Raw genomic sequence first — 71,905 nt, 5'->3', positions numbered from 1 at the left:
CACAATAAAACAGTAAATTCTGAATCATTTTCTCTTAATTGCTATAACACTTTTTTTCTTTACTCCTCCCATCTGCCTTATTATGTGTGCTATCTCCAGCTTCACCATTCTCTGATAAGCTACATAATGTACTTTAAGGGCATCCTCTATGATGATTTTCCTGACTAGCTACTCGTACTTGTATCATGATTTTGGTTATTGGTGTATGTAGTAAGTATAACATATGTTATGTTATCAGGCAAGTAGCTTTTGTTCTGTGAGCGACTATATATTATATGTAGCATAAGAAGGTATTTATGGGCATATTTCCCATTTTACATAAATTTTACCTCTTGTCATGGGTGAGAGCTTTTATCTAACTTGGATGTCCATAGTTCTGCTATATATCTTTGATTCTCTCATTTTCTAATAGGTATTCCAGTTCGGGTAGTTACTAGACCGTGCTCACAATTATTAGGAATCAACGGTCGGGATGATGGTCCGGTGGTGAGTTTCTTCGTCTCTTCATGCATTAAAAAATTTCAATTTTGTTAACTTTAGAAGACCATATGTTCATATATTCAACCTAATAACTTCTTTTGTTGTCGGATTTAATTTCTTTAATCATGCTTTCTTGTTATTATGGTAAAATGCCGTAAAAGCACTTTCTAAATGCATGTGAGAAATTAGTTGAAGTGCCTGCTCGGCTTCTGGAACAGTTTTTCTAGTCCGTGAAGCATCTTCCAGATGCTTGAGCTGGCGATGAGCTTCTTGGTCCGAAAAGTGGGAGCTCCAACTGGAAGCTTCTGCTTTTGCTTTACAGCAAAGCGGTTTAAGAGATTATAACAATAAAGTTGTTTGTGCTTCTTCGGATTGCTCTCACTCAAATAGTACTTTTGCAAAAGCTCCAGCTAACTACAGTGGTGGTAAAATGGTTTTCTTGTAATTGAAACATTTTAATACCTAATTTGAGTGATAGTTGAAACTTGATTTAGAATTATTGGTGATAAAAAGGCATCTGTGTACATATTGCAGACAATTGTTTCATTTGCATTTATTGTGGTTTTCTTCACAAATCAGTTTCTTTCTGGAGGACCTGTGTGTAACTTGTTATTCATTTTATGCTCAGATCACCACATGTAGCAGGGAAGGAGTAAATAAAATTTGTTTAAGTAGGTGTGATGCTCGCGTTTTCTGCTTTGGCATAAGAATCGCAAAGAGGCGGACGCTACAGCAGGTACTAGCTCGTTCTGATGAAAAGTGGAGACAGTGTTATTTCTTTCATGTGGACTAATAGATCTGAGCAAATCTGACCCTTCCTAACTCGCCAGGTCCCTCTCTTTGTTGTCTCATCCTGGTCTTACATGTATCCTATTTGATGTTAACTGGTGGTTTGGGATCTGATTCTGGCTTAAGATCAGTATAAATGTTTAGGCCAGGCTGGGCAAAAATAACCTTTTCAAAAATCAAGCCCATCCCAAATTGGGCCCAGCCTTTCTCTTGTCTAATGTGCCTGATCTCCTTGCGTTCTTCAAATTCATGATTCTTAGAATAATCATACGACCTCTAATTTCAAGTAGTTCGTTCATTCTTGGCATTATGTTTAGTATCCTTTTTCTTCCTAGAATAAAATTCATATTGCATTAGTATTGAACTAACATTTTCTACGGAAGATGTTTCTATGTGAAGCTTTGAATATATGAATATACTGTCATGTTTTGGCATGCATACCCCTTCAAATGTATTAAATTATGTAAACACCTGTAAAATTGTTATTTGCATAAATGCTCGTGAATATCCTATTTATTGGCATTGATCCTGTGGCAGGGTTTCTAGCAAAAATAGTATATATGAAAAACCATTATTGTATAGATATGCTTGATGTGGGGTTAGAATCTTAAATAAACAAGGTTTTAAGAGTTACAGTTGGAAATTCCAAATTTGCAGGGGCATTTTGCATATTTCATGTATTCAAATCTGTACACTTTGGTGTAAATGTTCTTATTGGTGATGCTTCTGATGGTTGGCAAAGCCATTAAAATGAAAGTTGTCATATGGACATCATTAATACTCTTCGGTGTCGTTTGGTTCGGGGATAAGCAAAAAGTGGCTATTCCAGGGATAGGTATTAATTGAGGTATAAGCGGTAATTAGATCAATTTTGCGTTTGGATAAAAATTGAGTTATTTCTAGAAATAAAAAAATAGCGTTTGGTTAGGTAAGATAGAATAAGAAAGATAGTGGGTTTTTATAAATAAAAAATAATCATATTATCCTCTTATTATATTTAAATTTAAATTTTTAAATTTCAAACTTTAAATTTAAGATTAAATTTAAATTTTAAAAATATAAAATATCAAAATTTAACAAAATTAAAATATCAAAATATAAATTTATAATTTATAATTTATAATTTATAATTATAAACTTTAATTTTGAGATTATAAATTATTAATTTTAAAAATTTAAATTTTTAATTTTTAAAATTTTAAAATAAGAATAGGGGTGGGAATAATTTAATAAAAATAATTTATTATAATAAATTTATTAAATTTTTTTAAATTTATACTTAAACTTAAATTTAATAAGTAGCATTTATTATAATATTAAATATAATAATATGTATTAATATAGTACAATTAATAATTTTATAACAAAAATAATATATTATATTATATAACATATTATATTTATATAATTTAGTTTTAATTCAATTTATAATTTTAATTAAGTTTGAAATTAAGCATTGGAATAGCCCTATTCCACCAAAATGGTGGAATAGCAAATTCCTTGCTATTCCGGAATAACCGGAAATAGCAAGGTTTGACCGGGATAAAATATTCCGGCCAAATTTCACCCCGTTTGGCGGAATAGCGGGGATAACTTTCGTTATCCCCGCTTATTCTCCAAACCAAATGGGGCCTTCAAGTATATAATTTCTGTTTCAACTTTCTAGTTTTTTTTTTTTTTTTTTTTTTTTTTTTTTTTTTTTTTTTTCCCATTCCACAGTTTATAATATGTTTCTTTTCTTCTACTATTTGAACTTATACCTTAAAATATAGGTCCTTAATTTGGTGCCCAAGGAACCTGATGGCGAGCGCTTCGAGGATGCTCTTGCCCGGGTTCGTCGCTGTGTTGGTGGCGGAAATGCTGTAGAGAACGCGGATAGTGACAGTGATTTGGAGGTGGTTACAGAAAATGTAACTGTCAACCTCCGATGCCCTGTAAGTTTTGGTGTATAATATCTAGTGAAATGTTTGTTCTTCTCACTTAAGATACATTTATCCGAAACTTTGTTTTTTTTGTGATTGTTTCCTGATGTGACATAATTCATTGTTGCTTGTAAAAATTTTACAGACATGGCCTTATGAAAATCATTATTTATATCTTTACTCTTTGGCAAATCTCATTTTAATATGCCTTTAAAAACCTTAAATATATATATATGCTTACAAAAAAGACCCCTCTGGTAAAGAGAAAGAAAACTTGTTTCAATACAAACTGGCTTGTTCTCAGAGGAATGCACTTCTTAGGAGAACTTGTTTTAATGCAAGACCAACTTTATACGATGAATCGGATGACTCGAGATAAAATATTTTTGTAAGACACTGCACTCTCGTCGTGGTATAATATTGAAATTCAGATTTTACAGGGGTGCGTATGTAAATAAACGATTTTGCAATGCTGGGTACTGGGACATATATGTAAAAACTCCTATACAATACAAATAATTGGTGATAAGGAGAACGAGGTTAAAAGCTTGACAGGAGGTAAGAGAAATGGGTTAGGATATCAGATTAGATTAGAGAGAGAATGGATTGTGAGAAATGGAATAAGGCCAACTGGATGGATATACTGATATTCAATCATGAATATTACGAACAACCGACACATTCTTCCTTTACAAATAACACAACATTACAAACTATATAAGGTTTGTATTTAACCATTTCTTTCAATGAATCTCAATTGACACTTTGTTAAGATTAGATTCACCAATTAAAACTTGTTTGATCTTTTAATATCTCTTATTCTGATCAATCCCTTTGACATAATCTTTAAATTTATCTCTTTGTAATTTACAGAATAGCGGTTCGCGAATTAAAATTGCGGGCAGGTTCAAGCCTTGCATTCACATGGGTTGCTTCGATCTCGAAACTTTTGTGGAACTTAATCAGCGGTCTCGTAAGGTTAAATTTTCTCTTAGGATTTCTTGTTCAATTTTCTCTCAGGTCCTATCTCTGATAACATTTTTTTCTTTGATGCAGTGGCAATGTCCGATATGCTTAAAAAACTATACTCTTGAAAACATGATCATTGATCCCTATTTTAATCGAATAACTTCATTGGTAGGTTGGTAGGTTTCATATTGTGCTTTACTGTCAATTCAACTGTATTTTAAAATTATTGATCAGCCTTTTATTCTGATAATGTACATAGCTGCGAAACTGTGGCGAAGATGTAAATGAGATTGAAGTCAAGCCTGATGGTTCTTGGCGTGCAAAGGGTGAAGGTGTAATTTGGGAGCTTTCTCAGTGGCATTTACCTGACGGTTCTGTTTGTACCCCAAAGGAGGAAGACATAAAGCCCCGCTTAGAGGATATAAAGCAAATTAAACAAGAAGATACTTTAGAAGGGCCCCACACAGGCTTGCGAATAGGAATCAAGAGGAACAGCAATGGAATCTGGGAAGTGAGTAAACCCGATGTAGTGAAGCTGCGGTTTTCTGGAAATCAAGTTCCTAACAAACCCGAAAACCACTTCCAGAACATTCCAATGAGCAGCAGTGCCACTGGAAGCTACAGAGATGGTGAAGACCCTAGTGTAAACCAAGAGGGAGGGGTCCACTTTGATCTATCATTGAATAATGGGCATGAGTTTGATTCTCTTTCTCCAAATTTTGATCCTGCATACAATGTTGAGGAAGGAATTCCTCCTCCCCAGTCAAGTGGCCCAAATTTCATCGTTCTTAGTGACTCTGATGAAGAGAACATTGCATTAGGTGGGAACACTATGCCTTTTCCTACCACTCATACAGGGTTTTCAGAGAGGTACTCTGAAAGGTACCCCGAAGACCCAGGCCTAGGTTTGTTTAACAGCAACGGTGATGATTTTGGACTAAATCCGTGGCAGATTCAAACTTGTCCTCAAGGGCCGGGCTTTCAATTCTTTGGGTCCGAAGCTGATGTACCGGATAACCTAGTTGATTCACATAATTCCCTCGGCGTTGCACCAAACAATGGGTTTGGTCTGGGGCCAGATGGTAATATTGGGGAGACGTCTGGGGCTCAAGACATTTCGAACTGTCATAATGGTTTGGATATGCATGGGAGTTTGTTTGATAATCCCATGGCTGTTGATAATGACGATCCATCCTTGCAAATTTTCCTACCAAGTGGACCATCCAGTGTTCCTCTGGAATCGGATTTTGGTGCGCGTGGTGATGTGGCGAATGGGGTCCGTTCTGATGACTGGATCTCGCTTACTCTTGCTGCTGGCGGAGGTTATGAAGAGTCTGCTCCTAGTAATGGGCTGAATGTGGGGCGGCAGCAGCAGCAGCAGCAGGTGCAGGGGCAGCTGCCAAAGGAGAATAGAGTGGAGCCAATAAATGATGCTGGTTTGTACAGTTTTCGTCAATTTTTTTTTTTAAAATTTCATTTCATGTTTTGGAATCTGATTACAAAACTTATCATCTCTTTTTGCGATTTTAATGTCCTGCTTATTGTATAACCAGTTTAAACTTCATAACATTGCTCAAGGATAAAGACGTGTATTGTCAACATTGCATAGATGTTACCAAGTATCCCATGATCCATCTTTTTTCGAAGTTTATCATCATTGCATAGATGTCACCAAGCATCTTATTTCAATTTAATTTTATTAGGAATGCAAGAAATTTCTGCTTCGGTTTTTTTTTCCTGAAATTAATACTGTCAAATGGGTTTTTGTATCGCTGTTTTTGGGGGAAAAAATCCGTGCCATGACTCGAGAAATGAAAGCTGTTCAACTGGTGGCTTGTCTATATTAACTCAATGACTATTATGATGGTAAATCTTATTAATTCTTTGTTTTTTCTTTTCTTTTTACTTTTTTTCATTTGCAGCTTCTGCCCTTCTGAGCATGAATGGTGACAGAGGTAACAACAGAGCAAATTTGAATAGTACAAGGAACAATAACTTGTTCTCTCATCATCCTCCACAGCCCCGATCTGTGCGCCCTCGACTTCATCTATCAAATTATCTATCAATAGACACCGATTCGGATTAAACAACACAGAAAATCATGAGATAAAAGAATAAACTGTTTTCGTGAACATGTTTAAGCTCGCCATATTCACCACTTCAATTCTACATGGAAAGTTGGTAATCTAAGCCATTTTATTGATGTAAACGAGAAATTTTTTGCAGCACCTGATATTGTGGCTCAGTCAAGTAACTGGTGAGCTTAACCTTTTAAGTGGACTTTAAGGGTGAGTTGCACTAAGATGCCCATCCTTTTATGTTAAGTTTTCAATTTGGTCCCCTGACCCAATTGTTACAATTGTGTCCCTGCCCTATACATTGAGTTCTCTATTAAATTCGAAGAAAATGCCCATGTAAATCCGTGTGCAAAGTCCACAGTTGCTTCTCTGGCATTTGGATGATGATTACATGGTTATTTTCGTCCAAACAAAATGGATAAAATTGTGACAATATGCAGAGGTCGGGAAGTTGGTGACAATTAACTGACACAGTTGGGACCAAACTGAATTTAACATTAAAAGTTTCGGGGCCATGAGTGAAGCTTACCCTAGACATTGCTTGCATTCTTTTGGCGCGCCCATCATTGAAGGTCGCTGATTCTCATCCACAGGTCGTCACAGTTTTTTTTTCCCTTTTTTCTTCTCTTACCTGAATTGCCTGCAAAAAGCTGTAAATTTTTATAGGAGATGAGGGAAATTTGAGGCCATTCCAGGATGTGTAAGCCAAATGAATGGGAAGGCCCGTTGTATCATATAATTTGTATTTAGGGTTTTTGATCGGTTGTAAATTTTAGGTGCTTATTCATCCTGGTGAAGATGGCATAAATTTCATGAATCACAGGGTTTGTTCGTGACTTTTTTTTTTTCCCTTGAACTAGAAGTTTGCATCAACTGCTTGATATTCATCTAATAATATATTAAGATGACTGTTCTTTGTTGTCTGTGCAGCTATACTGGCATTTGCGTACCAAATTATGTATTTCACTATGTAGTTAGTGAGTTGGTTATCGACACATACAGTAGTTTTTTTAACTGGTCTTATTTTGAACCTTCATTTGCAGTTCGGATGTCGCACCTGAAATCTGATTTGTTAATTGAACTTCGGGAGTACTCTCTAAAGAAGCAAGCGATGAGTTTAACTATGTTTTTTGTGGTCGTTCACTTTCATTTTGCAGGTTCACTTTCATTTTGCAGGTTTCTTTGTTCTGCGAGGACGTGCGTCGCCTTTGAACATTTGTTCTTACTAGTGGTAAATATTTTTATGCTAAAAAATTATTGCTTTTAGGTACGGTTTGTGATTGACCCAGGGGCCTTGCTTGTGTGGATCTCGAGTGTCTTTTTTTTTTTTTTTTTTTGGTTTTTTGGTTTTTTTCCTCCCTAACGTTACTGTTTATCACTTTTTGCAATGTACGGAGCTCAGTCCCATATCTTTTTTGAGTTTTGTTCCTATTTCGTTTGTTAACCCGTGGATTTGTCTTGGCAAGTGGTAGCATGCTTGATAGGCACCCTAAACAGGATATTACTATTAATGATGCGCCAATTGTCTGCTTCGAAGTTTTTACTACTGTGCCAGCATCTAATTTAATTGCTTTGAATGCCTCTTATCGTTGACCAATGCAGTACCGACTAGGTTTAGCTTTTTGATCAATTTCTTTTGTTGGGAAAAGCTTATCAGATGCTTGACAATTTAGGACTTTAAGCTGTAGCTCGGAGATAGAATGCACTTTTTAGGTTTTAGTAACAGCTGTTTTAACTGGAGTATGGCTTGTCTTTAGTGAGGGCATACTTTACTGCAGCTGTCACTGTGGCATGAGAACATCTAATCAGAATTTTGCATATTGCGAGGAAGTGCAAATTTGGTTTTTAAACATCATTACCGCAAGAAAATCATCATATTGCTCTGCATCAGACCCTACGCTATTTTATTTGGCATCACATTATTGATTAGAAGCATATCTTAATGGTGTATAAAGACAACTTTTTGTGAAACAGGCAAAAGCCATTATGTCAGGAAGATGAAAGCTGCTTGTCTCTTTTCTTGTTGGGAGAAAAGGTAGTTAGCTATCTACTTCATTCACAATCTGGGAAATGAATCGGGGCGATAGGACCTTCCGGAAGAAAATCAGCAAAAACAAAGAAAAAGAGAAGAAAGGACAGACAAAACAATCCACACTACTGACCAAGATGAGAACTGCCGGCAATGCTCGCTCCATTCTTCCGCTGTCCTCCTAATACCGTCCAGCACGTCCAAAACGTCGTAACTTTTATTTGGAAAAATCACTGTCCCTTGCTCTCCAAATCTCCCACCAAATTGCGGCGAGGTAGGTTTAATTTCCGTCCTCTTCTTTAACCTCTTCTTTACCTTTGTCGATTGCATCCTCTTCTGCGCCCCGATCATTCTATTTTCGTTTGTGACCCCTGGAAGAGTGAACTTCCACCTCCACATTTTATTTAAGAAGCACCCTTTAATTGTCTTCTTCTTATTGGTTATTTTGGAGAAGATATCTGGAAAGTCGGTACCCAGTGAAATATCTCCGCACCAAATGTCCGACTACATGTCAATGCTTTTGCTATCACCCAACTTGTAGCTAAACCTACACTTGAAGATGTCTTCGACTTTCAAGACATTTTTCCACCACTGGTCCACTGCTAATATGGCCTGAAAGATGCCCTTTCTCCCAGCGGCTCCCATCTAGTGTAATAATATAGGCCTCTTGTTAGCTTCTTCTACTCTAGATCTTCTGGTTCTCTAAGAAAGCAGCACCACCATTTGATCATCAGAGCAGCATTCATGGTTGCGACATCCTTGACAGAGACTTCCCCTTTCTTCTCTCGACAAACACACTTCCACTATACCAAACAAGAAACCCAACAGTAGTCTCTTACTCTCTTTCCAAAAGGACCTCTACAGTGCTTCTATTCGCCGTAATACCCGTTGGAGCTACGAGTGAGAAAGTGAGGTAATACCGCTTTCTGGCGTGTTGTAATACCGCTTTCCTTAAAAACTTAATTCTTCCACACCAAATATTTAAATTGGTGTGCACTAAATCAACGAACAGTCTCTCAGGACACAATGAAGTATAATCACGGACTACGTTTGCATAGACGAACAATCCTTTGAGCATTCATGCTTAGAAAGTAGCAAAATTGTCGATGAAACTCGGTACAATTTCTAAAGCAATTGTATCAAGTTAATGAAGTAGGGAATGGTAAGAGGGTAATTAACGTAAAATAATTTGGTTTTCTTGATCTTATCATTGGTGGAAACCATTTAGCTTTAAGTCAGTCGGTTGCAATATAATTAATTACATCTGAGTTATTCATTTCACTCGTCGTGTCTTTTCAAATCAAATAATAATTGCAATACAATAACGAGTAATAATTCTGATATGATACAATTTGTTAGTGTGAATTGGATTTTCTCTCAACATTATTACATTTCACCAACCAACGATTGAATAGCCTCTATCAATTCCATATAATGCCCCTACTAAATAGGTGCATCCAATGCATATTTGATGCTTGGTTTCATATCAAGTATATAAATGCCATCAAACCGACATGCTAAATGATTCAACCACTCATTAAAGAATAGTAGCTATTCTTTAGGTCAGACCAAATAAGTTTCATAACGTTATTTAATGAGATAGAAACGTTGACAACATTAAGTTTTCTTAAAAATTCTCTCAAAATTCCTCGCAAATTTTCAAAATAATTCGACAACGTTTAGTAAATCTTATGCATAAATATATGTGTACAATAATTGGACATACACTTAGTGATGACACATTAAAGATAGTCATAATTGAATGGTGACAAGTTTTTGAACCAAACCAACAATTAATCTTGACTAACTAAACATATCTCGACATTTTTATGCATTGAGCGCTCTATTTTATTGTCGACACATTAGTAATCTTGTGTTTATATCCTCTTTCATGAAGGCTGTTAGACCAGGCCCTTTAGCTCCTAGACGTGGCCAAACTTGACAATTATATAGGTAAACTATATCAAAAATGCCCCGTATTAAAAATTTTAATAAAAAAAATTATCATCGGTCTATGAAAGTCGTGTTTCCATCATTGGTAATTTTGTAATGCAGGCTTGAGGCTTGCCTTTTTTTCTTTACAGCTTTGGTATGCTATTATTTTGTTTGGAAAGAATAGTTTTTTTACCTTTGCCTGCTTGCTTCCTGCTGTGCAGCTCTTTGTATTTGTGAAAACTTTGCTCCCCTCTTAGTTCTCAGCTTGCTTGACATATTTGGTTTTTTGGTCTTCTAAGCTTCGCATTGTGAGACTAATTAATTTTCTCTCCCCTCTCCTTAGTCATTTCTTGCAGCTTGGGTTTTGTTGCTGTTCACTAGCTTTTTCCGAGGCGATGATGGCAACCAGTAGATTAAATGAAGGACTCGGCCTGCTGTCATGATGGTTCGTAAACAAAACTCATTTTGAATATGCACGTCGGATGGCCTATTCAAAGGCAACCATGGTATGTATTCTATTTTTAAATTAGTTTTTGCTGTTCTTTCCAAATAAACTAATTGTCTTGTTTCTGTCTCATCTAAAAAGAATTAATTCAATTTGTTGTTGAACAGGTACAAATTAAACACTATTGTTGAAGATGGTAGTGGTTTTATGAATTTTACCATTCTCGGAAGATTAGCATAAGATTTGATTCATATTCCAGCTCAAAATTTAGCTACTTCCCCTGGTTCGGATAAATTTACTCTTCTTCTATAATTAAAGTAATTATTGGATAAGAGCATATTTTTCAAATAGTGCCTGATGTACACAGGTTTAGAACAAATGCTTCTTCTTTTAAAGTACTTAAAATTTTTAGCAAAGTACTATTCGATACAAAGGTGAAGACCCATACAACTGCAAATTTATTAATCAAATGTGAACAAGGACCGCATTCTCCTACTTCTCAAAAAGAAATTCACAATGAATTATTTGCCGAGGCATCTCCAAGTGCAGCTATTTCGTCCAAGTAATATTCTAATATTTATTTTATATTATATTAAACATATATATGTATATATATATGGGTCCGGCTACTATACTATTATGAGTATGATCGTCCTCGTACTCATAAGTTGTTTTCAATGATAAAGCTTCCGAATTGACGATCCATACCGTTAAACGTTATTTACAGCATTTAAAACTTCTAGAAATTAAATTTTATAATTTTTTGACGTCATTTACCTTATGATCAAGAGATCACAAATTTGACAATTTTAGCAGTCGGTATGAGATACTTGCTAGTTTAACGGTGTAAAAGAATCAGAATTTGTTGAATATATATTTGATAAAAAATTCTATTAACTACATATATAAAGATCAATAACTCCGATCTTGGATTGAAGGATCCGATCATCCTTTTTAAGGACGTCGTTCGATTTTGACCGTTCATTTTATGCCAACTTGATGGACTTTATTATGATTTCGAAAATTTATGAAATTTATTTTCTAGAAGTTTCAAATACTCTAGATCATATTTAACGGAGTAGATCGTCGATTCGGAAGCTCCATCATTAAAAACAACTTATGAGTACGAAGGCTCCAATACTCGTAATAGTATAGTAGCCATGGCCTATAATATATATATATATGATCAGATCCTTCAATTCAAGATCGGAGTTATTGATCTTTATCTATGTAGTGAATACGACTTTTTTATCAAAAATTCAACAAATTTCGATTCTTTTACACCGTTAAACTAGCAAGTATCCCATACCGCCCGTTAAAAATTGACAAATTTGTGACCTCTTGATCGTAAGGTAAATGACGTCAAAAAATTATAAAATTTGATTTCTAGAAGTTTTAAATGCTGTAAATGACGTTTAACGATGTGGATCGTCGATTCGGAAGCTCTATCATTGAAAACAACTTATGAGTACGAGGGCGATCATACTCATAATAGTATAGTAGCCGGACCCTATATATATACACACACACACACACGCACTCACACCTTTTAACAATATACAGCTCTCCAGGACTAGCTGATAATTTAAATGAAATTCAGCCTGCGAAAAAATAACTGACTTACGTAAGATCTAATATCGTTAATTTGTTACCTCAAATATTTAGCGTTTATATATTATATATAGGATTAGATTAAACTAAATTGGTTACTTTTGTTTTCAGGTTCCATGAAGCTCCCTCTACAAATAAAGACAAGATATGAAGGATTGCGTTTAATTTTCAAGTTATATTATAAGTTTCAATTGTCATCTTTTAAAATAAATTTACCTGACATTTAATATTGCATTTCTCTCTGTGATTGTACTATGCGTTTATGCAGATTGATCCCAATCTACTTACCATATAAAAGACTACATTTAATACTATATTTATCTATTTATCCGCAGAGAAATGCGGGTTTTTCACTAGTATATATGATCGTATGCTCTTGAAAGAGTAACCTCACAATCACAATGTGGTGATCCCGACGGCATTGGTTTTGGCCAAAGAGAAAACTTCAAAAATAAATTTCTTAATCATTCTGTCTTTTTACTAGAAGATACTAATGCTATGAATTCTGCAGTCATAGTAGAATCCGCTATGCACATTTGTTTCTTGGATCCCTAAGAAATTGTACTATCACTCTAGGCAAATATTCATCCACTTGTAAATATATGATTTTTTCGATCTGCTATCCAACTTGCAATTGTATAGCCTTCTAATATAGTTGGCTACCCATTGGAGAGTATACCATAGTATATTGTCTTTTTCAAATATTTCAAAATTCTTGATATATCATTTAAAACAGGACATTACATATATTAAACTACTAATTAGTTTTGTATATTGTAATTGTTTAAAGGGTTAATTTCATATAGGTTTCTGCAAACATAGTGAATGACAAATATATTCCTACAAAGTTCAACTTTTGTATATTGTCCCTACAAAAGTTCTAATATTCTTCAAATATGTCCCTCTGGTTTGTTACCCTTAAAGAATCGTTAGAGAACCGTTTATATTTTCAATTTTGCCATCACAAATATATCTCTAAAAAATCATAACAGTATAATATAAGAGGGTAAAAATGTCAAAAACTAACCAAAGTTAAGTATTTAACCTATGGTTATCTAAATTTTTCTAACAAATTCAAACTGTAGGGATATATTTTAAAATATTAGGATTTTTGTAGGGACAACATATGAAAGTTAGGAATATATTTGTCATTCATTATATTTGCAGGGATCTATATGAAATTAACCCTTGTTTAAATGACCTGCCAGTATTACAAACCAATTTCAAATTTGTTCATATAAGGTAGAAGCTGGAGTACAATCAAAATTATCAAATTTTCTAGCAATCTTTTCTATCTAACAAAATTGCATCAAAATTATACCATTATTATCTCAAATAATACGATTCCCAAAATAACATTAGTAAGTCCTACATCTTTCATGTCAAAATTATTAGATAAAAACTTTTTTGTATTCAAGATCAATGCAAAAAATTAACATGTCATCAACATAAAAATAAATTATAACACCTTTATCGTTAGAAAATCTGTTATAGATACATTTATCAAATTGGTTAATTTCATGACATTGCAACAACAATTTCATCAAATTTGATGCTATTGTTTTGGAACTTGTTTGAGTCCATATAAAGCTTTAACAAGTTGCACACTTTGAACTCGTCCAGGAATAACAAAACCTTCAGGTTGCTCTATATAAAGCTCTTCAACTAATTCATCACTATTTAGAAAAACAGATTTTACATATATTTGATGAATAACAAATTTATAAATAGAAGTACAATTAAAATTCTGATTATGACATTTCTAGTAACAAATGCAAATACATTAAAACAGTCAATGCTTTGTTTTTTATTGTAACCCTTTGGAAACAAGTTTAGCTTTAAATTTATCAATTGCACTATCTACTATTTTTTTTTTTTTTTTTTGAACATCTATTTACACTCAATTGGTTTACAATCGGGAGAGAGGTCAACTAGCTTCCAAGTATTGTTGCCCATTATTGAGTCCATTTCATCACTTAATAGTCTCTTTGTCTAAGAAGTAGCGCAAAAAAATTTCATAATTTTCTCAAGTGTTGAGAGTTCTGGCTCAATATTAAAATAAATTTGGAGTTTATTTTCAATATTTTCTCTTGTTCGTTACTGAGAAAATAAGGAAATTTAGTCGAAATATTTTAGTTGTTCTAACTCTTTTGCTTCTTCTAAGTTTAGGGATTTCCACTTCAATATAATTTTCCTTACTTAAGAGTTCCTTATGAGTAATAATTTTTTGGTTTTAAGAATTGTAATAAATTGGTTTTCATCAAATATGGCATCCCTAGATTCAATTATTGAATTGACTCCAATAAAGGCATTAGGATTAATAACGTAGAATCTATTTACCTTGCTATGTTGTGCATATCCAATAAATATACACTCAATTTCTCTTTCTCCTAATTCTTTCTTGTTAATGAAACATCGCAATAGCTCGTCATTCCTAAGCTTTCAAATAATTTAAATTGAGCTTTCTGCCATTGAATAATTCGTAAACAATTTTATTACTTTTTTGTTGGGATTCTGTTTATAAATGATAAGTCAGTAATAAGGCTTCACTACAAAATTTATGCCCTAATTTTGAGTTAGAAAGTAAAGTATGACTATTTCCATTGAAGTCTTTTTTTTTTCTTTTTCTTTTTTTTTGATAACACTATTTTATTGTGGAGTGTAAGGTATAAAAGTTTCATAAACAATTATATTGGACTCAAAAAATAGAGGATTATAATATGTTCCTTTTCTATTCGATCTTGGGCATTTCATTAGTTTTTCACATGTCACCTCTATCTCAAATTTAAATATTTGAAAATTTTCAAGCATTTTATTTTTAGAATGCAAAAGATAAACATAGCAAATTCTGAAAAAATCATCAATGGAAGTAACAAATTCAACATCAACAACACAACAATAAATTTAATACAACAATAAAAGAAATTCAATATCAATAACACAACAACAAATCCAACACAACAATAAATCCAACAGAATATCAATAGAGCATGAGGGTGGGGAAATTGGTCGGGCGAGAAAGGGCGGTGACGGCGGCGGCGGCAGCGAGGTGGGCCATATAGAGAGAGAGAGAGAGAGATAGAGAGAGAGAGGTGCCGGCGCGGGCCACAGAAAGAAAAAGAGCGAGAGAGGAGGGTGGGAGCTCGGGCAGGATAGTAATACAAAGAGAACACGGTGAATGGTTCACAATGTCTGTCCAGACATTCACCGTGTCCAGACACGGTGAACCATTCATCGTGTTTGGACACTGTGAATGGTTTACCGTGTTTGGACATGATGAACCATTCACCGTGTTTAGATACGGTGAATGGTTTATCGTGTTCAACTTAACACTCTGATCCTAGTTCTGCTCGCGTGGCGCTGACGTGGCACTTGCGTGGCAGAATTAAAACTATTTTTATAAATATAAATTTACTGAGAGTATTTTTAAGGCTAAATTATAGAAAACCCCCCTGTAATAATCTGCTTTTTCACTTTCCCCCCTGACATTTAAAAATCTACACTTTGCCCCCTTATGAAATGAAAAATGTGCACTTCACCCCCTACCGTTAGGGTTCCGTTATAAAATATATTTTTATGCCGAAAATACCCCTCCGCCCTCTTCCTTGTTGCTTCGCCTCCCTCCGGCCCGCCGCCTTGCCGCCTCGCCTTCCTCCACTGCCTCGCCCTCGTCCCCATTCCCTTTGCCCTCCTCCGCCGCCTCCCCTTCGCCCTCGTTGCCATTGCTTACCTCTCCATCAACACCCACCTCGATTTTCTCCCTACTATCGTCAAAATCGAGGGGCGGCGAGGGTGCAGGAGGAGAAGGGGAGCAGGTGGAGAAGGAAATGGAGAGAAATCGCGGCCGATTGAGGTGGGAATCGCGGCCGATCGAAGGAGCGGCTGAGGAAGATGAGGAAGAAGACGAAAATGGCGAGGGGCAAAATGGTCATTTTACACACCGTAATCTCTTTGTGAACATTTTTTATTTTATAAGGGGGCAAAGGGTAGGTTTTTAAATATCAGAAAAGAAAAGTAAAAAAATAGGTTATTACATGAGAATTTTTTGTAGGCCAATTTGCATAAAAAATCCACTTATTTTGGGCTTTTGTAAAATCGGGCCACCTTTTTCATTTTTGCAGATTCGGTCTGCTTTTTCAGCAAACTGACCAAAATACCCTTATTACTTTTTCTCTTTCCTCTTTCTCTCTCTNTGTAGCAGTCTTCTCCTCCTTTCCCTACCCAAAATCATAACACGGGACTCGTTGGGGAGTGGAGACTGACTGGACAACCAAGAGCACAGGAGCAGGAAGATGAAGAAGAAGAGGGCGAGGACTGACCGGAGCGAGTGTGAGGTCGAAGGCGCCGCGAGGCGAAGAGCACCGCCGGCGGCATTTGGTGGCGGAGGAGAGGGGAGGAGAGGAAGGGCGGTTGAGTTTGGGGCGGAGGAGCAGCAGACCGCAACTAGTACTGATAGTGAGAGAGGCCATGGAGCGGATAGCGGCGCAGTGCGATGCTCTCTCCGCCAAAAACGACGCTAGTAGCAGGCTGGTAGAGTGTGCCGTTGCCTTCTCCGTCTTATCCGGATACCGGATTGTTCTTTTTTTTTTTTTTTTTTTCTTTTTCTTTTTTCCCGGGGAATTTTTCTTTGAGTTCTTTTTGAGGGAAAAAAAAAAAATTATAGGCAAATTTTTTTGGCCTTTTTGCATAAAAAATTCACTTATTTTGGGCTTTTGTAAAATCGGATCACTTTTTTCGTTTTTGCAGATTCGGTCCGTTTTTTCAGTAAACTGACCAAAATACCCTTATTACTTTTTCTCTTTCCTCTTTCTCTCTCTTCTTCGTTTCTCTCGTTCTTTTTTTTTTCTCGCCGGTAGAGCGGAGGCGGAGCGGAGGCAGAAACGGTCCGTCTCGCCTCTCACCCTCATGCTCTCGCCCTCGCCCTCGCCCTCGCCCTTGCCCTCGTCCATGCACCCCCACCTTTCTCGCCTCCGACCCCGTTAAGGCCGCGCCGCGACTTTTTTTTTTTTGCTTTTTTCTTTTCTTTTCTTCTCCGACTCTTCTCCACCGTCTCCGACGACGACGCCTCTCGCCCTTCCCCGCTCTTCTCATCTCTCCCTCTCCCTCATTTTCTGCCGCCTCCGACGACGATTTATCTTCGCCGGCGCCGACGTCGACACCGTAGAGGTCACTGCGGCGCTACAGCCTCGGAGCGGGGGGTCCTTAGCGGCGTCGTCACTGGCGTCGTCACCGGCGCCGTCACCGGCGCCGTAGCTGTTGGCAGAGAAGGTGACAAAAAAATTATAGAAAAAACAGAAAAAAAATAAAGATAAAAAATTATATAAAAAGAAGGATGAAGATGAAATTATATCGTTAATTACAAAAAAAATTATAAGTTACACTATTTAAGATGTAAACTGCTGGTTTAAGATAAAAATTATACTCTTTGAACGAAAATTATACTATTTTTTATCTTAAACTGCATCCTTTTAAGTGATATTTATACTGTTTCTCCTCTTGTTGCACTGTTTCTCCTGTTGTTGCACTATTTCTCCTCTTATTTACACAGAAATGGTGCAACAAGAGGAGAAACAGTATAAATATCTCTTAAAAGGGTGCAGTTTTTCCTCTTATTGCATTGTTTCTCCTCTTGTTGCACTATTTCTTCTATTGTTTACACAGAAATGGTGCAACAAGAGGAGAAACAGTGCAACAAGAGAAAAAACAGTAGATATATCTCTTAAAACAGTGCAGTTTCTCCTCTTGTTGCACTATTTGCCCTCTTATTTACACAGAAATGGTGCAACAAGAGGAGAAACAGTATATATATCTCTTAAAACAGTGCAGTTTCTTCTCTTCTTGCACTGTTTCTCCTCTTGTTGCACTATTTCTCCTCTTATTTACACAGAAATAGTGCAACAAGAGGAGAAACAGTATAAATATCTCTTAAAATGGTGCAGTTTAAGATAAAAAACAGTGTAATAAGAGGAGAAATGGTGCAACAAGAGGAGAAACAGTGCAACTTTTGTTTAAAAAGTGTAACTTTCATATTAATTGATGCAGTTTACATCTGAAAAAGTGTAATAAGAAGGAAAACAGTGTAAATATTTATCAAAGAGTGTAATTTTCGTTTAAAGAGTGTAGTTTTCATTTTAAAGCTGCAGTTTTACATCTTAAATAGTGCAACTTATAATTTTTTTTACCGTTAACGATACAATTTGATGTTCATCCTTCTTTTTATATAATTTTTTATCTTTATTTTTTTTTTCTGTTTTTTCTATAATTTTTTTTTTGTCACCTTCTCTGCCAACAGCCACGGTGCCGGCGACGACACCGCTAAGGACCCCCGCTCCGAGCCTGTAGCGCCGCAGTGACCTCCACGGTGTCGACGTCGGCGCCGGCGAAGATGCATCGTCGTCGGAGGCGGCAGAGAATGAGGGAGAGGGAGAGATGAGAAGGGCGGGGAAGAACGAGAAGGACGAGAGAGGCATCGTCGTCGGAGACGGTGGAGAAGAGTCGGAGAAAAAAAGAAAAAAAAAAAGCAAAAAAAAAAAAGTCGTGGCGCGGCCTTGGCGGGGTTGGAGGTGAGGAAGGTTGGGGGTGCGTGGACGAGGGCAAGGGCGAGGGCGAGGACGAGGGCTAGACAATAAGGGTGAGAGGCGAGACGGACCGTTTCCGCCTCCGCTCTGCCGGCGAGAAAAAAAAAGAATGAGAGAAACGAAGAGGAGAGAGAAAGAGGAAAGAGAAAAAATAAAAAGGGTATTTTGGTCAGTTTGCTGAAAAAGTGGACCGAATCTGCAAAAATAAAAAAGGTGGCCGGATTTTGCAAAAGCCCAAAATAAGTGAATTTTTTATGCAAATTGACCTTTTTTTGTAATTTAGCCTATTTTTAAAATAAATTTTTTTTCACTAGTCAAATGCACAAAAAAAGCCACTTTTTTTTTGGGCCTTTCCAACGCGGCAACGGAACTTGTCTTTTGGTGCTCCGTTCGTTTCTCCACGCGTTTTGTTTTCTTCCCCTAGAAGAAGCCTCTCTCTCTCTCGTTCTCTCTCTATCCGCTAGGGTTTGAGAGCTCCTCCCATGGCGAATCCGGAGGAATCGAGCCCTCTTCTGAGCCAAATGGACGGCGACGACAAGGTCGCTTCCGCCCTGGCCCCCGCCCCGGCTCCAGCGAAGCCCTCTTCGGCGGCGCCGCCGCCTCCGGCCAAGGGCTGCGCGGCGGAGTGGACTGCGGACGGGGTCCCGATGGGCCATGTGAGCGTCGTCGGCGAGCCCGTGGCGCGGAACCGGTGGGACTCGGGCCTCTTCTCGTGCCTCGGCCGCAACGACGAGTTCTGCAGCAGCGATCTCGAAGTGTGTAAGTTTTCGATCTCGATCTCCTCCATATCGTCTCCCGATCTCGACCTCTCTCACTTATCTTGAATGGCCGATCTTTCTCACTTTAATTTGTTGTTGGTGGTGGTATTGTTGTTGTTGTTGTTGGTAATGCATTGTTTGATCTCGTTAGCTCGTGAAAATTTAGGGTTTTTAGGGTTGATCTGGGAAATTATTGTTTGTTGTTGGTGTTATTAGGGTTGATCTGGGAAAGTTTCCATAATGGGAGCAATTTTTTTTTTTTTTTTTTTTTTTGGTTTTTTTTTTTTTTTTTTTTTTTTTTTTTTTTTTTTTTTTTTTTGGTTTTTTTTTTGGTTTTTAATTAGGAAGGGTGTTTTTTTGATGAGATTGGCGATTTAGAAGCGATTCTGAATGATCATGAGAATTAGATCCGTAAATCTGTGGTAAAATTGTAGAAACTAGGTCGGAATATAAATTCGTCATTTGAAGAATTAGGTAAAATATATGGAGACCCCTCAATTATAGGCCATTTTGATGTAGGCCCTTGCATTTTATTCTTTCTGTATTGACACGCGTCAACTTTTGTGTGCTCTAAATTTTTTTGATTTGAGTTATTTTGGTCATTTTGTTTGGGGATTTCATTAAAATTAATGGCTCCGTTAGCTATTGACTACTGAATAATGGAAGCAACACTTTCTTTAGGTGAAGAGCAGTTAGAGATGTGAAATTTGATCTATTGAATCGACTGAAATAATTCAAACAAGGACAAATCAAAATTGAGGAGCTGTCGAAAAATAATGTTCAGAGTGCTCTTTTAGAATGGCCTATAATTGAAGGAGGGTGGGCTCATACATTTTTATCAAATAGTTTTACGTAGGATTGCGAGTTTAGAGATCCTGAATTTGGCGAACAATGTGGTTTCTGGAACAGAAAAGCAGAATCCAGGCGGTGTGCAAAAAGAAAAAAATCTGGTGATTCAGGATGCTATGGGATGCCAAAATGAGTTTCAAGTTCCAGGCCCCAAAAGCGAAAGCTCCATTTTGTGTGATTCTGCTTCTTTGAATGCTTGAGTTTGATAGGACATCTGTGGAAGCTTCATCTGCGATAACTTGAACTGTAATATAATTAATCAATCCTCCTGTTGATGGCCATATCCATTTCCTGATTAGAATCTTATCAATTATTTTAGGACCAATCTTTTTTCACATTTTAAGGGTTGTATTAACCTCAGAACAAATAGAAGGATATGGTTGTCTATAAAAGCCTCTCCTATTGCTGTTGTACTTGAGAAGAGCTAGAAGTACCTTAGGGTAAATCGGATTTAAAACAGGTTAAAGTAGGATTTTAAAACAGGGTTTTTCAACTGTGAGATGAACTGTCCCAATTGTGCTATTATGCACTATCTTCCTCTTGTGCTGTTTACATCCATTTGCTAATATTTAAGTAGGATTTTCTTTTATCATTTCTTCCTTTTTGTAATTGATTCATGCATCAAATCTGGCAATTAGAGACTATCTCAGAGCCTGTATGATGCATCTCTCCTTTTGTTTCAATTTAGATCAGGCTTCTTTTTCAGTATGATAGAAGCTTTTTGTTAAATGGAATTGGGATTGACTCGCTAAGGGTCCGTTTGTTTTGGTGTAAGTGGAGGGATGGAACTCAAGTTCCTTCACTTTCGTTATTTGTTTTGGTGTAAGTCAAAAATATAATGTAACTCAAGTTACGTTAAACCTTCACTTCACCTACTCTCGACTTCCTCCTCTAAAGTGCCGAACTTGACTTCCGCCACACTCAACCTCCTCTAAAAAATTTATTAAATAGTAATATCTAAACTCTATTTCCTTTATAATGGGTTAGAATTACCTTATTTACAATAAATTAGGATTACCTTTAAATAATAATGAAAATTTTAATTATATAATAGGTTAAATTTTATAGCGGTAAGTTTACTACTATATTTAGGAGATAACGGGATCCGCTTACTTACATCAAAACAAACAATAGAACTCAAAAAACTAATTTCATTAGCGCCAAGTTACATCAAAATAAACAGAAGATGTAATTGAATTTAACTTTCAGACTGTACGAGTTACGTCAAAACAAACAACAAAAAAATAATCACACTTCAGGGAAACTCAAATACCACTGCACTTGAATTACGTTGGATCTACAGATTTGTCAATCCAAACGCCCCCTAAGTGTTTGCTCTTATGTGTGAATTGGTTTTGTTTGCGTTTTATATACACGTTTCACCTTAATTGTCATATGTAAACATACTAATGGAAATAGACCTCATGCATATTTTGTTTCAATGGTTACTCTTAACCTTTTATCTTTGCCATGATATGAAAGATTGCATTTTGCTGGGTTTCAGGCCTTCTTGGAAGTTTTGCTCCTTGTGTGCTGTACGGCAGCAATGTTGAGAGGCTTTCATCTGGGCAGGGTTCTTTTGCAAATAATTGCTTGCCATACACTGGCCTCTATTGTCTTGGAAACTCTCTCTTTGGGTGGAATTGCATAGCACCATGGTTCGCGTATCCTGCCCGCACGGCTATTCGCCATAAATTCAATCTCGAAGTAAGCTTTTTATAGCCCAGCAAGAATGGATTCTTCGTTGATTACTTAAATCCGTATTTCCTATCATGGTTCTTTCTGTCTACCTTTCAAATAACATTTTCGTACTTGCTTTCGTTCTTTTGGACATTGTTTCTGAGGCTTAGTTTGGTAATGTAAGCACAAGTTTCTCCAGCGGCTGTTGCCACCGCTATTATATAGCATAAAGGAGGCAAGATTGGAAGCGCTTTGAAATTTTGGGACCTTCCAAAGGACAAAATAGGTGCTGGTCAGCATAGCAATAGAATAACCCTCATTTATTTGGTGGATGAGTGGATCATTGCATAGTTGATATCCATTATGGGTCGAATTGCACCATGTAACTGTTTCAGGATAATAATTGCTATTTTACTGCAGCTTTTCAAATGGAAAACTTTCTTCTCATCTCTTGACTTATATCACATTTTGCTTGTCCAGTGGCGTTTGCTTTTAGTTCATCGAATTTCCCTTACGTTTTGTAGGTCAGTTTTCTTTATATGTTTGCATGCCATTTAGTGGTTGAGCACTAATGGGCCTATCATGAATATTTAGGTACTGAGAGAAAAGCTTCATGATAAATATTTCACTTTTAAGTTTCCGAGTTGGAGCAGATAGGAAACGTTGAATCCCTCAATATGCTTTCTCTTGCTTCAGGGTAGCTTTGAGGCGTTCACTCGATCGTGCGGCTGCTGCTGCCAAAGCATGGTCGGGGACGAAGCAAAGCGCGAGCAGGTTGAAATGGCATGTGATTTCCTGACCCACTACATGTGCCACCCTTGCGCTCTCTGCCAGGAGGCCCGGGAGCTGCGCCGCCGTTTGCCCCATCCTGGATTCAACGCGCGATCTGTCCTTGTTATGATGCCTCCCATGGAACAGACCATGGGTCGCAGCGCCTAAATCTCTCTCTCTCTATCTCTCGGTGTGGCCTTTTCGCGTAATAATCTACTGTATTTTCCTCATTTTACAATTTTGATCCACTCTTTGCATCGTAGTCTTTTTTGCAAGTATCTGCCTGAATATTTTTGGAATCTCGTATAAGTTACCCTGCGAAGTTGGTAGCTGCACCTATGTCTCTGAAAACCATATTTGTTTGCATTCATGCCCCAAAAGGGATACATATGCAAAATTTCGTTTTCGCACAGTGCAAGTACCAGAGTTATATATATCTATGCGAGAAAACCCTTTGTATTTTTGGCTTTTGTCGAAATAGATAAAAATTGGATCGAAGTTGTAAAACAAGAAAACGGTCGATTATTTTTGCGGAAAGAAAGAACACTCGGTGTTTCTGTTGGCGTATAGTTGTTTGTGTGGTGATTTAGTATGCTTGGGTGAACCTGAAATACTGGTGTTTTATGTGTGTGTGTATGTAATTTGTGTATGTTGTTTGTATTTTCGTACCAGTGATTTGGAGCCTTGCAACGAATTTCAGTAATGTGATATATATTTATATATTAAAAGATTCATAAAGCTGTGTAATTTCGGGCAATATCATGAAGCAACAACTTGCTCTACGAGGCATATTTTGTATATATTGTGGGTCAATTTATATGTTTCTTCTTTTGTACTTAATCCCTCATTTTTTTTTTAATTTCCCTCTCCAAGTTTTTAAAATTTTACTTAATTATATTATTCATTTTTAAAGAATCAAATGTTATTATCAAGAAATTGGAGGGGCATCGTAGGCATTGTTGCCTTTTTATTTTTTTCGTTTTTCTTTTGTTTTTCTAAGTATAATTTCATTTACTGGCAGGAAAAAATTTCTTTTATTATGGTGATCGACAAAATTTGGATGGGAGCTTATTTAAAATAAATTTAGAAGTAAAAAAAAAAGTGTTTTTTTTTTTTTTTTTTTTTTTTTTTTGTGTGTGTGTGTTTTTTTTTTTTTTTTTTTTTTTTTTTTTTGCAACCAAATAAAAATATCTTGTTTCTAAAGAATTGTAAATAATGTATCATTGTTCCCTTCAATGTTATTTTATAGGCTGATTTGTATAAAAAATTTATAAGTTTTGAGCTTTTGCAAAATTGAGCCGCTTTTTTCGATTATACAGATTCGATCCGAATTTTTAGTAAACTGACAAAAATATTCTGATACTTTTTTCTCTCTCTTTTTTTTTCCTCGCGTTCTTTTTTTTTCGCCAAAGAAGGCGACAAAGGCGAATACGGAAACAACCCCAATGTAGTGTCCCTGATATTTGGCTGCCTGTGTGACTTCAGTATTTGTGGCTTGTCGACACGTATGGTGGGTGTCGAGACAAATCGGAGTCGTTTTGGCACGAATTGGACGCAAAACGGACTCGGCGCAGTGCAAGAGTGGAAAGCTGACACTGAAATCTGCAAAGTGCAAGATTTTAGTGTTGAGTACCGGTACCTAAGAGGAGTACCGGTACCCCAGAGGGATTTTTGAAATGGATGCTCTCAGGTTTGCGCAACTTGATGCTGAGTACCGGTACCTGTTGTTCAGTACCAATACTGGATCGGGCTAGTACCTGTACCCAGTGCGTGTGTTTGAGAAAAGAGAGTCGAGTACCGGTATTCAAGTTGAGTACCGGTACTCCAAAAGGCAAATTGAATTGGTAAGGGATAATTTGGTCTTTCTGATTGTCGATAAGTCCAACCGACCCCCCAGCCTTCTCTCTTTGTGTCTTAAGCTTGGAGAACACAGGTAGTTCTCCTCCCTCTCTCTCTCTCTAGCTTTGCTCATTTTCGTTGTGATTATAAGGAACGAGCTGATTATTTCCCCTCTCGTCGTCTTGGAGGATTGCGCGCGCGTCATGGTTGTGTCCGGTTGAGGCTATCGGAGGTCAAGCGGGCGTGAGGAGTTTCTCCTTTCGACTTCTTGTCGACGTTGGATGAGCGTTCGAGGTGGGTTGATGTTTACAATCATCGGATTTCCTCTTAAGTCGTAGAGTTGTCAGCATGTGGTTCTTGTTTTGGTTTTCATGTTAGTAGCTTAAATTTAGAAAATACATATTTTATGAAATCTGAGTTTTGGAGCATGATGTAGTAATTTAGACAAATTTATATGCTGAACCTGGAATTGACTTAGGAGAAAACTCGTTAAACCTATATTGTCATTTTTTCCAAAAGTTATAAGATTTAGCTTCAGAAGCTGCTGTTCTTTTGTATAACCGCTGTTAGTGCGTAGTTAATACTCATATTAGTGTAGGTTGAGTTTACGCTCGCGCTGAGGAGCCGAGTGAGTTTTTATAGTTGAGTTAGTCTGTGTTGGACCGCCGGGTACTGTCGGGACCGACAGTGGACCCAAATTTTTGTATCTTGCATTAGATTGTGCCACGAGCACGTGAGCTTTGGTTGTTAGACCAGTTTGACCCATTTGCATTGACTATAGCCTGTAAGAGCCTGTTTGAGCGCGATAGAGACACGCTTTCATACTCGGTTGTGTCGCGCCCATAAGTGCCGCTCCGGAGTGAGACTTTGACTTGCGTTGATGTCGCAGCAGTTCAGTTTGGACAGTTTACGTGGACCGGCCACCCCCGTCGGCGGTGTACGGTGTAGCTTGGTTACAGGCAGGGTGGGTCTGTTTGGGCAGTCCGTGTGAGATTGGGTCAGTGATAACTAGTGATGCATGTTTATGTCTACAGATAGTTGGTGTTGGTTAGTGATAGTATAGTGGCATATAGCAGTAGAGTTCTTTCCAACTTTCCTTACTATTCTCTGCTTATCTTACTGTAGATTTAGTGGGTGGGCCATTGAGGTCAGTGACGGTACCCACCGAGGACTACTATGTTTTGCAGTAGTTCTCACACCCTATTGTTGCCACCTTTTTGCAGAGCCTTTGTCTACGGCTGTTGTTGTTGCTGATTTCGACTGAGGCAACGGAGTAGCGAGCTAGAGTCGTCCCTTCCCTGGTCGTTTGCTAGAGGAGCACCTATCAGAGGTAGTTTTGGATTTTATGTACATACTGTTATGTAGTTGTGGTACTTGCTAGAGCGAGGTGGTTTTGTAGCCTTTTGTATGTACGGTGAACTCCTTTCTGTTTTATATATACATGTCTAGCAATTCTATACTCTTGGTTGTAGCTATGACTTACTTATAGATACAGCTATCGATTCGTATACACGAAAAATTTCTATATATACGGCGGGTCTGTTGGCATGCCCGAGGAAACATGGTAATTTGGGGCGTGACACTCTATCGCTTCTACCCTTCACACCCTCACCCTCGCCCGCGCACCCCTCGCCCTACTCGCCTCCAACCCCGCCGCTTTTTTTTTTCTCCCTCCGACCATCCTCCACCGCCTCCGCAGCTCTCCACGACGATAACGAGAATGGTAACGCGTCCTCTTCCTCCGCCTTCGCCCTCCACCTCCACTGCAGTGGATATTCTACCCGCCAAATAAACCCGCCGTCTCTACTGCTGCCGCTAGCGATGAAAAGGAAGTGCTTCTCGGGGTCGAGAAGCACGCCAGCGAAGGAGAATGAGAAAAATAGTTACATTCCGGCGAGAGCGAATTTTGCATCCACCAAACCCACTTTTGGGAACCCCCATCCCCACCACCTCCGTCGATGATAAAGAGAAAGTACTTCTCGGCGCCGAGAAGCTCGTCGGCGAGAGAGGGGGCATGCGGCCCACTCGCTTAATCCAAAGGGCGGCGGCGAGCGCGATCTCGACGGTGTCAGAGGCGAAGAGGGCGAAAAATGCACGGGAGCATCTCTAGATTAGTACTTTTGTTTGTTTAAAATAAAAAAAAAAACTGAAAGGTAAAAAACTAGAGAATAATAAGGAAAACCAGAGAATAAGGAAGAAGAAGATGAAGTTGTACTGTTAAGATTAAATTGCACTATTTTTAAATGAACGTTGTACTATTATAGACGTAAGTTGTACTATTTGAAATGTAAACTGCACACTTTAAGATAAAAATTATACTTTTTAAACGAAAGTTGCACTCTTTGAGATATAAATTGTACCATTTAAGATGAAAGTTACACTCTTTAAACAAAAGTTGCACTCTTTGAAAGATATTTACACTATTTCTTTTCTTATTGCACTCTTTGATGTGTAAACTGCACATTTAAAATGAAAGTTACACTCTTTAAACGAAAGTTACACTCTCTCATCCTTTAAGAATGGTCTAAATATCTCTCAAAGAGTGTAAATTTTATTTAAAGACTGTAACTTTTATTTTAAAGGTGCAGTTTACACATCAAAGAGTGTAACAAGAAGAGAAACAGTGTAAATATCTCTCAAAAAATGCAACTTTAGTTTAAAAAGTGTAACTTTTATCTTAAATGGTGCAGTTTATATTTCAAAGAGTGCAACTTACGTCCATAGCAGTGCAATGTTCTTTTAAAACAGTGCAATTTAATCTTAACAGTGCAAATTTATCTTCTTTTTCCTTCTTTTCCAGTTTTCTTTATTTTTCTCTAGTTTTTAGCCTTTTAGTTATTTTTTTTTATTTTAAACAAATAAAAGTGCTAATCCAAAAATGTTCTCGTGCATTTCTTGCTCTCCTCGCCTTCGACATTGTCGAGGCCGCACTCGCTGCCGCCCTCTAGGGTAGGCGGGTGGGCCGCGTGCTCCCTTCCTCGTCGGCGAGCCTCTCGGCGTTGAGAAATACTTTCTCTTTATCGGCAGCGACGGCGGTAGGTATGCAGATACCCAGAAGTGGGTTGGCGAGTGCGAAATTTGTTGTAGTGGAGGTGGAGGGCGAAGGCAAATCGAGAGGACGCGGTATCGTCCTCACTATTGTTGCGGAGGGCCGCGGAGGCAATGGAGGAGGGTCGGAGAGAAAGAAAAAAAAGAGGGTCGCAGTACGGCCTCCGTGGGGTCGGAGGTGAGGAGGGCGGGGGTTGCGCGAGCGAGGGTGAGGGTCTGAGAGGCAAAGGCGAGGGGGGCCGTTTCCGCTATCACCTCCATCACCTTCTTTGGCGAGAAAAAAAAAGAACGCCAGAAAAAAAAATAAGAGAGAAAAAGGTATAAAAGTATTTTAGCCAATTTATTAAAAATTCGGATCGAATCTGCAAAATTGAAAAATGCGCCTGTTGGTAGCCAAATTATCGACCCTTGATCCGGTCAAAGATCCTCCTCGGGAAGCGCATCGGAGTGAGGAACGGCTGCGGATAGTGACCCTTGAAGTTTGCGCCCTTCGACAGATCAAGCGATTCGGCTGACGAGGGATCAAGCCAGCCGGGTTCGAAAACCACTACTATCCGTTCGGTTCGGCTGGAATGAGCCGAATGTACAGAGCAGGTCGGAAACGAAACCGGAAGAAGAACTGAATGGCTAAAGCAAAGCGAACTTTGGTCGGCTTGAAGAGCCGAAATGACTTTCTATTGATTGACTGATGGGAAGTATAAGGACAGATATGTAGTTTACAATAGAGTGATATCCGTGGGGCAGACAGATTCTAGGATTCTACTTTAGCGAACTACTCCTAGAGAAAAGCAGTAAAATTACAGATAGACTATTCCTAGAAAATGCAGGAAATTGTGAGGAAATAAGGGTGGTCTTTTGTTTATAGGGAAAAAGACCCCTTTTTAGGGTATTGTTGCCCTATTTATAGGTCGCCCCCTACTGATCAGTTATTCTATTTCAACGATCTGCCACTATCCCTATTATTCGGACCACCTTCAGCCGATCAGAACCGCTTTCAACTGCTTGCGGTTGCTATAACTTCTCTTGACTTGGCGCGATGGTTTTCTATAAAACTTTTCCGGTGCTCCTGGTGCACGACCGGATTAATGCCTTTGAAGGGAATACCAGCATACACCTGTCCGCGCCTAATTGGCTCAATAGCGGCCTAGTTTTACAAAAGCTCAAAACTTGTGAATTTTTTATACACCTTATATTTTATATAAAAATTTAATTTTAAAACTAAAATAACAATATCAAAGAAGGTATAAAAATTTTTCATTATCGCTTGATTTTATGTCGTATTGGTTGATTTGATTTTTTTTTTAGAGTGAATTTTAAGAGCTTACTTAAACTCTCGGTCATTTAAGAATAACTATTCAATTTTAAAAAATTTCGATTTTATTCGAGAATCTTTTAGTTTGTTTGATTTATCTTCTTAGAAATTGGTGCGTGCATGTGGTGCATTCAAATATTTGTACATCATATTTTATATTTTTTGTTCATCCATTTTATGTTATTAATTTAATTATTTAATTCTTAACTAAAAAATTACAATTTACTAGTCGTAGAGATCCAGCAATTATTATATGGAATGATGATTGATCAATAAAATGCAATGTACGAATATATAAATACACTTGGTGCACGCAATAGTTTTTTAAGACTAATGAATATTTAAAATCAAATAAAATGAAAGGAGGGTAAGTAAAATTAAAGATTAAATGGTTATTTCCAAATGATCTAAAGTTTAAGCTAATTGCATATATTTTTACCGTTTTATTTTAAAAAATTATCAATTTTTTTTTTATAATAAAGGTTCAATTTTTCATTATCATATTTTTTATTTTAAGTGCAACAGCTTATTGTCATATGAGAATTCCTATTACAATGTCGGGGAGATTTTTCTTTTGTTTTTTTTTGTGTACCGGTAAAATTATGTAAGTATCAATCATACTTTATTAGAAACATTATTGTCCTTCTTATATATTTTTAAAATATTAAATGTGATTTATTTTTTTTTGTATTTCTAATAGCAGTTTCGCATGAATAATTAAATAATTATATAATGTTACATTTTGAGCTTAGGATATATGAAATAGAAATATGTGAGAAACGAAGAATATTTTTGTTGATGCGAGTACTACACAAATGCATTATCTTCTGCCTCGCAATAGGCTTCGAATTTGGAATCTAATATTTAAGGATGAGGGTGTCAAGCGATTACTAATTATGGCCGATTGAAAATACTTCGAATCTCCACTATTTTTCCAAACGTAGCTTCTAAGACTTATTAGTTTGATATTTGCGGTGGCTAAAAGCAGTTATTTTCATATTTTGAAAAGTTTAAAAATTTCAGTATTTTAAATATTTTTTACTTTTTATTACAGTTTCATAGTATTGGAGGAGAGAAGGTGTTAGGATCTCCTACTTCTAATATAGTTTTCATACATATAAATTAATTTAACATCTTGATTAGACGTTACAATAAAATGTTGGGAGTGTTCCGACTAATTTTTGAAAAGTGATTTTACACTCAAAAGTGATTTTCGGCTCAATAGAGTGTTTGACAACGTTATTTTCAAAATCTAATTTTAATTTTAAAATCAGTTTTCTGATTTTCGAGGAACAAAATCAGAAGCAGCTAAAACCTTCTTCTTGAAATCCGATTATGATTTTGGACTCAAACTTCAAACTTTTATTTTAATTTTCAATTCAAAGTTTAAATTAAAAATTAATTTAAAATTTTAATTTTTAAATTTATTTTTGAATTTTTAAATTTCAACTTTTAAAATTTAAAATTTAGATACGAAATATCAAATTTAAAAAAAAATTTAAAATTTGAAATTTTAGAATTTAAAATTTGAAATTTTAGAGTTTAAAATTTAATCAAAAATTAAAAATTATGTTTTAATTTTTCAAATTATAAACTTCAAAAATTTTAAATTACAAATTTCAAGTTTTTAAAATTCAAATTTGAAATTTGAAAATTTTAAATATTAAATATTAAATTTTAAATGTAAAATTTAAATTTAGATTTTAAATTTGAAATTAAAAATTTAATTTAGCTTTAAAATTCAAATTGTAAATTTTAAATTTACAAATTTCAAATTTATTTTTTAAATTAAATATTAAGATTTAAATTTTAATTCAACTTTTAAATTATTTTTAAAATAAAATTTGGTAAAAATATTATTATATGCAAATATTAATTTATTTTTTTGCCAAACAGCTTTGTAAGTTCATAGAAAAAAAATAATTTTAATTGTTTTTAGATTTATAATTTATAATTTACTGGGAAAGATATTTTTGCAGCGATAAATATGGAATTTTATTGCTGTGTAGGGTCACAGTTGCAATTGATTCTTTGCATTTCGAGCCCTTGGTCGTCTTCTTCCTCTTTCTTCTTCGAGCTCCACTACACCACCATTGGAGAGAGAGAGAGAGAGAGAGAGAGAGAGAGAGTAGAGTAGAGGAAGCTTTCGATCGAGGAAAAATGGCGGACGAAGAGGCCGCTCTCTCCCCTCCTCTCTCCCACCGACGCGACCCCATAAAATCCTCAGGTTCCCCCTACCCCCCTCCTCTCTCAAGGGTTCAATTCTAGGGTTTGATTCAGCTACTTCTCCTTAGAGACAGTGGATTTAGGGACTTGTGGGTGATGATGACACTTGTTTCTTCTGATTGGGTTAGATTAGATTAGATTAGATTAGGCTTTTCTTGCGACGAAATTCGGGTTAAAACCCTATATATTTCACAGAAAATTGATGTGTGGGTGAAATTTCCCAGATGCTGAGAGTTATAGTCCCAAATTGGATACAAAATGGAACCTTGGCCTATATATAATGCGGAGGATATCTCCATCTATCAGCTTGATCTTGTGGGTTGGGTTCGAGCCCTTTTAACATGGTAGCAGTGTTATAGTTCACATTCCCTAGTTTCTGGCCAGCCCAGCGGCCACATGCTAGTTGTGTCTAGCTTGTGAAGTTGTTTGTGCCGTATGCTAGTCGTGCCTAGCATGTGAGATTGGTTTTGTGTCATGTATTAGTAGCATTGGATCTTAACCACGCGCTAGTAGCACCTGACACCTGTCAACGGGATTCTTGTTACGAAAAATTGTCCTATATTGGATGTTTGGATACAAAATGCAACCTTCACTTGTATATAATGTGGAGGTATCTCGACCTATCAGTTCCTCCTCTCGCTTACACAAACTCTCTCCCTGGGGGTCAACTTTAAGGCTTGGTTCAGCTGCTCCTGATCGTAATCATGCATTACAAGTACTAGAAAACAGTGGATATAAGGATATGTGATTGGTAATAGCTCCTTGTCTTTCTGATTAGATTACATTAAGCCTTACAGTGACAAAAAATCAGTCTAAACTCTATTTTTTCTCAACCAATTGATGTTTGGTGCAATTTTCTAGATAGTTAACTGATTAGACTTGATTAAATGATTCCTTCATTATTGTGAAATGCATATCAGAACAGATGCCTGCAATTTGAATGATAATGAAATAGATTGCTTTCAATTAGTGATAGAGGATATGCAAAGAAAGTTAGAACTAAAAGGTGGCTTTCTGGAAAGTAATCAGTCAAGGTAGTTATGTGAAGTACGTATGTTGCCATTCGAACAATTAGAGATAGAGGATATGCAAAGAAAGTTAGAACTAAAAGGTGGCTTTCTGGAAAGTAATCAGTCAAGGTAGTTATGTGAAGTACGTATGTTGCCATTCGAATAATAAATTAATTTTGTTTATTTTGTATGTACTACCAGTGATAGAGGATATGCAAAGAAAGTTAGAACTAAAAGGTGGCTTTCTGGAAAGTAATCAGTCAAGGTAGTTATGTGAAGTACGTATGTTGCCATTCGAATAATAAATTAATTTTGTTTATTTTGTATGTACTACCAGTAAAATAAGGACACAATACTTCATCTGATTGATCACGACCAGTTCTTTTATTATAACTGTCCCTGCTTTAGATGTATCTTAATGCTTGAAAGTTGGACAGGCTGCGCCTTATGTAAGGACTGTATTGCCCCAAATTTCTATAAAATACAGGAAGCTCATTTAATTGTACGAGACTAAATTTTTATACCACCATTAAATCCAGCTCTTGCTTTAGCCTCTATTCGTGGTGACATATGTCCATCCCTCCTACTCATGAATAAAATTCTCTCACAAAGACAAGGTCTATTTGATATGGATTAAGCATAAACGAAACCTTGAACAAAAATCTTCCAAAATGTATTCCATTGATTTTCGCAATCAGCCCGCTGTTCTCTGATAACATCTGCTTCTACAGAGATTTATGAGTAACATTGAGGCAATGCATAATGGTTAAATATGAGTAACATTGAGGCAATGCATAATGGTTAATTGGTTCATTTTGTTCTGTTAAGGCAAGCAATTTTACGGGACCTTAACTCTGAAGTGATGTATTTGTATAGTCCTGTAGTGCTAAATTCAAGGATTTCTGTCTCGGGCATAGTTTAAATCTTTGACCGAATGGCCAAGTTTAGCGCTCTTGTTTAATGCTTTCTTCTTCGAAGAAGCAAGTAACATAACTATGTGAAAGGTTCATTTCTGCAATGCAAATTTGTTTAATATTCTTTAGATCATTGTTTCCTAGTTTAGCTAGATTTTGTAAGTCGAAAGCTTTTTATTCAATCTTATGGTTATTATTATTTTCCCCCAATTTATCTGAGTTTGAAGCGACTCCTCGAGTTTAAGTTGAATCTTTTGATAGTGCTAGGCTGTAATGCTAATAAAGTACCAAGGCCTTCATGTTATATACCCATTTTTGATAATCAGGCATCTGATTTGACGATGCCGTTAAATAAGATGTAGGGTATTTGAAGTCTCTAGGAGTTATATTTCTTGATAATTTCAAAGAGAAATTATGAAATTGGATGCCTTTTTAGATGTTTTATCATTATTATCGTTTTTTACTATTTCAATGACTTTTATGTAGATAACATTAGCATCCTTTTTATCAGTGCACAACACTGCTGCACATCGGAGACGGCAACAAGCCATAGCAGTGGGAAAGGAAAGAAGAGAATCTTTAATACGAGCAAAGCGCCTATGCCGGGATACAGTTATTGATGGTAGTGAAAGTCCATTTGAAGGGGATATGATCATTGATGAAGAAAAAGAAGCATTAGATTCCAAAACATCTCAAACAGTGCTGGAGCTAAAATCTGCTATTGCATTCCAGTACTCTCTCTCTCTCTCTCTCTCTTTCTCTCTCTCTCTCTTATATAGTAAGCTTCATATACAATTATGACTGCATATGCATTCACTTCATAATTTCAAGGAAATAATGGGATCCTAGCTGTTTTTTAGCGCATTTTGAAATTGGCCTCCCAACTCTGGAAATTTTGATTTTACTACGTAATACACATGCTTCATTTAAGTGCATCATCATATGAACTTAACTACACTTTTAACTTCTTCGCTATATGATGAAGAAAATAAAATAAATAATTGGAATTTTAGGTACCCAGTTAAAATATGCTGTATAGTTTGGCCTGCTTAGTGCTTACTTTTGGTGTTTGTAATTTTTAGAGGAAAAGGTGCAACACAGAAGAAGGTAGAGATACTTCGTGTATTGAGGCGCTTGTTATCACAGTCTGAAGTACCTCCAATTGAAGCAGCACTCCAAGCTGGAGCTGTCCCTCTCCTAGTGCAATGCCTTTCTTTTGGATCCTCAGATGAGCAGGTTCTCCTACACTATTTGTTGTATATCAAAATGAAGTAATAGAAACAACTAAAGAACCTGATATGAATTTACAGACAACCCCCAATTAAGGGTGATTTGGGAACACATCTGTCAGAAAAAATCATTATTCAGGGATCAGTTCTGTTTCACCTACTGGTGGAGAGTTGTGCATTCATTTCAGCCAAATATGAATTCCCACTTCCATCATATATGGTTTCAGCATTTTCATTTTACGTTTCCTGAATCCCTCCATACATCTTCATTGTTCTTGCAGTTGCTTGAGGCAGCTTGGTGCCTTACTAACATAGCTGCTGGGGAACCTGAACATACAAAGTCATTACTTCCTTCTCTTCCAATGCTTATTGCTCACCTTGGAGGTTCGATTGGTTTTCTGTTCTGTTTATTGAATTCACTGGTTCTTACATTACTATGGAAAAGATAGAAAGCTATGTTTGAACTACAATCCCAATGATATATGAGGAAATTCTGTTGCCCATGTTAACACAGTATTGTTCTTCAGCAGATCATTAATCTGGAGCTACCATTAGATTTCTAACATCTAATATTGATAATATTAGGACAAGGAGACTTCCCTCTCATGCATTGTCACATGTGAGGATAATATTTTGATCTTTAACGCAACATATGTCTTGACTTACCTTCAGTGACCCTTTTCTTAAGTTAGTAATTCAACCTTGAAGGGTTAAATGCATGCACCAATGGGCCTTCTATCTCTAACTTATGCCATTTAAAATTTATGTTGGATTTTGGTACTATTATGAGAAACCTATGAATTACTTATTAGCGATTGCTAAAAACTAGGTAGTCAGATAGCTTAAGTATGTATTATGCAAAGAAAGCAGATGCTTAAACAGTTAAACTTCATATTACCTTGCACATGCAAGTAATACGGAAAAAAAAATGTAATGTATAATGTTGTTCAAACACATACAGTTTGATGGCATAGAGATAACAAAGTGGATGAGGAGGCCCTCTTATATATGCTTAATTCTAAACTTTGTATGACATAATCCTTGTATCACTTATCTACTCCATAAATCTACCGTCGTTGGGATTAGGCAAAAAGCTAAAGGAACATTGCAATCAGAAAGTGAATGTGCACCCACGGAAGTGAATGTGCACCCACTGAAGTTGGCCACATGTTGAAAACTGTAATCAAAGTAGAAATATTATGATTGTATGTTATATATCCCCACATCACTTGCCCCTCTGAAAATTGTTACAGCATTGCCTACCCCACTTTAAAGTGTTAGGTATTGATGGAATTCAAATATTTAATCTGTACTAATATATTTTCTTGTGCTACTCTTAAATTAGCCTGTCAATTGAAAACACAAATATTTATAATTGTCTTATTTGAATGAGATTCCTTTAATTTTTGCTGTAAATGTGTATTTTGCTTGTCTATATTGGATAGAGAAGAGTTCTACTCCCGTTGCTGAGCAGTGTGCATGGGCCGTGGGTAATGTTGCTGGTGAAGGAGAAGAGTTGAGAAACATTTTACTAGCACAGGGAGCATTATTTCCTCTTGCACGTTTAATGATGTCAAATAAGGGTTCTACATCAAGAACATCTTCTTGGGCATTGTCAAATCTCATTAAGGTTTGTGATATCTCTCAGCGGGAAGTAGCCAACTTCTCAGTAAATTTCTATAGGGGCTTTTATATTTCTATCCCCATCAAACCATCTATTTACATATATTTTGTAATAACTAAATTTTCATTATATACCCTTGGAAGGTGCAGTTTCTTAAGAAAGAACCCGAGTCATCTAATTCATGGGGCTAAGTTGCATCTGTATTAGAACTTTTTTATAAAGAGTGCAATTTGTTAAGTATGAAAGTGTATGTTTGTGCTTAGAGTAGAGCTGCTGTACTCTTATGAGTACAAAGACTTTTGTATTTATAAGTTGTTTTCGGTGATAGAACTTTCAAATTGAAGATCCATACTGTTAAATATGATCTTGAGCATTTGAAATATCTAGAAACCGAATTTCGAAATATTTCGAATTCATAATAAAGTCCATCAAGTGGGTAGAAAATAAACGGTTAAAATTGAACAATCTCCTAAAAATAAGGGATAGGGATCTTGAATTGAAGATCGGTGTTATTGATCTTGATCTATATAGTGAATAGAATTTTCTATTAAAAATTCAAATGATTCCAATTCTTCTACACTGTTAACTAGAAGACACCGCATACTGTTTGTTAAAAAAGTCAATTTTGAGGTACTTTGATCGTAAGGTATGTGATGTCAAAAAATCATGAAATTCGTTTTCTAGAATGTTTAAATGCTCTAAAATCATATTTAATGGTATGGATCGTCGATTCAAAGGCTCTATTATCGAAAATGACTTATGAGTACAAGGACAATCGTTCTCATAATAGTATAGTAGTCGGGCTCTATATATATATATATATATATTAATATAGAGAGTCCGGCTGCTATACTATCAGTAGCACGGAAGCCTTGGTACTACCAAGTTGTTTTCAATGATGCGGTTTCCAAATCGACGATCGGTTCCGTTAGACTTAATCTTCAATATTGAAAGTATTTGGAAACTAAATTTCATAATTTTTTGACATCATTTACCTATCAAACGAGTAGTCTAAAAATGAACAGTTAGAAATAAAAATCTCATAAAAAATAATAATAAAAGACTTGAATTTAAGATCAAAGGTACTGATCTTACTCTAAATATTGAAAAGAATTTTCTATAAAAATTTCATCAGATTTGGATTGTTTTATACCGTTAAATTCACAAACGCGTCACATCAACCATTAAAATTATCAATTTTGAGACCTTTTGATCACTAGTCAAATAATATCGAAAAATTATGAAATTTAGTTCCAAATATTTTAAATATTATAGATTAAGTCTAACGAAGCTGTTCTTTGATTTGGAAGCCGCATCATTGAAAACAACTTGATAGCACGGAGGCCTCCATGCTACCGATAGTATACCAGCCTAGCTCTCTCTCTCTCTCTCTCTCTCTCTATATATATATATATATATATAGAACTAGGCTGGAATACTATCAATAGCACCAAGCTATTGGTGCTATTGATTTTTTAGCCCTTGGATTGAGAAATGGGTGGTTAGGATGATGTGGGCCCCCTAGGGTTGAGTGAGTGGTTGGTTGAATAGTATAATCTAACGGGTAAAAATAATTAAAATGTTAAATCTAAGGGCAGCAAACTTAATAGCACCAAGTCATTGGTGCTATTAATAGTATTCCAGCCTAGCTCTCTCTCTCTCTCTCTCTCTCTCTCTCTCTATATATATATATATATATATATATATATTGGATATGCTGAGATGCTGTTGATAGCATCAAGCATTCGGTGCTACCAACTTTCACCATTAAATCTATCCCTTTGACCATTTCTACCTCTTGGGTCAGGCTATTCCACCAACCACCACTAAATCCAATGGGAACCACTATCATTCTAACCCCACAATCTTTCATCCAAGGGCCAAAACCCACAAGCACGAGAGAGGGAGAGAGATGAGAGTCCGCTTGGGTGCTTTTAGAAGCGCCAAGGTGTTTTTGGCTATTAGATTAACCCTAACGGCTCTTGAATCATGCACAATAGTGGGCTCCACAAGTAACTATTATTGTTGACTTTTGATCCAATGACGAAAAAGGTAGATCTAAGGGATAAAAAATTATAGCACCAAGGCTTTGGTGCTTTTAGAAGCATTCCAGCGTGGTTCTATATATATATATAATAAGTGACTGAAGGGTATATAATAATTCCATTTTGCTCGGCATATATGCTATGCAAGTATCTTTTTCTATGAGTCTCTTAAGCAACTTTTGCGATCATTAGAGAGCCACAACATTTCATTTTGAATTGTAGTGCTATTAATGAAGTACTAGTGCTTTGGATTGAAGCTGCTACAAGCTATTACCGGGCATCTATCAAACAATGAACTGTCAACCTACAAATTTTTCATATTCTTAACTTGATTTAATATTTTGTAGTACCCAAACTCTTTGATTTCTTATGTATTATTTCTCATTTGGCTTCTTAGAGTAGTGTTTCTAGCAGTTCATTCTTCAGATTCTTAGTTGTTAGTGCTTCCATTGGCAAGTTAACTGTAGGATTATAAATTTTATAGTATAAGTTTCTCTCAAGTAAACCTAGTGGGAGGAGGCAAACTAGACTTCAGCGCTATCCTCCAAGCATGATTCTCTAGTCCATTTATTTTCTTTCTTTTTTTTTATATGCACTCAGTGGTTAAATTATGATGGCAACTGCCATAAAGTTGTTTATATAATGCATTTTATCTTTCTTTATATGTGTTCAGGGACCTGATCCCAAGGCTGCGAATGAATTGATAAGGGTTGATGGGCTATTAGATGCAATCGTTTGGCACTTGAAAAAGGCGTACGTATTTGGTTGGTTAATAAACATCGTCTCTTTTGCTTCTTTCCTGCACTACGTCATTTTTATGCAAGATCATCAAAAAGTTACCTTGTTCTAATTGTTTTTTTTACCCCAAAACTAAGTGTAAGTCATCATGATCTTTATTTCTACTGCCTGTGGGGCAGATTTAGTTACCATTTACACTAAGCATGCATGAATGAATTGTGCCAGCTTCTGGTGCAACTACTTTTAGGAGGACGCATATAAGTTTGTGATTGGCCCCTTTGAGATTCAATTAGATGATATCCTTTCTTATATTAGCTCAATGTGCAGAAAAATTGCACCGTAAAATAGATCAATAAAGCCATTATATGCTTATCATAATTTATTAGCAAGTTAGTAACTTAGTATCAGTTCTATATGTCATTTAAACTATTTACCAAGAGTTTTAGTGTCCATTGACACATGCTGTGCCCACTGTGCCGTATCAAGCCGATAAGATATAGGCATGATGCTACCTTTGTGCCGATGGTACAATTCAAAACTCTATTTTCTTTAAAAAAATTGGCAAGAGTTTCATCAAAGAAAATAAATATTTTAAGCCATAGTGTGTCGTCATACAGGTATTTTTGAGAACAACACACATCAGTACGACATGGCATGACATGTGCCATACGGTACTGTGCTGGTAACTGCTTGACACGATTCTGTGCCACGGCACTTAAATTCCTTGCCATTAACTCTAGCTAGTTTGGTGAATAGGTTCCACCATAACATATGGAAGAATTGAAATGGCATTTCTTGAGACATCATATTATAATCCTTCTGAAGCAGCCATGTGGCATACTTCACCCCTTGCTACTACATTACTCTGAACAGTATGGGGGGCATTTAACATGACAGTCCATGATATTTATGATATTTTTACAATATGAATTCTTCCTTTCCCTCCAACACCTAACTAAGAATTTATGATATTTATTATATTTTTACAATATGATATTTAGTATGATAATGAAGAATTGAATAGTTTGGGGCTCCCTCTTTTTTAGGGATGATGAGCTGGCGACAGAAGTGGCATGGGTAATTGTGTATCTTTCAGCGCTTTCTGAAAAGGCTACTAGTTTGTTGGTCAAAAGTGATGTTGTTCGACTTCTGGTTGGACGGTTGGTAGCATCAGAGAGTTTGCAGATGCTCATTCCGGTAATTTCTTTTCTTCCTAAACTGAATTTTCTATGTAAAATTATTTAATTTCATTCTCTATGCTTGTTTTGCTTGAGTTTCTGATTTCTACTTCAGTCTCTATGCTGGATAATAATCTTAGTGTTCCATCTAAATCTTGAAAACACCATCATCAATGTTAAAGTTCTGAGGTAAATATGTGGGTTAGTTCTCAATGTGACTTTCTACTTACACTTTAGAAGCAGAATTATGAGCTGGTTTTATCGCAGTGGACATAGTTTAAACCCATCATGCCATTCTAGAACTTAAAACCCATCAGTTATTGGTGAAGACGATAGCTAAAATTTGATTTATTTTTCATCAGTGGTGAATATTATAGTATGCTTACAAGATCTTTCCAAGTTACTTCAGAGTATCATTAACTGTATGGATTCGAATCTGCATATTTTTCATACAATTTAGCTGAAGTTTAACTACACAATTTTTATGCCTCTTCCTATACGTGTGTATAAGTTCATTTATATGCACTCTCCCACTAGTGTGACTGAGAAGTACAATTGGTATTTGGCGAGCATATCAAGTGTCAAAAAATGTCATGAATATGGGAGTAAATTTTAAAAAACTGAAGTAGGCTGATCGAAATCATGTATTGCTAAGGGAGTTTTTGAAAGGAAATTAGAATTACAGAGTTGAAGCGGATATGTTATTGCATCTATCACCGCATGACTTTTCGTATGAACACTTACATATATAACATATATGCGAGAGAAAAACTCTAGTTTGTTTGGTAAATGGATATATAATTTCAAGATTATGTATTCTTAATCAAGGTTTTAAGTGCCCGTCGGCACGGGCCGTATCCACCGTGCCATACCGTGCCAACAAGATACCGGCACGATATAGATCTCATGCCAATGGCATAGCTCAAAACCCTCTATTCTTTAAATTAATAAATAATTTCCTCAATAAAGTTCAAAAGATGTGATAAAAAGACAATAAATAGTTAGAATATTTTGTTGCTAAAGAAAATAAATATTTCATGCTATTATGTGTCGGCACACAAGAATTTTTTTGAACGGCATGCATCGGCACGGCTCGGCACGCACCGTGCCATATCGTGCCGGCAAGTTTCCGGCACGACCCCGTGCCACGGCATTTAAATCCTTGTTCTTAATTGCATCTTAATTGGACAATTTGTCGAATCATCTACATTCTATCATATCCCAAATCTGGATATAATTAATGATGTCAGGTGATCTTAGGGACTAAACTGCCCTTCATAATTTGTAAATCCTAATTATTTATCACAAACTTGCATTTTTGTCCGAGTTGTCTCTATCTATGAGCATTTATCAAAACTATGTACTGATTGGTATGCTGTGTAACTTAGGTACTTCGAAGTCTCGGTAACCTTGTAGCTAGCGACAGCTATATGATTGATGTGGTCCTGATTGTCGGACATACTATCACAGGTTAGCATTAACAACCTTTTCAGCCTTGGAAATGTGTACCATCCATATTTCTGATGCTTAACTGAAAGAACTAACAGAATAGCTCCCAGACGAACTCTTATCAGGTCTTATAAAGTGTCTGAAAAGCGAGCACAGAGTGCTGAAAAAGGTACTAACTTTTTAATTTTGAGATATTTATATTTTTACCCCTCCAGAATTTGAAAATTTCATTTATGCACTTAAAAAACTTTATTTATTTCGTATGTATTCTTGTATTTACAAAAAGGTTCCCTTGTTAGAAGAGAATCTTCTAATACAAGAATTCACATATTAATGGGATCACCCCATCTGAAGATAAGGGCATTTTGTAAGAAACTGCACATTTCAGAGCTATATATGAAAATCAGATATTTACATGGTATATAGGTAAATAGACGATTTGCATGTAAAGATTCCTTTAAAGAGAAATATTTACACAAATATCCGTGCAAAATAATCTAATTATATATACAACCGTTTGAAATCTGAATTTCAATAATGCCTTTCATAAAATTTTTCTCTCGCATAAATGCCCTTATACTTTCAAGAACACCCCTCTTGGGAAAATGCAAAAAAGGTTACTGTAATACAAAACCAACTTTACATTCCACCCTGAATTGGATGACCTCCAAACTTAGATAAGGCACTTATTGGATGTCGGAATAAGTTATTCGATGTTAACTTATTTGTTATGAGGATTTTCTAGTATGATTGTAAGAGAGGAGTTTGATTTTTGCTTCTTGAATTGTCTTGATATCCAAGATTTGGTTCGATTGCATATTTTACCTAAGAGGTGATTTATCTTATTTTTAAAAAAATGACTTGATGGCCCAATATTCTATTCCATTCAGGATATTTGATCATGCTCCTAGCTTCCAACCACAATAAAAAATAATCCCCAAATGGATATCACCGGATAACTTATTCTAACATCCAAATAGGGCTTAAGGGTGTTATTGTAAGAAATTACATTTTGGGGTTGTATATATATATATATATGAAAATGTAGGTTTTACAGGGTATACATGTAGATAGATGATTCTATATTTCGATTTTTTTTTTTCCTAACAAAATTTCAGAAATCATGATATAGGAGGCTTCATGGGTATTATCTAACATAGCAGCTGGTTCACTTGAACACAAGAGATTAATATACTCGAGCGAAGCCACTCCTTTGCTGATAAATTTCCTTTCAAGTGCCCCATTTGACATAAGAAAGGAAGCAGCATTTACTCTGGGTAATCTTTGTGTTGCTCCGCCAAAGAACAATGAACAGCCCGGGATAATTGTCGTCCACTTGGTTTCACTCATCGACAGTGGGTGCCTTCCTGGCTTTTTAAATTTGATTAGATCTGCTGATATAGAGAGTGCAAGACTCGGCCTTCAATTCCTGGAACTGGTGAGTCTATTTATGTCTCGTTTTCTCGTCCTCTATGATTTTCTAATTTTCTGGAACAACATATCGTTTTTTATTGGTTTTGCTTTACTATTGTCTCCTAGTGATATTATAACTAAAAGCAATAGCCTAGAATTTGAATTACTTGGTAATTTAATCTTGTGTTATATAGTAGCTCTTACAAAAAGGTCAAGAGACTCAAGACCTGTATATGTTATTTGGAATCTAGATATTGACATTCCTCAGAAAGACAGTTTATCAGCATGAAATCACATCCGAGATTTAAAAAAAACGGTGTAAAAAAGAGAGTATTGGGGCCCTCCAACTGTAACAATAACAACTTCTTACTTAGGTTTCTAAAGAAAATGCTTTTTTGGCTCCTGGCAAAAGTAAATGCCTTTTGGCATCCGGCCATCTTGCATTGCAAGTTTGGTGATCAATGATAATTGATAAGAGTACGGAAGTGTACCTTCAACACATCCTGCTACTTGTACATCCTAAAAGGTGTAAATCTTACATCCCTTCATCCAGGGGCCAACTTTTGGCTTGTCTTGTCAACTTTTCTTTTTTAAATATTAAAAACTCAGAGGGCTTTGTGAATCCTAGGATGAAGGGGTATAAATCATACACCCTTTTTTGGGGTGTACAGCTAGCATTTTCCTATAAAATTTTTGTTTGTAAAAGCAGAAAAATGGTAATAAAATCTAACAAGGTCTTGGGGAGCTATAGCTATTGTATAATTATAAATTAACTGTTTATAACTTTCTATTAAAAGGAGCAGATAAATTCTGTTAACTCCCCCCCCAAAAAAAGGAAAAAAGAAAATTTTTTCTTGAACTTAGCTTAGCCAAAACTCAAACAGTAAGACATCTTGGTCTTAATTTTTTGGATGCATTTTATTGTAGGTGATGAGGGGATTACCCAACGGAGAAGGCCCAAAGCTTGTCGAGAGGGAGGACGGGATCGAAGCGATGGAAAGGTTTCAATTTCATGAGAATGAAGAGATGCGGAATATGGCCAACACTTTGGTGGACAAATACTTTGGCGAGGACTATGGGCTCGAGTAGTCACCAACCTTAAATTTTCACATTAAAGGTACTCAAATGGTTGCAAGAGGTATATCATTCACTCGTGTTAGTTACATTGCAGCTGCTTTTGATTAAAACTAATATGTTTCCATAAATTAGTTCTGATACTTTGCATGTATGATGAGCCATTCACCATGTCTTGAATGTATGAAATAGGAGAAATACATTCAGTGTAAATCTTTGACATGTATGAGAATTTTCTTAAATGGTTTTAACTTGTAGGCGACGAGTCACCCACCCTTCCTGCTCAAGATGGTGGGTTATTTCTGTTTAAGTTTGAACACTAAAACTACCAAGTGGATTAATATCCACACCTAAGATAATGATGTTTCTGTAAGAAACAGTTAGAAGATAGATGATTCTGCTGGGCTACGTATATCGTAGCATCAATCCCATTTGAAAGATTTTTCCCACCTATTAAGTTTTTTAGTTTACCCCTACTAAGTATATATAGATGTATAGATGAATGCTAGGAATTTATATGTGAGAACAGTCCCACATGGAATAATAAAAATAAGGTGAAAATGTTTGCAGCTAAGCGGAACTTCAGGTCGTTCGGAAACAACTAGTTAATCTTTAAAAATATTGATTTTACTACTTTTTATTTTTATTTGATTTTAGTTGTTTATTAGTTTTGAAAAATTATTGCATGCACCTGTGCATTTGTACACTCGTACACCGCATCTTTAGTGGTTATTAATTTCATTTATTTGTTTGATCTTTATCATCCAATGAGTCGTTGGTTTTTTTTTTTGTTTTGTTTTGTTTTTTTTATTCTTTTCAAGTTAAAAATTGACCATTTGAATATACAACAGGAGATGCATTTTTTTTTTAAAAAAAAAAATTAAGGTATAGCATACATATATTTTGATATCAGGTGCAGATAATTACTTCTAAGAAAGCAAATCAAGCTATTTGAATTGTCAAACTAGTGAATTCAAAAATTTTTAAAAGTTGGATATTCATTTCCAAATGATACAAAATTTGGGTAAGCTCCATAAGTTATCACCTAAAAATAAAACAGAGAGTTGATCTGGACAAATGAGCTCAAAGTTATTTGAGTTTTTGGACTGAATATGTAATAATATGTTTTATTTTTGAGGGTTATAAAGTTCATAAACATATTTTTTTATTTATTTCGGATATTTAGATGTATGTGAATACCAGTATATGTCAAGTACTGCAAAATACTTCCAAGAACCAGACAAAAAGAAGCATGGTATGAAAACTGGTACCTGGAAGGCTGGAACTCATGTGGAGAGTTGAAGTTAACATAATTGTTCTCGTAGGCGAGGTTACCGTCGCCGGAGAGACGATGCCGTATCCTTAGGATAACCGTCGCCGTCGGCATCGGCATCGGCATCGGCGACGGCATCATCTCTCCTGCGAAGGAAACCTCTTCTCTACGTGGCCAGATTTGGTATGTGGTGGCGATGAATAGCCTTTGTAGATTCTCTGTATGGGGATAAAGAGCACACATTAGATGCATCACTTATTTATTACTTTGAAAGCAAAGCTTTTGGTGATGTGAATGATTAGTCAGTCCTCTTTCTTTGACCAGAAAGCCGCCGGCGCTCCAATGCTGGCGGTGACATGAGCACGCTGGTGTCATCTATTTTGTCTCATTTCAAATAGTTTTTGTTTTTTTTTGCTGAATAATATATGAATAGATAAAACCGACCGTCCCTAGCGTAAGTGGCAAAAGGATTTGATGGTTGGTACTCGAGGTTCCAAGTTCGAATTCTAATTGATTCACGTTTCTAGCTAAGTTTATTTCTAAATGAAATAAACGAAGCGGGTAGCGTGCTACTTATCTCTCTCAAAAAAATATACGAATAGATAAAAAGTAAAGAGAGAGAAAAAAAATGTTTTCCAAAGCATTCATTTATTTTGTGCTTCTATTTTTTTGCGGGATCAGAATTTATGTATGTATGTATGTATGTATATATGTACGTATGTTCCTCTTGGAGCGAGAGGGAAACATTATTATGTTTGTCACGTTGAGGTGGATCTTAAAACATGCGGCATGGATTCGACGCGCAAAAAATTAGAAGCACTGTAATATTGATATATAGTTTTAAGAAGTCCTGAAATAAAAATGCTTTCGTTAGTACTAGATAGGTATGACGTAGGTATATCGAAATTTAATTAGAAATGATAAGCTTCAGGATTTGTGCCTTCATATGATGATGATGATCAAGGGTTGCCTCTCACGGCGATATACATCGGCCACGAAACACGAGAAAAAGTGAAAGCATATCTGACAAGATATATCTATTAAAGCCCGTTTGGTTTGGTTGCATATAGTGGCAACTACACTGCAGTTGTAACATTATATAAATACAAATTAGTGTTTGGTTTGATATATTTAACTTCAACTGCTGCAGTAGAAACTGCAGGAGAAGGCCCAACTGAAGCAGTTCGAATTACATCTAAATTGGCTGTAGTTCCAACTGTAGCAGTTGGAGAGAGTAATTTTAAATAAAAAGTATGTTTACCTCCTCAACATTTTTTAAATAAAAATTATTTTTTTTTTTCACATTGGAGGTAATCTAACCGTCATTTATATAAAATGATAAAATTTTTAAAATTATTTCTCAACTGCATACAACCAAACAAATTATTTACACTTACAACGCTTTCTATCACATTCAACCGAACAGAATTCATATAATTGTAATTGCTGTATTTTCAACTGCATGCATCGTTAATTACATTGCATTTATAATTATATCTAACTAAACGACGCCACAGTGGAGATGAATTTACGTTTCTTGATGACTAGTTTAATGACTACGTGTGCAAAAAGTGCAGAAAAAACTAGCCGACGCATGGATATCCCATCAAGTATAGGCTATTTGAAACGGCCTCCTCAACTTAGGAATTTTCTTGATTCCTCTCCTCTCAACTTTAATTCAACTTTAAATTTTTTTTTTAGAATTGAGCAATTTCTGTTTTTAAAAACAGAAAATCGAGAATTTTATCATTTGAATAAGGAATCAATCGTGATTTGGAACCGTTCTTTTCGCGACCCATCCTATAGAAAGTGTGTAGTAAGGTACCGTTTGATTTGGATTGATTTGGACATAAACTGTTTTTGGTTATTTCTAGTGTAAACCTTTTGAGAAAACAAGAACTAAACGAATTCTTGAGACTTTTTTTTTAGAAAAAAAAAAGTAATATGCTATCCGTTTTATTTATTTTTTAAAAATAAACTCAGCTTTAAATGTAAAGCAATTAGGCTTCGAATTTGAGACTTTAGATACCGATCAGCAAGCTCTTTGCCACTTGCGTGAGAAACAGTCGGTAAATTCTTAAGATTTACACCTTATTTTTTGATGTACAAATAATATTTCTCTTTTATTAATTTCTTATTACAGGTGATGTGATACTCGTGAAGAATGTGAGAAGGTAAGGACTTTTTTCCAAAACGATGCTATAAAATTTTCTAATTGGGTAACTAAACTTATAAAATCTCTTTTGACAAACTAATCTTTCTTTTGTCATATAGGAGCCATGTTGGAATTTTCTCTTAAAGACGGCGAATAATTTACAGAAAAAGTAAGGACTTTTTTCAAAATGGTCCTATAAAATTTTTTAATTGGGTAACTAATCCTATAAATTTTTATTTGGCAAACTAATCCTTCTTTTGTCATATAGTTGGAATTTTCTCTTACCGCCGTCCACAAAAGCGATGAATCATTCACTATTGTTTGCTTATTTATTGTCTTTTTTCATATTCTATATATAATCCTAACAACCACATAAAAATTTCAACAAATCACATATAATCTTAACAATCTGAAAATCCTAATAATTTATCCATATAATCCTAACAATCAAATATAACTTCTAATCTCCTAAGTGGTGAAGAAAGGATTAATTTGTCAAATATAAATTTGGCAAGGTTATTTAGTAAATTACAAAATTTTAGTGAGTTATTTTATTAAAAAATTCGAAAGTAACGCTAGGTGCTCCGAATTTGGAGAAAAATGTGTTTTTTCCAACGTGGAGTGGATTCTTTTCCATCTATTTTCCACAACACTTTTTCTTGGCAAGATAGTAACAAAACTTTTCGACTTTTTCGAAAATTTGGTGAATATCATCCAATTATTTATTATATCTTTTTAACTTTTACTATTTTGTTTTTTTATTTTTTCTTGCATTCAACCTATATACTTAAATTTTTTATTTCATAATTGATCTTAAATAAAGTTAAATTGCAGAAATAATCCTATGCTTTTCACATGGAAACGGCGCTTGACAATCAAAAGGCCAAGAGAATCTTTTACATAAATACGATAAATAATTTACCGTGCTCTTCAGAACTTTATCATATGCAGCATAATATCTTACTTGAACATGACAGTTGATTTACTGAGCTCAAATACTATTAGGTGAACACAATACACTACAACAGATTAGATTATAGGAACACATGTTTGGGACCCTTTTTGTAAATATTTTATTTATGCCAAAAATTAAAAAAAAATCTACTAATGTATAAATATAAAGCCGAATCCAACTAAAAATAAAAGTTTATTCTACTCAACCTTTCCCACCTAGCCCATTCGGCTCGATTACAAACAGAAAAGAAAAAAAAAAAGAAAAATCGATTACCATCTCCCCTTCTCCCCTTACTCAATCTACTGAAATCCTAAACGAAGAGGCCTTCCCTCTCCTCCTCCTCCGCCACCTCAACCAACGAGGTAGAGTTTCGGCGATTGCTAAATACTTAAATAAGTGTTGATAAATTAGCAGCATTCTTTTTATGTTATACCGACACTCTTTAATTGTCACTATATACATAGCGACCCTACATATAGCAATACTTTTAAAAAGTGTCGGTAATTTAGTGAGCAGCACTTTTTTTGACCTATATCGACATTTAAAAGTGTCGCTATATCCCGTTTTTGTTGTAATGACAAGCTGTGATTTACCATGTTCAAATACTACTTGTTCACGACACTTGGAGGCCTGCCATGTGAACTGGAAAAATATTTGTAAGAGCAAAATGAAGGGGGTTAGGAATGAATCAAGGAAACGGAAACAATAAGCTTAAGTCCGTTTGGTTATCGTGAAAAAAAATTTTTCATGAAAAAAAATTTTTGGTAGAATTTTTCTTTTTATGTTTTGTAGTGTTTGGTGTGTAAGAAAAAAAAAAGTTATTTTTTATCAATATTTGTTTGGTTGAAAAGAAAAAAAAAAAATACATTTGTTTAGTTCGGTGAAAATAAATGACTGAAATTTTTTTTACACATCTTTAGTTTTCATTTTTTCGTCGAAAAACAGAAAGCGAAAAGTTCAATTTTCCTCTAGTCAAGTCGTAAGAGTGACCAATAATCCTGTTTCAATACGTCAGAGATGAACGACTAATAAATATTTCACCGTCAAATCACTTTCCACCTTTCATCTCGACTGCAGGGATCAAGGACTATTTGAGCCCATAAATTTCAAGGCTGAAATTTTCCAAGAAAGTAAAGTTCTTCGTTTTGTTGATGCTTAGAAAAAAAGATTTTTTTTTTTTTTTTTTTTTTTTGAGAATTAGGTAGCAAGCTATCTGCTTTATTCATTAAAGATATGAACTAAACGGTACAAGATGGAAGCAGCTGGGGCTTCCGAAGAAAGAAGGAAAAAAGAATGACAACAAGGGGAACGAGAAAGAGAAAGAAAACTAGAACATTAGAAGAGAAGACGTGAGAGACAGGCGTGGAGACATAGAACCCAGGCGAATCAGAGGTGCTTGCACCAGTCACGTAACAAGAGCTATAGCCTTACTGAAGACTGTATAGCATTGTGTAACTTTTCCCGAAAAATGATGTGGTTCCTTTTCGTCCAAACGACCCACCAGGTTCCTGCTAGGCAGGTTAGTCCTTTAGTTCGCGACGCTGCGTCGGTGATTTTGGCGGTTTCGGTTCAGAGATCACGGACGTCCCCGCTGGTGTAAGACTGGATGACCCCGGCAGCTGAGGAAAGTAAAAGGAAACGGATGAAGACACAATTGGAGAAAAGGTGGTCGCAGTTTTCCGTGGAAGAGGCGCAGAATACACAATGTTCGTCCACTATCAATCCGCAAATCAGCAGCCTGTCAGCAGTGGGTAATCTTTTGCGTAGCAACAGCCAGGTGAAGATTTTGATTTTGGGTGGGATTTTCAGCCGCCAGATATAGATATTAGCGGGGTCTCTGTGGCCTAAGTCTGTGATGAAGTTGTAGACCGATTTTACGGTAAATTGTTGATTCGCGGTCCACCTCCATTTTAGTTTGTCAGGTGAGTTTTGTGGGCTGTTGTGTATGAGGTGGTCTTTGAATTGGGCTAATTGTCTGCCACTAACACTGGAGGTTGAGTCCGAGAAGCCCCTACAAAGGAAGCGCCATCTCCATCCACGAGCGCTCCAGGATTGTGAGACTTTGACATTCTTGTTCCTGGTCTGGGCGAACAGGTTTGGGAACACGGTGCTAAGGGGCGCTTCTCCAATCCAAATATCAGTCCAGAGTCTGATGTTCCTCCCGTCACCCAGGTCGTGAGTTATACTGCATCTGAAGACATCCCGATATCGTAGTACTCCTTTCCACCACTGTGAGTGCGGTACAAAACCTGTACCTTCATGTAACGGGCTACGTCTCGTGTAGTAGAGGGTTTTAACTAGATTGCACCACGACAGTTGTGGTTCAGTGAAGAAACGCCACCACCATTTGCTGAGCAGTGCTGCATTCATGGATTCCAGATCTAAAATTCCAAGTCCCCCGTCCCTTTTGCTTTTGCAGATGGATTTCCAGTTGACGAGACATGCTCCTCTAGATATTTTAGAACACCCTTTCCAGAAGAATGCTCTATGTAGGGCTTCAATCCTTAGTAGAACCCATTTGGGAGCTTTAAAGACGGATAGGTAGAATAAAGTTAGGTTGGTAAGGACCGAGTTGACAATGGTTAGTCTTCCGCCATAGGACAGCAATTTAGCTTTCCATCCATCGATTCTGGTGTATACGCGGTTGATAATCAGGTCCCGGTCATTTTTGCGAAGTCGTTTGGTATGGAGAGGTAAGCTTAGATAGCAGAACGGAAGAAGCCTACTTTGCATCCAATGATGTTGGCGAGTCTGTTTGCTTTTAGAGGATGCTGACCCAAGTAGTACAACTCCGATTTGGAGTTGTTGATTTTGAGGCCAGATGCCCATTCGAAGATTTTCAGGATAAACAGTAGGTTTTTCAAGTATTTTTTTGCTTGGCTCGCATAAGAAGAGAGTGTCATCTGCATATTGAATTAGCACCGTCTTAGTGTCGGCCGACGGGCCTATGCCTTGGAGCAGGTTGTTGTCCCTAGCAGCTTCGGTGAGCCTGGCCAGGCAGTCAACGACCAACAGAAATAGGTACGCGGGGAGAGGTTCGCCCTGTCTGAGCCCTTTCTGTGCTTTGAACCAAGGGGTAGGGGTATCGTTTACCAGAATGGCAATTTTGGCGTTACAGACACATTGTTTAATCCAGGTCCACCACTTTTCGTTGAATCCTAGCCATCGCAAGACACGTTCGAGGAAAGACCAACTGACATTGTCAAAGGCCTTTTGGAAGTCTGCTTTGAGACGTGCGCAATCGTTACTCGAGGTCGAGCACCAGTTGACTAGTTCGCTGGCAATGGTGAAAGAGTCGGTGAGCAACCGATCCTTTAGGAAGGCTGATTGCGTAGAGGTTATAATGAACGGCAGGGTAAGTGCTAGTCTATTGGCTAGAATTTTGGAGATAATTTTCTGCAGTCCATTGATGAGGCTAATCGGTTGGAAGTCGGTTGCTCTGCGCGTTCCTTTTTTTTTGGGGAAGAGACACACGAAGGAGAAATCAATAGGGCTAGAGAAAAGTCTATCATTTTGTAGGTCGATGAAAACATTGTAGATATCCTCTTTGATTGTTTCCCAGAAAGTTTGGAAGAAGGTTAGGGAAAACCCATCTGGACCTGGGGCCTTGTCAGCGGCTAGTTGAAAGGTGGCGGTCTTGATTTCGTCGATCGTGAAGTTCGTCGTCAGGGAGTCAGGGTTAAGTAGCCTGTTAAAACGATAGAGGCCGCTCTAGTCTCCCAGGAGCGGAAGATTATCATCTAACTGTCCGAACTGGCGTTTAAAGGTGTGGAAGAAGTATGCTCTCTTCTACGTCTCGTTCGCGAGTAACCGGCCGTCGTCGTCTTCGACCTCTAGAATGGTGTTATTTCTTTTCCGGCAGTTAGCCACTGCATGAAAAAATTTGGTGTTTCCATCGCCCTCCTTAAGCCAGGTTTGTTTCGCTCTAGTCTTCCAGAGGATTTCCTCCTCCTAAAGGATTGAGAGGAGTTTGGACTTAAGGTGTGCTCGTAGGTCTAATTTGGACTGTGGCAAGTTGAGTTGCTCCTCGAGCAGGTCGATCTGCTGAAGTTCGTCCTGAATTGCTCTCTTAGTGTTTGAGATGTTGTGAAAGTTTGTCTTGCACCATTCTTTGATCCTGGTTCTGCAGTGTCTGAGCTTTGCGGTGAAAGTGAGGATGGCCGAGTTCTTAGGCGGGACTTTATTCCACCAGAGGGTCATGTTGGAGTGAAAATCGTCTCTAGTGAGCCAGACTTTCTCGAACCGGAACCTTCGCGGTGCGCTAAGGATGGCGGTAGATAGAAGGATTGGGCAGTGGTCAGAGGTTATCTTGGGGAGGGCCTTGACCTTGCAGTGGGGATAGGATCTATCCCATTGAATAGAGACGAGAAATCTGTCAAGCTTAGCCATGGAGGGCTGATGTTGCATGTTCGACCAGGTGAAGCTTTGGTTGGAAAGCGGTAAATCAATCATCACAAGATGGTTGATGAGATCAGCGAACATGGTCATGGCCTTATAGCTCCAACGATTGCCTTTTCTCTCTGATTGGTTTTTGGTGAAGTTGAAGTTGCCACAGATAATCCAATTGGAGGAACAAATGTGATTCAGGTCGGTGAGCTCAGAGCAAAATGCATCCTTCCCAGTCCAGGAAGGTGGTCCGTAAACATTGGTTAGGTAGAAGCTTTTCCCACTTCCTAGGTGAGTAAGGAGGAGAGTAAGTGAGTGTTGTCTGATTAGAGCTTCGGAGCATGAGAGGACTTTAGAATTCCAGCACGTGATAATGCCACCAGACGCACCGATAGCTGGAACAAAATGACATCTGTCGATAGAAGAGCCACAACATGAGCGAAGAAAGGACCGTGACACGGTATCGATTTTGGACTCTTGGAAACAGACAACCGAGCGGGAATAAGCAGAAACAACCGACCTAATACATCGACGCTTCACGAGGTCGTTCAGACCTCGAACATTCCAAGACAAAATATTGAACATAAGGACAGACTAGACCCCAAAACACGAAGGCGCTGAGACAGACGCAACCTAGACGTCTGCTCGGATGAAGTTGCGGAGGCCCGCAGCTTCAGCATCAGAGAGGATGACCCCACAGAGAGCGGTCTTCATCTTGATTTTCCTGTTGTTCCAGTTGCGCAGCGCGGATTCAAGTGTTTCAGTCTCACCCTCAAGTAGGTGAGCTTTCCTGCGAATTGCTCTGCCTAAAACAGAATCCGATGTCCGGTTAAGTAGTCGAGCACTTGATCTCGTGCCTTCAGCAATAGGCCCCTGATTTCCGTCCGTGCATCCGAAATCATAAGGAGGAGTGTCATGAGCGGCGTCGAGTCCAAAAGCATCCAGATGGGTGGCAGGAGCGGCGTCGGGCAAATCCGGCACTTCCGGATAGGTGGCGAAGCCGGTGGCGGGGGCCAGATCTTGAGAGGACTTACCGCCTAGCAGAGAGAACCCATCGTCCAGCAGTGGAGAGCCGAGGCCGAGTGCAGTCGTGCTTCCAGGGAGCGGGGGGCACGACTGGGCGCCACCGTCGGGTCGAACCGCAGACAAGTCAGGCCCGGTGGCGAGGCCCAGATCCACAGGGGGCCTACCGCCTAGCAGAGAGAAAATCGGGCTTCCAGGATGGGAGGGGCTCGGCTGTGCGCCACCGCCAGGTGGGACCGCAGCCAAGCCTAGCCCGGTGGCGAGGCCTAGATCCTCAGAGGGCCAGGCGCCTAGCAGAGAGAACCCGTTTGAACCGCGCCAGAGCCAAGAACCGCGCTCGAGCCAAGCCCAAGGGGCACTGTGTCCGAGCCAAGCCCAAGGGGGACCAAACTCGGGCTGAGCCCAACCGGATGGAGGCCTAGGGAGTCGGAGCACGGGCCTCCTCTAGCGAGTCCGACAGGAGCTGAAAGGCCGAGCCCTAGCTCAAGCTGCCCAAAAGAGTAGTGTCCAGGTAGACGAGTCGAGTGAAGCCCAAGGAAGTCCGGGCCCAGGCCATCTTGGACTGGCCCGAGAGAGGGCGACAGTCCGAAAGTGGCTGAGTTGGACCAAAGGGGGACTTGGTTCGGGCAAGAGTTGGGCTGCACTCCAATCCTGGCGAGGAGGGGGTTAACCAGGAAGGGTGGGGTGGTTATGGGCCTGAGACCGAGACTAAAGGGGACCGAGAAGGATAGGAGGAGGGCCTTCGGTGCGAGCATCGAGGAAGCTTGATAGAATCCGAAGAGAGGACTCCCTCGTTCCCCCAAAGAATAGAAGATCGTACAGGATTTGCCCAAGTCAGCCGAAAGAGAAAACTACCTGCCTCATGGTCGGGTGGTTTCCAAGAACGGAAAGAGGAGCAATGAAGGCGCGACAGGGTGCATTGATGGCGGCGCGGTGGGGTGCAATGATGGCGCGGCGGGGGGGGGGGGGGGGTGGGAGGGGTGGGGGTACAGAGGGAGACGACAGAATGGGTGGGAGAATTGACGGTCTGGCACAGCCACTGAGGGGAATGACAGGTAGCACGAAAGAGGAAGGAGCCCCCGGAAGCTGCTTTGAATTTGAAAAAGAGGAAGGCTCGGGGATCAAGGCTGCCGGAGCTGAGGCTACAAGCGGCGCCCGACGAGGCGAGGAAGGCGAAGCCTCGAGGGCGGCCCCGGCCGAAGAGGTGGCTCCAGCCGGAGGGGTGGCTCCAGCCGGAGGGGGGGCAGCTACGGGAAGGGCTGGTGTGGCAGGGATGTCGAAGCACGGCGGGCGCCGTCTATCTCGGATCTCCGACGAGTTCCAGGAAGTGTTGGAGTTGGAGGATCCACCAGTGGATGAGTTTCTCCCTCTGTTGCTCCCTGAATTGCGAAGGTTGACATTAGGTGGCCTCCCAAGCGGCTCCGGTTGATGGGATCATGTTGATCAGTACGCTCATTGCGTGGGGCGTTACGTCCGATATCGTCGGCACGACCCCATCTTTCCAACTGGATGAGGACGGAGAGTGACACGTCTCCGAAGCTAATTTCGAGATTTTCTGGGATGTCATGGAGGTGGTTGACGGCTACAAGGCACCGGTAGCCGGACAAGTCAACCATGCAGGAGGTAAATTCGTCAGCTCGAATGAAAAGCGCCGGCACAGTACGAGATGACCAGCACTTATATGGGAGACTTACAAGCCGTATCCAAGCTCTGTAGGTCAGGGGGGGCGGGGAGCGTTGCGGTATGGGTCCCAGGGGAAGCAACGCAGCCGGATGTCCCCGATGGAGAGGATCTCCCTGCGAATGAGTTGGTCACCCGGCACCCATTCCGGGAGGAAGACGGCATAGTCTCGTTCCCTGTACTTTGCGACGTGGAAGTCAGAGGGGTATCCGCCAAAGCGACTTGCAAGACCGTTGGCTAAAGTCTCCTATGGAAAATGGCCCAGGTTCGAAGGCGGGATGACGTCTACAAGGATGGTGTTGCGGCGGCTATTTTGACGGGCAGAGAAGTCGTCGGAAAGTGGAACGAAGGCACTTAGGTAGGTGGGGCGCGCACGCATGGCCCGGTAGACGGCCATAGGGAGGCGATTCATGCAGGCTCTCGAAAAATGACCAAACTTAAAGCACCTGGCGCAACGGAGGGGTTCACGACAGTGGGATGCCCGGTAATCCCTGCCCAGACACCTGAAGCACTTCCCCTTGAAGGAGAAGGTGCTAAATCTCGGCGTAGGGGAGCGAGAACGAGTGCAAGATCTCGGAGCAGAGGAGTGAGAATAAGGTCGGGTAGAGGAGGTGGCAGAAGGGGTAAGGAGGGACTCTTTGAAGGTCTTCTTAAAGGCTTCAGGCGGAGGCTTGTCAGAAGATCGCGGCGAGTTAGCAGAGCAGGATTTGGAGGGAGATAAAGATCTGGAGGGAGTTAAAGATCCTGAGGTATGATTAGCAGCCGCATGTATGAGGTAGGTGGTGTGAGTTAATGCAGCTCCTACTTCATCCGCCCAACTGATTTTTTTGGAAAGAGGGCGGTTCGTCGAAGTGCAGCCATCTTTGTCTTTGCTGGTGCAGTCATCTTTGTCTTTGCTGGAGAAGCATATGGGCTGAAGAGTCGGTGACCGCGGGGCTGAACGAGATCTGCTTATTAGAAAGCTTGAAGGAGCGCCTGGTCGGAGGGAATACGCTGTCCCTGCCGGCTTTTGTTCGATGCTAACTTTCTCCTTGCCCTTTGTTTGTCCGATGCTCAGCTTCTCCTTGCCTTTCGAAGGCAAAGTGTACTCCAGAGCGAATTCCTTCTCCTTGCCCTTCGAAGACAGCTTCTCCCTGCCCTTCGGAGACAGAGCGAACGCCTTCTTCTTCCCTGGTGGAGGTCGCTGAGGTTGATGCAGCGAGTGTTGCGATCGAGATCTCTGCCCAACATTCCCCCGCTCGTCCGAAGCTCCTCCCAGATCTCCGCCCAGCATTTAGCTATTCTCGGAACAAACTTATTGCTGACAACCTCCTTGAACGAGGTCGTACGGACGAGCAACTCATCATCCTCTATGCTAGCAAACTTGAGACATGCGACCATCTAATCGTTAGATTATCTTTCTCCAATATTTGCTCACATGTTCGGACGACGGCCTACCCACAGCTCGATGGACAAATAAAGTGCGAGAGTACTGGGGGAGGCCAGTCGGACAAAGCGACAACCGCAAGAAAAGAAAGGGATCTCACTACAACATTGGCTATTTGATTTATATTCATTTTTAGACTTAGTATACGAATCTATCTGAAGTCTTATTGGTATACAAAGCTTTCTTTTCTTTTCTGCATGTAATTTTTGTTGAAGGTTATGGGTTTTTGGGTGCTTAAAGTATTACACCAAGAGACATCAAAATTTTGGAATGCTCAATATTGTTACCTCCAGCTTAGGGAAACCCTAGGATTAATAAGCTATTGGGCTCTAGTTAATATGGACCTTAACACGCTTTCACCTATTGGGCTTGTATGTGAATATATTATTTGAATTATATATAACAATATATCCAACAATCTCCTCCTATGTTCACCATACAGCACAATAGGTGAAAGCGTATTAAGGCCCATATTAAAACTTGATATTATATGACTAGTTTATTGTAAGTGACTTGACTATTGGTCGTGTTGTTCGAAACTAGACAATGATTATTCTCTTACAAATAAACTTAAGTTGATGGCTCTTTGTAAATCAAACTATTTAGGCTTTGTTCATAATTTATGAAACTGGCTTGATGCTTATGAACATGATATTATGATGCTTTATGACATTAATATATGTTCTTCTATGCCTGATGTTATGATGCTAAGTTCTTTTAGTAGAACTAGATATTTTTAGTGGATTATTCAAATAATTAAATTCATGATAATATGAAATTTATATTTGATATTCTACAGAGGATGGCAGGGATGGAGGAGAGCTTAATAAGTGGGATTCTGATCAGGATGATCTATTTGATGAATGAATATATATATCATTTAGAGTGTACGAGGACTTGACAGTTCACCTACTATTACCTATTTTGATGGAATCTATTTACTTAAGACTTGCTTTTTGCTATCTCTATTTTGTGAATTTTATTATGCCTTTTTCTTGCATTTGTCCGGCCTTGGATTATTTTGACTTGCCTACTTATATCTGACTGTTATGCATATGTTGGTTGTGAACTGATTTTGAGAATTATTTTGGATATGCCGATCTCAGAACAGATTCATGGTAAGGATGATTTACTCATTTGGATTGCAATTGATGATTAAATTTTAATCTGAGTTGATTGTCTTGTACTGAATGTGGATGATTCATATTTGTTTGCACATTACACTGACCACCGTAATGGATTGTGCTGTATGGTGAACATAGGAGGTGATTGTTGGATATATTGTTATATATAATTCAAATAATATGTTCACATACAAGCCCAATAGGTAAAAGCGTATTAAGGCACATATTAACTGGAGCCCAATAGCTTATTAATCCTAGGGTTTCCCTAAGCTGGAAGTAACACTGTTGAGCATTCCAAAATTTTGATGTCTCTTGGTGTAATACTTTAAGCACCCAAAAATCCATAACCTCCAACAATTTTTACCTTGTGTCTCCACTGGAGGCACTAGCTGTCTCCCCCATATAGCTTAGTTCATTTTTCTTAATGAATAAAACAAGTACCTCACCAACTTTCTCTTTTAAAAAAAGCCCAATAGATTTTTTAAAAAAGTGCGGATACAAGACTAAATCCCTAGAATCAAGTGAGTTAGAGAAGGCAAAATGTGATTTGGATTCTTAATCTCGAGACTTTCAATTTTCAGCTTTAATAAATCGCTAGACGCTGAGCGGCTAGTAGTGCTGGGCTGAACTTTTCGAGCCTGAAACTATGCTGAGAAAAGACTCGATGAAGATACTCAACTAGATGTCTTTTTGTTGTTTTCATCAACGATAGAAATGATCCGAGCAGAGCATCACACACTCAAACAAGGACGAGGACGATGATTATCGCCTGAGCCAAAGGCCTATCATGGTATAATATCACTATGAGAACTAAAGCTAAAGCAGCAAGTTGTCTATTGTAGAGTTTTTCTTATTGCTTATTTTTATTTTGGTATAATACCTAATATATACTTTAAAATTTTAAAAATATTTTATTTATCTCTAGTTGTTAATGGAGTGTGCTGACCGGATCAACAGTGGATAACAATCACAACTTCATGAATTTGCTTGGCACAAATCTCTCCAATAAGATAGCACAATGACTTATCTTTATTGTTTTTCTATTGTAACTTATAATTAAGAACTTATCTTTATCATTGTAACTTACACATATTTGAATGTATTAACATATTATACAATAGAGAAAGATATAGCACATAAGCTACAATAATTTTATTATTTATCTTTGTTATTATTACCTTACATGGTATCGGAGTCTAAGCTCTACAACACTCAATCCCTATAGTTGTTGTCCCGACTTCCTTGTCCTGCTTCACTGCTCCCTCCGTATTCCTTCCGTATCCAATACAATGCACTTTCTTCCTCTTAAACTCATCGGGACAACTACTTGTTATGGAAAGCCCAATTCCTTGCTTTGCTGCGGAGCACCGACCGCAGAAAGCACTAACCCTTTCAGGGACTGCAGAAGGCGCTTTCCTATGTCCTTGTCTACCGCGAACGAACCGGTTTCGCCGTAGGTATTTTTAAGGCGAGTAGTCATTCATGGTAGAGATTAGATTTGTTTAAGTTTTTTTTTTTTGGAATCAGGATTATAGGTTCATGGCTTCCAACAGACTCAAGAATCTGCTGTTAATTAACCCATACTTTCAGTGTTAAGGAACTCTCGATTAAGAGACCAAATATAATGCTGATGATAGAAAGAGACTGTAGTATAAAGATGAACTTGAATTGATATAATGTTCAAGTACATAGCTTAAGCAGGATCATACCCCCACTGTACATTGATGAAATACTCAGTTTAACGACTTGATGATCATATTGAATTTGAAATGATTTGCTCAGTTTAATGGCTTGGCGGTCGAGAGGAGTTTGCAATTGGTTCGCTCAGTTTAATGACATGGCGGTTGGCGTGAAGTTGAGATGCTCAATGTAGCGACATGGCGGTCGGCGTGAAGTTGAGGTGCTCAGTTTAGCGACATGGCGGTCGGCGTGAAGTTGAGGTGCTCAGTTTAGCGACATAGCGGTCGGTCTGAAGTTGAGTTACTCAGTTTAATGACGTGGCGGTCGGCTTGGTTTGAGTCGCTCAGTTTAACGACATGGCGGTCGGCTTGAGTTGAGTCGCTCAGTTTAACGACGTGGCGGTCGGCTTGAGTTGAGTCGCTTAGTTTAACAACGTGGCGGTCAGCTTGAATTGAGTCGCTCAGTTTAACGACATGGCGGTCGGCTTGGAATTGAGGTATTCAGTTTAAGGACATGGCGGTTGATTTGAGTTAAGTTGCTCAGTTTAACGACATGGTGGTCGGCTTGAATTTGAATTCAGTTTAACGACTTGATAGTCATTTGAATTCAGTTCGCTTAGTTTAACGACTTGGCGGTCAACTTGAAGTTAAGTTACTTAGTTTAACGACATGGCGGTCGGTTTGAATTTGAATTCAGTTTAAAGACTTGATGGTCATTTGAATTTGAATTCAGTTCGCTCAGTTTAACGACTTGGCGGTCAATTTGAGTTTAATTTGATTGCTCAGTTTAGTGACTTGGGGACAAATCAATTTGAATTTGAACTCAATTTAATGACTTGACGGTCAGATGTTCAGTTTAACGACTTGATGGTTAAGTATTCAGTTTAACGACTTGACAGTCAAATATTCAGTTTAATGACTTGATGGTCAAATATTCAGTTTAACGACTTGATGGTCATTTGTTCAGTTTAACTGCTTGAGGGTCAATTTGAATTTGAATTCAGTTTAACGACTTGACGGTCAAATGTTCAGTTTAACGACTTGATGGTAATTTGAATTTGAATTCAGTTTAACGACTTGATGGTCATTTGAATTTGATTGTTTAGTTTAACGACTTCGCGGTCGTTTGAATTTGGGTTTAGTTTAACGACTTTACGGTCGTTTGGATTTGGTTGTTTAGTTTAGCGACTTTGCAGTCGTTTGATTTTGGATTTAGTTTAATGACTTTACGGTCGTTTGAATTTGGGTGTAGTTTAACGACTTTACGGTCGTTTGGATTTATTTGTGGACTTTGGGTTTTGGATTTTATTTGTAGACTTTGGGTTTTGGGTTTAATTTGTGGACTTTGGATCTTTGGGTTTTATTTATGGACTTTGGTTTTGGGTTGGCTTGAACCTTTTATATTTGATTTGGGTTGAGCCGCTTTAGGTTCTCACTTGGTTCATCCATTTCGAGTCTGGTTTGGGTTGACCATTATGCCTTGATTCAGGACTCGTTGAGACTTGGTTTATATCGAACCCTTATAATTTAGTTCGAGATCCCTTTGAATTTAATTTGGATCTGTTGATGCCAAAAAATTAACGCACTGACCTAACCCATGTATATTGTTAAGTATTTTGTGTTGGCAAGTTTCGTGATTTGAGTCGGAGTCTTGAAGGGTTCGGTGCGAAATTGTCGAAGATCGAAGAATCCAAGATTCCGAGAACTCAGAAACATCTCATGGCATGAATCATGATGCTTACGTAAGGTTTTAATTCATGTTATGGTGATTCACACTTAGTTATAGACATTAGAATCATATAAATCAAAGATTAAAGGATTAGAAGTGGTTCGAGTGATGCAATTCTGGAAATTGCATTGAGTACTGGTACTGCATTGGCCGGGTACTGGTACTGCATCGGCCTGGTACCGGTACTCAGCCTGAGGAATTTTCTGTTCCGTCATAAGGTACCGGTACCAACTTACTCACTACCGGTACGCAGTGTAAAATTTCTTATATTGATTCTAATCCGACTTTAATTGATTCTAAAGTCTATAAATAAGTTATTGGGGTTCTTTAATTAATAGAATATCACGAGAATATATGATTGAGAAATCCTAGAGGCTAGGGTTTCGTTCTAAACCTATTTTCCACAAATTAGCCTCTTTTAGGTCAATTCGAGGTATTGAAATTTGATATCTATATGTCGAATTGATTTATGCTTCGCTTAGAGATTCTTCTCTGGTTCTTCATCAATACTCTAAGCGAAGGATCACCATAATTATGATATTCTTCATGAACGTGGATTCGGCGTGATCGAAGGCGGTTCGAGGATTCGGATCGTGAGCTCGTGGATTCGAGTGGCGTTCCTGGATTCGGACATGTACGAGGCGTTCGTGGATTCGGACGTGAGGGCGTGGACAACCCGGAGGATTGCGCGAGATTCATAGGAGATTAAGAGAGGTCGAGTCCGTGGAGTCGGTAATCACCTTATAATCTTTTCTCTTAATGAATTATTTTTTTCGTGTGTTGGTCCCGTGGGTTTTTCTCCAAAGTGGAGTTTCCTACGTAAATCTCAGTGTGTTTTTTATTTTTCGCATTTAATTTTTTATCGCAATGAGATTTGTGGTTTTTGGGTTATACACTTATTCACCCCCCCTCTAGGTGTTTGATAGTATCTAGATAAAAGATCCTAGGGCTTCTCGTAACTTACACGTATGAGCCAAAGAAATAAGAGCACGTGGTAATCAGGAGTCGGTAATAAGGCGCCTCAAGGTCGAGAGCCTTTAGGTGGGAACGGTTGAGAAGTGGGCGTAACTTCCACGATCATGGTTACACCACTTCCCTCACTACTAAAAAAAATCGACCAATAATGTAGGCTGATATTACTATAAATAGTATTTTCGAAGCCTTCAATACTTTTACTTTCTGCATTTATCTTTTTTCTAGAAGTAGTTTTACTTGTAATCTTTTCTTTTTCCGCATTTACTATTTTTCTTAGGAGTAGTCTTTAATTTAGATTTTCAGAGTCTGTATGCCTTACGGGCACACTCTTGTTTATGTGAGCTTCTGATTCCAATCTAATATATAAAGAAATTCGGCTCTTTCAGCCGACCAATCACTGTGCATTCCATCCTCTTCGGCTCATTCAACTGAACCGAGTCTACAATAAAGGTATTCGAACTCGGCTGATCCGATCCCTCATCAGCCAAATCGCTAGATCCAGTCGAAGGGCGCAAACTTCGAGGGTCACTATTCATAGTCGTTCCATATCCCTACACGCTTATCGAGGAAAATCTTTGACCAGGTCAAGGATCAGGGAATTCGGCTCCTAGCAATTTTTAGCACCCCCGGTGGGACACATTCAGGTTTTCCCAATCTCGACTTTGTCCTATGGCTGACGATAATGCTATGAACCTCCGAAATAGAGCCATTTCCAGACCTTCAGGTAATGACCAAGCTAGTAGCGCCGAAAATGCGAATGAGAATCAGGCCGTACTACTTGTTGGAGGAGAGACTAGTAAACAGTCGGTTCATCAAGAGCCGAGTCTAACTCAGGCACTCGGCCAGATGACCTGAGTCCTGCAAACTGTAGATCAAAATATCCATCAAAATAACGCTCAACTAGACACGGTGCTGGCCGCTATCACGACCTCCAATGAAAATATTGTTCGAATCAGACGGTTATTTACCCGAAACGAGCAACCTTACGGGGGCCAACAGGGGGCCCTAAATGTGCCGGTGCAACAAAATTCCGTTACGCCGGCGGTCTCACAGGCACAACCGCAAATGGCACCTTTCCAGCCTGCTTATAGGCCGGCAAATATAAACGCCGGCCTGCAATCGGAGATTGCATCGGGTTTACCTCCTTTACCAGCTTACTAGCCCCAAAACGTGGGCGTAAGGGCTGGGGGGTAAGGGCCCAACAGGTTGTAGGAACTCAATTCTGTAATGCAAAATTACGGACCGCCTTCAGGGCCAAATGTGGTTCCGACCCCGGTTTCTACTTCGGCGGCAAGAAATAATGAGTTATATGTTCAAATAGAAGAGGCGATTCAGAACACATTTGGTGTCGGGGCGAGGTCGGCAGTGCGGCCTGTATTTAGATCCTCATATCCCGCGAACATCGACGCGGAGCATCCGTATCCGGCGAACTGGAAAATGCCGAAGTTCGACAAGTTCTCGGGCGATGAGACTGAGAATACAGTCGAGCATGTAGGCCCAATGTAGAGAAGCGGTCGCTGACTCATTTTTGAAACTTTGATTATTTAACACGTCGTTAACTAAAACAGCCTTTACTTAGTATACAAGTTTACAAGTTTACCGGCCAACTATATATATATATATATATATATATATATATATATATAGGAGTTGAGCTAGAATGCTATCGATAGCAAACGGGCTCCGTTGCCACCCATTTGTTTTCGATGATGGAGCCTCTGAATTGATGATCGGCACCGTTTAACATGATCTATACCATTTGAAGTGTTTAGAAATCAAATTTCATACATTTTCGATATTGTTCTCTTATCCATCGAGTGGACACAAAAATGAACGGCTGAAAATAAATATTCTTTAAAAAATGATGATAGGAGTCTTGTAATCAAGATCGAGAGTATAGATCTTGTTCCAAATAGTTTAAAAAAATTTTTAACAAAATTTCAATTGATTTGGATATCTTTACGCCGTTAAACGAGAAAACGCCTCATATCGACCATTAAAATTACAAAATTTGAAACCCTTTGATCATTAGGCAAATGATGTCGAAAAGATTTGAAATTTGATTTGTAAACACTTCAAGTGGTATAGATCATGTTCAACGGTGTCGATCGTCGATTTTGAGGCTCTATCAACAAAAACAAATGGGTGGCAACGGAGCCCATTTGCTATCGATAATATTCTAGCTCAACTCTCTCTCTCTCTCTCTCTCTCTCTCTCTCTCTCTCTATATATATATATATATATATATATATATATATAGAGTCCGGCTGGGATACTATCGATAGCATGAGGTATTTGGTGCTATCAAGTTTTCTGTCGTTAGATTTACCTCTTTTATTATTTTTAACCGTTCGGTTATACTATTCAACTAACCACCCACTCAAGCCCAGGGGGCCCGCATCATCCTAACCACACATCTTCCAATCTAAGGGTAGAAAATTAATAGCACCAAGTCGTTGGTGCTATTAATAGTACTCCAGCCTAGTTAATATATAATATATTATATATATATATATATATATATATATATATATATATATATATTCGAATTTGTAGATGATTTGAATAAGAGGAGTTCACTTTTGGATTATGTATTCTCCGTCGGTAGATGTGCAATTAGTTGGAAAGCTTTATTACAACTAATTATCGCCTTATCCACGATCGAGATAGAGTACATTCCTATGATAGACGGTATGAAGGAAGCTATACAGCTACGAGGTTTATTTAGAGAGCTTACCTCTTATTGTGACCCAATGGTTGTTTATTCGGACAGTCAAAGTACTATTCATTTATTTAAAGATCAAATGTTTAATGAAAGCACAAAGAATATTGTTGTAAAGTTTTACTTTGTTCTAGGAGTGATTGGAAAACGCATGATAATTTTTAAGAAAATTGAGATTAAGGACAATCTGGCGGACATGCTTATAAGTCTTTTACTATTGCTAACTTCAAATATTATTTGAACTTGGTGATCGTTAGCAGCATTTGAGAAGACGGAGCATTAAGAAGCGTGAAGAAATATTGAAGAGAATTTAAGTCAAGATGGAATTTGTGACTATAAATCAAATCAAAATAGAGATTGTTAGATTTTTGTTTAATTTTATAGTTATCCAAATTCAAGTCAAATTCTAATTTAATTAGGATTAGATGAGATTTAATTTGGGCTATGCTGAGTATAAATATGTGACTAATTTAACTTGAGTTAGAATTAGATATATGTTTCGAGCCATATACCTGTATAGAGCATGTTATGGCCACATTGATTGAGGAAGTTTTCAATTAATTAACAAAAGGTGTGTTTGGTTGGCGGTAAAATATGCCGAAAATTATTTTTTGGTTTGAAAAATATTTTTCATATGCTTTGTTTAGCCATAGAGAAAGTTTTCGCAAAATTTGTTTTTACAAATTTGAGAAAAATAAAGTCTTTTCGTTTTCAGTCGATTTTCAACGAAAAATAAAAACTCAAACTGTGTAAATTTTTTTTTACTTATTTTTCTACCAAAATTAACAAATGTGGATTTTTTTTTACTTTCTACCTATGCGAGTCGGGAAGCGAGTTGGGGGATTGGTCGGCTCCTGATGATGACCCTCGAACGCGCCCCAAACAGAATAAAGCAATCAGCTGAGTAGGGATTTGCTCAGCCGAGTCCGAACACTCAAATATATTACTGACTCGGCTGAATGAGCCGAGTGACTTCAGTATACTTTAAAAAAAATTTGAAATACAGGAAGATAAGCCCTACCGCTAATTTACTAAGTCCTTGACTATAGGAAACACAATAAAATCTACTGCGACTAATAAGAAAATTTATCACAATAGACTACTCTTAAAAAAAGATAAAAGTGAAAAACTATTTTCTCGTCTTCGGTTTCATCTAAAACTATTTTCTCGTTTCAGGTGTACTTATCTCAACTTCAAGTGTGCCACGCACGTGTGGCTTTCTTTATATATAGTTCTTTTATTTCATCCACGTGTTCTATATAGCGTCATTTTTATAGCGCCAACACAGTCAAATAAATATTGATCAAAAATTATTTTTATTTTTATTTTTTACATACTAAATATTACAAAAATGTTATACTTTTTTTTCTACCTAAATTTCTTTCGCAAATTTTTTTTTTTTTTTTTGTTTGCACTTTTACATACAACCGAACATATCTCTAAGCCAATGTAAAGCCAGTGCATGTCATTCGGAGTGTGGCCGAGAGCTGTCGGCGGTCCGTACACGATATGGCAAAATGGGACGCATTGTGGCAGACTGCCGCAACCGTGCGTATTAGGGAGAGGCCGAGCGGGTTGCAGTCGGTACTAACTTGGCCATTTTGGGCCGTACTTCAGACATTAAATAGTGCATTTTAGGATTTGGCTTTTTTTCTGGACATAATTTTTTGACATTATTAATAAAAAATTTTATTCCATTTTCGCCTGTAAAAATAAATTCATAGTCAAATCACGTAAAAGTTGATGTTATCTTTTTTTTTTTTTTTTTTCTTTTCTTGCATTAATATTTTTTTTTGAATCTATTTTTTTACAATTTGTTAGAACAACGACACATATTTATAGCTTTCTTTTCGTCGGTTGCGACAAAATTACAAACAAGGTTTTTTATTTTACTCGATCGCCGTGTCTTTTCAATCGAATGATAACCGGGACGCTATTACGAGTAATTTTTTCATTTTTGATTGTCGGTGTGAAGTGGATCTATTTTCTCTCAATTTGAATGAGTCTCAATTACGTACATTCCACGAATCAACGATTGAATAACCTTCATCAATACTATAGTAACGCCCCTACTAATTAAACAGGTGATCATCTAACATACGTATCTTTGATGTTAGGTTTCATATCAAGTACATAAATATTATCAAACTTACTTGTTAAATGCATCCAACAATTCAAAGCATATATAATCGCTATTCTTTGGGCCAAACCAAGTAAGTTTCATAAGCTATTTAATAAAATGAAAACGTGTCGTATCGGATTGTGTCAAATTATGAGACTTGTGTCCAAAATTGTCATTCTTAGAAGTATATTTATGGTCCTAGATTGTTTTAAGCAGGAAAAATAATTTTCAATATAGAATACTTTCGAAGTAAATGGAAGCATTTAATTACTTAGGCGTCGCTTCCACTGAAAGATTATCCTAATCTAAGATTCATACCGTTAAATTTGATTCAGGTTATTTGAATATCTCACTTTTGAAATTTCATGATTTTACGATATCAATACTTAATATTCAAATAGTCTCCGAAGTAATAATTTTCATTTGAGACCACTTAAATTTAATTTTAAAAAAATTGAAATAACTTAAATCGTGTTTACTGATGCTGATCATCGATTCGAATTTTTCAGCGCCTTAACTTTACCGTTGGTTTTTAGAATACTCTGGCGTAAGTCGATTCGTTTGTTTTTTCCATCGCCTTAACTTCTCCATTCATTCTTAGAATATTCGGGCCTAACTCGTTGTCATGTACCGATAAAATATCTTCATAGGACAACGAATGAGACACGCATGTAGCTAATTAATTCTAATGGCTAAGTTAGAGTTTAAGTTTGGTTTGGTCTACGGACTACGCGGGAACATTGCAAGATAGTGATGCACTTGTCCCCATTTGTGCTTCAAGTAAAACACGCCATGCGAGCCAAAAAGAAGGTCACAATTACATGCAAATTATTCAAGTACCACCAAAAATAATTCATATGTAGATAGAGTTGGTTTTATATATCGTGGGCCATCACATTTTAGTTTAGTTCATTTCTACGAAGAAAAATTAAATCAAGTTAGAGAGATGATAAAGAATCTTTCCTCTTGTCAAATTCTAATTTTCTAATTCTCTTTAAAGAGCTTAAAACAACAATTAAAGAAAATAAGATCTTAATTTTACCATTTTGATTATAGATCCTCTAATATGTGGTATTGAAATGAGGATTATTGAAATTTGCGTACGATTTTAACATCTAAGCATGGATAATTTTCAGACCGTTTTCTATGAGGTTTCAATGCTAAATACTAGGAAAGGATGTCTATACCTTTTAAATTAATTGGTTATTCTTTTCTTATTTGTTTGTGCTTTTTGAATTACAGTTAGTGCTAACGATCCGACAAATAGCATCAGAGCAAATCAGGGGGTCGATTTCTGCATGTTGCCATTAGCCACGTGCTGGTCCTGGGAAACTGAGGGCCTAGACATAGACGTTGTATTTGTTCACTTTTGAGATATGGTTGCACATCTGATACACGCTCTACTATTATTTTTTTAGAATCTAATATATGAGGCTATTATTTTTAGCAGATACCTTTATTCGAATTTTGCGAAGAACTCATTAGTCAATTCATTACTTGGAGCGACAACAAAGTTTGTTCACCGCCCACTCAAATGGAGTGGGTGATAATATTCCACTTAAATCCAATTAGCAAAGCAAAAATATCTCGGTCAAACTTAGACTAATCTCAACACATTCTGTTGCATGCACACTCAAGCCACATATTTTATTTGGATAAAAATGAAAATATGGTTAGGTTTATCTTTGGTTTTCAAACTTCGAACTTTCGAATTTAAAACTCCGAACTTCTAAAATTATTTCATCTTGGTCCTTGTGTGTATTCACTAATGAGAGGGGGAAAAAAAACAAAAAAGAGTATAACTTGCACCCAATGTGTTTGTGTTGTCATAAGCCATTGATTTATCCATCGACTTTGATTCAATCTCATATTTCATTCCCACCATCGACTAAGTCCTAACATTTTATCTAATTTACAGTTCAAAGCTGATAATAATCATGTACTGATGCACAGACAGACGATCGAGGCAGATGCAACCACGGATTGTCGTACTACCAGCACGCGGCGTAGTACTGACGTGCAATTGACACCGCAGTACTCGTCATCGATCACACCTCGATGCACATTTCAAACTTAAAAAGTTTAAGGACCAAATAAAACTCGCCTAAAAGCTTAGGGACTAGTAAGGCAATTTACCCTAATTTATTTCTATGAAAATTTTCTCTCTTCAGTGTCTTCCAGTTCCATTATTTCCTCCTGATATATATATGCTGTCATCATAAATTAAAGACAACCCCCCAAATATTTATTTCCTTAATTATATTCAAAGTCTTAGGTCACACTTAAAGCAGATCAACTATATATATAGACTTTAGAAGCTAAAGAAATGCTAAATTTATTTATTATTATTGCACGAGTACTTGAGAATGACACCTAATTAATAAGTAGCATGTACTTAAAGAACCACACTAGTTGCCAATTTTGAATACAACTAAATATCTACATATCAAGTCTATTAAGTACCACCACCATCATCATGGTCACCAAATATAGATTTCTAATAAGGTTAATTTCTTGTTGCTACTACTATAGACTCTTTATTTATCATAAAGCACCTATATAATTTGGTGATCGATATCGATCGTTGAATATGTACGATATAGGATATTTGTATAAATTAGAAACCAAACTTATTAATTTTGAAAATGGCTTTTTAGATCATTAATTAGCTAGCTCTCCGTTCAAAATTGAACTTCATTCTGAAAATAAGGGATAGGATTTTTAAATCAAGGTTGAAGTTGTAAATCTTGTCGCAGATAGTTAAGATAAAATAAAATAAAAAATCCAAATGATTAATTTGCTACACCATTAAACGAGGAAACATCCCACATAAGTTATTAAAGTATTTTTTAAATTGCTTAATCACGAAATAAATAATGCTAAAAAATTATAAAATTCAGTATCAAGAAAGTTGCAATCGCTCAATTATTTTGCCTTCAAGGCAAAATAGAACATATAGAAAAAAATGTTCTTAAACTAGAAAAATATATTAAAAAAAATGGTCATCTCCATGTGCGCATGCAAATTATTTATACGTATCTTTAAAGTTTAAATAAATATTTGTATAAAACATTTTACGCTATAATAAATACACCTTTAAGATATACATTTATTTCTATACTTCGTAGACCAAGTCTATACTATTTGTTCTATAAGCCGAGTTGATCTACTTCATGTTTAGTTTTACCAGAGCTTCTGCAAAAATGGCATCTACTTTTAAAAGAAATATTAGTAATTTCAGAAAAGAAGCATTTACTTATTTTCCTTTTACTACTATTTTAAAATATTAGTTTTTTCGTGTTATAACTTAAAGGGAAAACTTCAAAAACCCCTATTGTGGTTTCACTTTTTTTTACTTTAGTACCCTGTGATTTAAAGTGTATCAAGTTAGTACCCTGTGGTTTATCACTTTATCATTTTAGTACCATATAGTTTAAACTGTATCAAGTTAGTACCCTGTTGTTTTACACTTTATCACTTTAGTACCATGTGGTTTCGCACTTTATCACTTTAGTACCATGTGGTTTTAAAGTGATAAAGTGCAAAACCACCGGGTACTAACTTGATACACTTTAAACCATAAGGTACTAAAGTGAAAAAGTGAGAAATCATAGGGTACTAACTTGATACACTTTAAACCACAGGGTACTAAAATGATAAAGTATGAAACCCCATGGAGGGTTTTTGAAGTTTTCCCTAACTTAAATATAATTTGAGACCAGAGTACGGAGACCACAGTTTGTCCAATCAATTAGAAGCTCCATATTGGATTTTTTTTTTCTTTCGAAGTGTAAATATTTATTCAATTTTTTGGCACAATATATAGCAGCTCTAAAATAAAAGTAATAAATAAAAACTAAAATACTTCTCATTGGAGATTATTTGAAGAGGTATTGATAGTTTTGTACGACTTCTTGTTCAGGTATCGAAGTCAAAAGTTTTATATTGAAGTTTTTACTTAAAAGTCTCAAAAATTTTTTCCAGCTTCTCATCACAGAAAAGATCTGAAATATTCATCCACCAAGCAGTTATTAATATTGTAATATTTCAAAAGCATGCCAAACTTGCACGTTCTTCTTTCCACTGACGGCGACACCACCCTCAACACAAAACAAAAAAAATAAAAAAAAAATAGAAAAAAAAGAAGATATAGATGATATGATATAACTGCTACGTACCTAGTAAACATGAGATTGGACAAAGTATGAGGGGCCCACTTGGACCAGCCCACAAATTCTCTACTAAAAGTTAAAAAAAAAATCCACATAAAAAACAATTAAAAAAGGATAATTATCTATAAACCCTTCAAAACTTTAAAAATATTTTATTTACCCTTCTGTTTTTTTCTTTCCAATATACCCATCATATGTTTCTCCGTTATTTCAAAATATCACTGTAGTTATCATTCGTTAAGTTAACTTAAATTAAACGTGAGTTAAATATCTACTAGAGCTAACAAAAATCAAAATACCTCTTTTGCCCTTAATTTAAGGGTAAATAAAAAATATTGGTAATAGTAGAAGGGTATATTTGAAAAGATCAAAATTAAAATACTTTTTGTAGCCCTAACTTAGCGGCAAATAAGAAAAGTCAGTGATGGTGGAAGTGTATATTTGAAAAAGCAAAATAGTAATTTTATACAAATAACAGATATTGTCAACAG

General features: G+C 37.3%; 4 protein-coding genes across 6 annotated transcripts in view; 3 read left to right on the top strand and 1 right to left on the bottom strand.

The window, feature by feature from the left end:
* The window catches only part of LOC109720145 (E3 SUMO-protein ligase SIZ1), a 17,461-nt gene extending 10,300 nt beyond the window's left edge, over window positions 1–7,161 (top strand). The window contains exons 10-16 of the mRNA XM_020247039.1: window positions 413–486; window positions 1,109–1,216; window positions 3,042–3,203; window positions 4,065–4,169; window positions 4,248–4,328; window positions 4,420–5,596; window positions 6,083–7,161. Of these exons, the coding sequence (XP_020102628.1) occupies window positions 413–486; window positions 1,109–1,216; window positions 3,042–3,203; window positions 4,065–4,169; window positions 4,248–4,328; window positions 4,420–5,596; window positions 6,083–6,246 (1,871 nt within the window). The 3' untranslated portion in view covers window positions 6,247–7,161. The remainder of the gene's footprint in view (window positions 1–412; window positions 487–1,108; window positions 1,217–3,041; window positions 3,204–4,064; window positions 4,170–4,247; window positions 4,329–4,419; window positions 5,597–6,082) is intronic.
* On the top strand, window positions 19,205–34,012 carry LOC109720085 (cell number regulator 8). Of its 2 annotated transcripts, XM_020246968.1 has the most exons (4): window positions 19,205–19,595; window positions 21,948–22,150; window positions 22,820–23,076; window positions 33,978–34,012. In XM_020246968.1, exons 1-3 carry the CDS (start codon window positions 19,319–19,321, stop codon window positions 23,060–23,062), a joined length of 723 nt encoding a protein of 240 aa, XP_020102557.1. In that variant the 5' UTR covers window positions 19,205–19,318; the 3' UTR covers window positions 23,063–23,076; window positions 33,978–34,012. The 2 variants fall into 2 exon arrangements, with proteins under 2 accessions (XP_020102557.1, XP_020102556.1); XM_020246967.1 differs by lacking the exon at window positions 33,978–34,012 and having other exon boundaries at window positions 22,820–23,694.
* On the top strand, window positions 31,112–44,248 carry LOC109720084 (importin subunit alpha-2). 2 transcript variants are annotated; one of them, XM_020246965.1, is made up of 11 exons: window positions 31,112–31,320; window positions 33,755–33,974; window positions 34,326–34,479; window positions 34,754–34,856; window positions 35,918–36,102; window positions 38,815–38,894; window positions 39,926–40,076; window positions 41,446–41,527; window positions 41,617–41,675; window positions 42,639–42,944; window positions 43,847–44,248. In XM_020246965.1, exons 1-11 carry the CDS (start codon window positions 31,254–31,256, stop codon window positions 44,006–44,008), a joined length of 1,569 nt encoding a protein of 522 aa, XP_020102554.1. In that variant the 5' UTR covers window positions 31,112–31,253; the 3' UTR covers window positions 44,009–44,248. The 2 variants fall into 2 exon arrangements, with proteins under 2 accessions (XP_020102554.1, XP_020102555.1); XM_020246966.1 differs by having other exon boundaries at window positions 33,730–33,974.
* Window positions 49,946–53,347, bottom strand: LOC109720094. The gene is made up of 2 exons (XM_020246980.1): window positions 52,383–53,347; window positions 49,946–52,064 (listed from the first exon to the last, which is right to left on the bottom strand). Exons 1-2 carry the CDS (start codon window positions 53,345–53,347, stop codon window positions 49,946–49,948), a joined length of 3,084 nt encoding a protein of 1,027 aa, XP_020102569.1.

This window comes from Ananas comosus, linkage group 14, assembly GCF_001540865.1.
Source record: "Ananas comosus cultivar F153 linkage group 14, ASM154086v1, whole genome shotgun sequence".
In the NCBI taxonomy this organism is placed as follows: Eukaryota; Viridiplantae; Streptophyta; class Magnoliopsida; order Poales; family Bromeliaceae; genus Ananas; species Ananas comosus.
This window is presented reverse-complemented; position numbering and strand designations above follow the sequence as displayed.

Bases quoted from the DNA above. Each gene is read 5' to 3' on its own strand.
- LOC109720094 (XM_020246980.1), bottom strand. From the start codon at position 53,347: ATGTTCAATATTTTGTCTTGGAATGTTCGAGGTCTGAACGACCTCGTG. The intron at 52,065-52,382 runs GTCCAAATTAGA...TCGTTTTAACAG, and splicing joins GAGCAACTCAACTTGCCACA to GCTACTTAACCCTGACTCCC.
- LOC109720085 (XM_020246968.1), top strand. From the start codon at position 19,319: ATGGCGAATCCGGAGGAATCGAGCCCTCTTCTGAGCCAAATGGACGGC. The intron at 19,596-21,947 runs GTAAGTTTTCGA...GCTGGGTTTCAG, and splicing joins CAGCAGCGATCTCGAAGTGT to GCCTTCTTGGAAGTTTTGCT. The intron at 22,151-22,819 runs GTAAGCTTTTTA...CTCTTGCTTCAG, and splicing joins GCCATAAATTCAATCTCGAA to GGTAGCTTTGAGGCGTTCAC.
- LOC109720084 (XM_020246965.1), top strand. From the start codon at position 31,254: ATGGCGGACGAAGAGGCCGCTCTCTCCCCTCCTCTCTCCCACCGACGC. The intron at 31,321-33,754 runs GTTCCCCCTACC...CCTTTTTATCAG, and splicing joins CGACCCCATAAAATCCTCAG to TGCACAACACTGCTGCACAT. The intron at 34,857-35,917 runs GTTCGATTGGTT...TATATTGGATAG, and splicing joins GCTTATTGCTCACCTTGGAG to AGAAGAGTTCTACTCCCGTT.